Source organism: Anabrus simplex, chromosome 6, assembly GCF_040414725.1.
Source record: "Anabrus simplex isolate iqAnaSimp1 chromosome 6, ASM4041472v1, whole genome shotgun sequence".
Classification (NCBI taxonomy): domain Eukaryota; kingdom Metazoa; phylum Arthropoda; class Insecta; order Orthoptera; family Tettigoniidae; genus Anabrus; species Anabrus simplex.
The window spans coordinates 97,725,595-97,797,683 of record NC_090270.1 but is presented as its reverse complement, the minus strand read 5'-3'; positions in this window follow the sequence as shown (position 1 = coordinate 97,797,683).

Sequence of the window (72,089 nt, the reverse complement as noted above, 5' to 3'; positions counted from 1 at the left end):
TTAGGAACGCTCTGCCATCTGTTGAATATATTTTGAAGCTGGGAAAGGTTAGAGAATCGAAGAGTATCTATCAGGGAATAGTATTCATCCGTGATCAGAGGAACAGTATACTCTCTGGCTTGACAGGTAGTAATCAAATATGGCAGAATGCAATGACATTACTAAGGAAGAAAATAATATATAATAACAGAACATTAATGAAAGTGTTAGTCGCTTAGCAACGCGCTAAATATAGAACGTATTGCGGGCTAGAGTAAGCCTTCGCCTGCAATTTTTGAAGTGATGATTTAATTACTTGATTTTAGGATCACTCAAAGTTGGTTAAACTTAGAGACCTACCAATATCTCATTTTTCACCGGCAGGTAATTTCGGAGAGAATAAAACAAAAATGAAGCAAATTGGTCAGGTAGCATGGACGGACGAATTTCCCAAAGCTGTTTTAGTAAACTTTTAATATATAGATAATGGTAATATACCAGCTAGATTATTTTTAAAGTAAATTACAGAAAATGTAGCTGTGCGCTACAGAAAAAAAGAATACCTATTTCAAGTTTTCTGAAAATTATTTTATTCTTAGAGAACATATGGAAGAAAGCTAAGAGATGTAATAAGGTAAATAATATCATTATAGTGCATGCTAGTAACACGCTCTCTTGTGGAATAGGTCATAGCCACCCAAAAAGCTTATTCCAGCATTAAAAAATCCATGGTTTAAACAAAGTTATGGAATTAGTTCTCACAGTTCGGAAGAACAGTCTTTAAAGTGCATAGTCCAGACAAAGACGCTGAAGGAAGTTGAGTTGGGCCAGACCGATTACAATGAAACCTGATAGGATGCTCAGTTAAGACATCAGAACATTGCTGCATGCCTGTCACGATCACATAAGATATACACACTTTGACTAAATGAGTGATTCTGAGTAGCAATCCAGCACGTCACTCGTTTGTGCTAATGAAAGTAATAGTAATAGCATCCACGTTTTATACAGATACCAAAATTCACTTTTACTTTGTTTCTATTTGTTTAACATCGCACTAACACGTTGAAGGTTTTCGGAGACGGAGCGTACGGGAAATGGCTAGGACTTGGAAGCAGCGGCTGGTCCCTTAATTAAGGTACATCCCAAGCATATGTCTGGTATAAAAATGGGAAAACCTAGCGACTTGGTCGTGCGGTTAGAGGCCCGCAGCTGTGAGCTTGAATTCGGAAGATAGTGGGTTCGAACCCCACCGTCGGCAGCCCTGAAGATGGTTTTCCATGGTTTCCCACCAGGCAAATGCGGGGTATGTACCTTAATTAAGGCCATGGCCACTTTCTACATATTCCTAGTCCTTTCCTATCTCATCGTCACCATAAGACCTACCTGTGTCGGTGCGACGTAAAGCAAATTGCAAAAAAACTAGGAAAACACGGAAAACAATCTTCAGAGCTGCCGACGGTGGGATTCGAATCACCCTACATAATGTTTCAGCTTCCATTATAACAATGCAGTAGTATTAAAACCCTAATAATGTTATATATTGATATACTGTGCGTGTTAGTAAAGTAGTTCTGGTGAACGTGAAATTCTGCTTTTGTTGTAAACATTCCTTTTTGTGGTATACATTGTTTTATGTGGCTTTAAAATAGATGTATCGGTATCTGACATCATCAGCTAACTGCTTCAAGCCACATAGCTGTTTTTCAACAATTATTTATAACACTACTGTAGTCTTTGCGGCAAAATATTCATTGTTACAGTATTATTAATATATATGTATAAAACAAATTGCTTTACGTCGCACCGCGCACTGGCGCAGATAGATTTTATGGTGACGATGGGATATGAAAGGGCTAGGAGTGGGAAGGAAGCGACCGTGGCCTTAACAACCCCAGTATTCCCCTGCTGTGAAAATATGAAACCACGGAAAACCATCTTCAGGGCTTCCAACAGTGGGCTTCGAATCCACTATCTCCCAAATGCAAACTCACAGTTGCGCGTTCCTAACCACACGGCCAAGTCTCTCGGTATGATTATTAAATTCAGAAAGTGTGACGTGATCATTCGCCCAAATGTAATTGAAATCTGTCCGGTTCAACGCAGTTCTTTTGTTGGCCCTTGCAATTCAAAGGAGTAGCTTTTCACGTGTAAAGTAAAATGATTGTTGCATCCATTATTCTAAACTGTACAAACACAATTTCCACATACATTTCTAATAATGATAAGAAGAACACCGTTCGTGTCCTTCCTCACACACCATAACAAGCTTTAACTTCCCAAGTGTCACGTAACTATTCAAAAAGTACAGACAGAAGATTATAGGCCATACGCCTATATGTTATACCGTATAATAAATACAAAACATTTTGGACTGTATAACATTTGTCTTTAGATTAATTAGGAAACAACACAATGATATCAGATAAAAGATGCGTTTCTCAGAACATAGGGACTGCCTGGTCGAAGCGGTAAAGGCGTGCTCGGTTCACCAGGAAGGACGTCGAAAAATTTAAGAAACGAGATATCCACTTCCGGAGATTGCATATGGCCCAGAGGTTCACTCAGCCTACACCAAAAATGAGTATCAGGTTCACTCCTACCCCACCAAGTGCCGAAGTTACCTTCGGTTCCTCCCAGGGCCTTCAAGGCCTGTATGGAGATGACTTTGTTTAGCATTTTTTTTCTCAGAACTTACTTTCTATTACATATTTCTAATCCCGGCCGAGTTGGCTGAGCGATTAGGGACGCGCAGGTGTGAGCTTGAATCCGGGAGACAGTGGGTTCGAACCTCACTGTCGGCATCCCTGATGATGGTTTTCAGTGGTTTCCCATTTTCACACCATGCAAGTGCTGGGGCTGTACCTTAATTAAGGCCATGGACGATTCCTTCCCACTCCTAGGCCTTTCCTACCCTATCGTCTCCGTAAGACCTGTCTTTGTCGGTGAGACGTAAAGCAAATTGAAAAAAAAAGCATTCTAACATAGGAAGCAGTTTAAATAAAGCAACAGTTCAAAGTAGTGTGGGATTATTTAAGCAAATATCAATAAAATATAATATACACTATCACATGGAAGTTGTATATGTGAAAGAATGTTTAAGAAAATAATACAGCATTCCAGATTGATAATGCTGGATATGTGACTTGAGGATTGAGGTCATTAGATTTTTAAGGATATTTCTCACCAAATTAGAATAAAGTCCAGCATAATTTAAATAATTTTGGTCATTATATATACATTTCTATTTTTCACGTATTACCAGAATTTCATTGTGAAAGGCATAACGAACTTATTTATTTATTTATTTATGTATTTATTTATTTATTTATTTATTTATTTATTTATTTATTTATTTATTTATTTACCGAGCTCGATAGCTGCAGTCGCTTAAGTGCGGCCAGTATCCAGTATTCGGGAGATAGTAGGTTCGAATCCCACTGTCGGCAGCCCTGAAAATGGTTTTCCGTGGTTTCCAATTTTCACACCAGGCGAATGCTGGGGCTGTACCTTAATTAAGGCCACGGCTGCTTCCTTCCCACTCCTAGCCTTTCCTTGTCCCATCGTCGCCATAAGACCTATCTGTGTCGGTGCGACGTAAAGCAACTAGCAACAAATATTTATTTATTTATTTATTTATTTATTTATTTATTTATTTATTTATTTATTTATTTATTTATTTATTTATTTATTTATTTATTTATTGTTTGAAACAAAAGATGTTTCCTTTCAAACAATGTTTTACTCTGTCTTCAGTTGACGGATTAACACTACACAATTATTGGTAGATATGAATAACTCATTGTACCAAGACGGCGATGACACAGGATCTTGACGGTAGTAGCTTGATAACATCGGAGCTGGAGAGGGAGCATCGTCCTGGTTTGATCAGCGACGCGGCTCGACTCGGTGCGGCGTGTGGCTCAGTGGATGGGGGACGTCTCCAGGGAATTCCTTTAATTACTGCCCGCTTCGTGATGACCCCCGCCCGCTTCTCGGCATTCCAAACGCTCTGCGTTCTGCCTCGCTCCCACCATACAACAAGGACTCCTTTATAGCTACACAACTTCGTCACTTGAGTTTTCCGCCTTCTCTACCAATAATGCCTCGCATTCTGACACAACCAAAAGCTACTTCCCAGGTGTCTGCCAAGCCACGGACAGGAGTAAGGAATCGTGTCTAGAATGAACCAAAATTATACCCTGCAGAAAATATCCCTTATACGAGACTATTAATGTAGGATAATGTGAGTTAAGGTAACGAGCCAAATGGAATGAGAATATTCTGTAATTATACAGTAAAATAGCAATGAATAAAGACAGCCCGAGGAAGTGGAGACCACCAGAGTGTGTATCTACAATCCAGCTGTCGATGTACTTCGAGAAAAGTTCAATGACTATGACTGACTTAATGATACGAGTCAGAGAAACCAACACAAAAAAATTTCGGAATTTGTTGACGGTATGGACTCACTAAGCACTCAGAGCTTAAGGATTAAATTAGAATATTTGGGAACCATATCTATGGGCTTAATACTGATTTCACCCAGTGGCAGCCCCGAAGATGATTTCCCGCGGTTTCCCATTTTCTACACCAATTAAAAATTGGGGCTGTACCTTCATTAAAGTCACGGTCGTTTCAATACCATTTCTAGCTCTTTCCATCCCGTAGTCACCGATAACCTATCTGAGTTCGTAAGACTTTAAAATACTGTCAAATAATAATAATTTATTAGAGAATAAGAAAGGGACGTCAAAGGTGTAAGTATCGGAAACTTTGGAAGCAAAGTCAAGGTGAAGGTGAAGCCTTTGATTATGACCTAGCAATCATTACTAAGATCAGAGATGAAACCAGATACGCCGTACAGGGATTACACAATATAGCATCAAAGGCACGCCTCCAGATATCCTACGAAAAAACACAGTTCATGAAAAATCTACGTCAATATAGCAAAAAAAACACCCCTAGAGATGGAAAACGGCACAGTTTCACAGGTGCCCTCCTCCAAATACCTCGGGACTAGACTGTAGGGCCAACGAACTAAAGAGCCTCCAAACTCCATAAGGCGTACAGACTAACGAGGAATTACTACAACAAAATAGTCGTATCGCGTAATGCAAAATTACGACATTACATGTCAGTAGTTTTGCCGGAAACTTTATACTCCTCAGAATATCCCTGGGAGGTCACTCTAAAATTATAAAAATTGAAAAGCATAAAAGGAAAATTCTCCGAAAAATGTATGGGTCCACGAAACAAAATGGAATGTGGATTAAGAGGAGAACAACGGACCTCTAATTATTAACTGACAAGTTCACTGATGCCGTAAGCAAGAGACGCCTGAAATCCTATGGCCATATCTTTAGAATGGACAGCAACAGACTCACCCAAATATAATTTAAAGTAATCGACTCAAAGAAGGTCAAAATAAACTGGCTAGAAGAAACTAAGGCGGATCTCCAAAAAATGAATATCACGGACGACATCATAGAAGATCGTGGAATCTTTAATGCAAGAGTAGCCAAACACAAATTCGTGGAGAAACCTAAAAAGAAAACTGGTAGAAAATGGTCCACCGAACGCAAGATGCAACTCAGTGCATTCAAGAAGAGATTGTGGGAGCATAAGAAGGCGAAAACCGTTAGGCCAACGAACAAGTTCAAACTCGGTCTTTGAATGGGTATAAAGAGTTAATAATAATAATAATAATAATAATAATAATAATAATAATAATAATAATAATAATAATAATAATAATTGTTTAATGTCCCTTCAAATTCTGATAGTTTGAAGATAACACAGATTACCAGAAATTTTGCTCTGTAAAGGTTTCTTTAACGTTCCAATATCTACTGACGGTTCTTTCACATTTAAGTATTCTTACTCACCCACAGCCTGTGATACGGGTCTAATAAATTAGGAACGAAAATTTCGTGAATCGCGTCCTACTCAAATTGACAAGATTCTGAGACACTTGTTTACACCGCATCAGGAGCTAAATTCAGACAAAATGGCTTCTATGATTAATATTAACAGATACAATTTTGTCATATCCCTGTAACTGTTAGAAAAATTTCGGAACTGCTAATATACGTGAAATAGTTCATATATTTCACTTCGCTGATAGAAGGTAGTTTTCACTATGGAGTTCAAATACGAGTAAGATGGTCATCAAAGTCTTGTTCTTGAAACCTAAGTCTGGTACCGAGCGAGTTAGCCGTGAGGTTAGGGGCGCGCAGCTATGAGCTTGCATTCGGGAGATAGTGGGTTCGAACCCCATTGTCAGCAGTCCTGAAGATGGTTTTCCGTGGTTTCTCACTTTCACACCAGAAAAATGTTGTGGCTGTATGTTAATTAAGGGCGTTGCCGCTTCCTTCCCACTCCTAACCCTTTCCTATCCCGTCATCGCCGTAAAACCTACTGTATGTGTGGCAGTGCAACGTGAAGCCAACTGTAAAAAAAAAATCTGTTGCTGATTTCAGATTTCTAAAAGTTCTTATTTTCTCCGTAAAGCTGTGGAAGGGACAAAACTCAGAGATGGAAGTAGTTCAAACTCATGCCGATAGTTTGGAGCAATGTGCGTCAACATGGCGAATATAATAACAAACACTTCGCTGAAAGAACTTGTTTTTTCTTTAGAAGGTACAAGAATCGTGATCGTGAGAGTTTCATTTGTATTTTTGGTGTAGAATAAGTTTTTCGTTTCGTTCGTGCATTTTACCTCGCGTTGAATTTCTGGCGTCACATGGAATGTATAGTAAGGTCGCACAATAGTAAGGAGCCCAATCCGTCAGGTGACCTGCAGGTGAGGTTATGACGTCATTATGACGTCAACTAGGGGTCAATGACCTTGCCTGCACCAAAACTTGCTGACTCAGTAAAATTCAAATTTCACTCCAAAAGCGTGGGAAAATGCTGATTTAGCACCCATTGTTTCAGAACATATTTTGCTCATACTACTAAAATGGCTACCACTGGTCACGATAACTTCGTGACCTGGTCAGTTGAAAAGTTTAAAATTGTGCTAAATTTGCGAAATATCTAAGTATCTTGGATCTAAGTGCATCAGTAACGATCAATACCGCAAAAACATTCATAAGAATAGGGGGAAACATTAGGAAGCGAGTTATTTCAAAAAATCTGCAGAAGAACGTGTCAGAGAGTACTGGGAGCGTAAGAAAGTAGAGGCTTCCGCGCAGCGGGACGTACAGCTCAGCATTCCTACCGCACCTGAGGAGTGGGAATCGGCTATAGATGACGAAGTAGTAATTGTAATTTTAACATAATATTAAATAAATATTGTTTTTACATATGATCGACCCCCTTCCATTCTCTCTGAAAGGCGTACCGGTACCCTACGCCATGAATCTTGCCTCCAACAAAGTCCGTCCGTTCTTTTCTTGTAAATGGGAGATAACAGCACATATCTCGTATCAATGTCATTTGTTGAAACGTTCCCTATAAAAGACAGACGGATATAGGAATTTTATATACTCACATATAGATATAAAGTAGAGTCGCGCTTAACCAACCTTCACTTATCCGACATTCAGCCTAAGCTGGCAGGTTTGATCCTGGCTCAGTCCCGGAGGTATCTGAAGTGCTCAAATACGTCAGCCCCCTGTTGGTAGATATACCCGCACGTTAAAGAGCTCCAGAGGGACAAACTTCCGGCACCTCGACGTATCCGAACGCCGTAAAAGTAGTTAATGCGACGTAAAACCAATAAAATTAGCATTTATCCGACATTTCTAGATTGTACTCAAGCGGCCCTTTGCTGAAACAAATTCCCGGATGCGGAAGACGCGATTGATGAAGACCTCAGTGAAAGATTTCCTCTTGATCAATAGCTTGAAGGGATTGATGAAGACGTTGGCGTTGTTAACAACAATGAAAGAGGAACAGAAGAGAAAGAAAACTTAATTGATCAAGATGGTACCTAAATAACACATAATGAAGTATTGGGATCCCTTCAAATAACATTGAAATACGTGAAGCAACAAGATGAAACATCTATCCCTAGTCCGGCTCTATGGCTAAATGGTTAGCGTGCTGGTCTTTGGCCACAGGGGTCCCGGGTTCGATTCCCGGCAGGGTCGGAAATTTTAACCATAATTGGTTAATATCGCTGGCACGGGGGCTGGTTGTATGTGTCGTCTTCCTCATGTCATCCTCATCACGACGCGCAGGTCACCTACGGGAGTCACATCAAAAGACCTGCATCTGGCGAGCCGAACTTGTCCTCGGACATTTCCGGCACTAAAAACCATACGCCATTTCATTTCATCTAGCCCTACATTTTTCTTATAGATAGAATGTATGACATGGCGTGATAGAAAGATAGACGACAGACAAGCAAAAGTCTATCACGAACTTGTTTAACAAATATAGTCCGGCTCCATAGCTAAATGGTTAGCGTGCTGGCCTTTGGTCACAGGGGTCCCGGGTTCGATTCCCGGCAGGTTAGGGAATTGTAACAATCATTGTTTAATTTCGCTGGCATGGGGGCTGGGTGTATGTGTCGTCTTCATTATCATTTTATCCTCATCACGACCTGCAAGTCCCCTACGGGAGTCAATCAAAACGACATGCACCTGGCGAGCCGAACATGTACTCGGACACTCTCAGCACTAAAAACCAAATGCCATTGCATTATTTAACAAATATAAATGTGTATCAACATACTGTATTTTCAAATTTTTAATCGTATTGTATTATCAATTCTGAAAATGAAAATCCTCAGCCTGTTTCCAGTCACTCGACTAGGTCAGGAATGGATTGAATGAAGCTCCATCTAGCAGCGAGGATAGTAATTTTGCTGGCTGCCGAAGTCTGTCGCACTCTTCTGGGGCAATGAATAATGTCTGAGAGATGAAATGAAATGATATTGGAGAATGTTTCTGGAATTAAAGATGACAGGGAAAACCTGAGTACCCGGAGATAAACCTGTCCCGCCTTCGTTTTGTAAAGCACAAATCTCACATGGAGTGACCGGGATTCGAACCACCGAACCCAACGGTGAGAGTCCGGCGCGCTGCCGCTTGAGCCATGGAGGCTCTTATTATCAATTTTATTTTATTTCGTATGGTAATGAAAGGGGTACATGAAAAATTACAGTCTTCCTTAAATAACGAATACTACAGTCAACAAATCTTCAGAGCTGCACATCCAGTGAGAATATCCAGTTGACATCTTCGTCGGTGGCCCTTTTATGGTCCCACTTACGTAACCAACATTCCATTACCACATGATTGATTGTTTGTGGCGTATTCCCACGTTCACAATAGGGATGTTCAGCTTTATTCCACTTATAAAGCCAGAATTGTGGCCTGCCGTGAACTGTCCGTACGACTGAGCAAAGTCCAGCTCGTAGATAAATTGAAGCCAGATGGACCGCTGGCAGGATCTGCTATCAATCCTAGCTGGTCAAAACATGATATGGCCCGTCACGCTTGATCTGAATTAAATCAAGTTTGAATCAATATTTTGGAGTGTTTCTTGATTTCAGACTTGCAGGCTTTTCCTGGATAAGTTCCTGGTGAATGAGTAGCTGTGGATTTCTCATACTTTGAGCCATATTTTCTTATCGTGCAACAGTACACCTACATTCTTTGCGTACTGTTGAGCTGCACAGAACTGTGGTACTCAGCTACCGGGTAAACTAAAGGAGGAGCTGTTATTCGCAGAATAGCTGCATCTGCTCCCCAGCCGGTTCCAGTTAATTTGTGCAGGATGCTGCTGCGAGTTTTAAGTTTCTTGTACCGGGCGAGTTGGCCGTGCGCGTAGAGGCGCGCGGCTGTGAGCTTGCATCCGGGAGATAGTAGGTTCGAATCCCACTATCGCAGCCCTGAAAATGGTTTTCCGTGGTTTCCCATTTTCACACCAGGCAAATGCTGGGGCTGTACCTTAATTAAGGCCACGGCCGCTTCCTTCCAACTCCTAGGCCTTTCCTATCCCATCGTCGCCATAAGACCTATCTGTGTCGGTGCGACGTTAAAGCCCATAGCAAAAAAAAAAGTTTCTTGTGCGTGAGCAAGCGATCTAGAACAATGCCTACCGTTGTGAAAAGAATATAGGCACCCGAATTAACACATTAATGAAACATTTATTATTTTTCCCACCTAGAAACAAGCTACACCAAAATTTATCTTAATTTATTCTACGTATAATTGTGTGGAATAGAGATTTTTATCGTACCCAGTTAAAATGTTAACGCAGGTTGAACAAAACAAGTGCCGGTATTTTTTCCATTTTCAACGGATATCACTTAGAAAATTCATAACTTTAAAAGTATTGATCTGATTATTACCTAACTTTAATATGATTAAAGGAACTTATTGTTGATCTATATACTAAGTTTTAATTTATCTGATATTTGTTAAAAAATATCTTGTACATTTTCTTAAACAACTCTTTCTCATTAGTGGAAATGGTGTGGGAAGCCATAGGATATGGGTTCAGGTTACCTCTAATTGTGCATCGGCAGACTTTGATGGCACAGCGAAACCTCAGAAATATTCTTCTTCCGCACGTTGTACCCCTTATGGCACAGCACCCTGAGACAGTGTTCCAACAAGATAATGCACGTCCACACACAGTACGTGTGTCTATGGACTGCTTAGAGCATGTTGAGGTCCTCCCCTGGCCGGCATGAGAATGTTATGCTAAAATTAAAACTGCTGAACTCTTTCTCTGCTCTGTATCAGCTTTGAGTCATTTAGAGCTAGGTATTTGGGGCGAGCATTGAATTTGAGTTGTTGGCCTCTGAATTCAACCTGAGGCACATAGTTTGATCTTTTATTGTTCAGGCGGAGGCTGCTGACTTCATTTTTATTTATGTTGTATTTTAGTCGACATTTGCAAGCATACTCTATATTACCATACTATTTTTTTCTCGTCTCAAGTTAATCGGCATTCCCTCTAATCCAACATTCGGCCGGCCATTTATGTCGCATGAACAGGACTCTACTGTACCTATGGAAGTGTTATATAACCGTAATTATAACAATCAAACAATAACGAACGATTGACAATATTTTAGCCACTTACACTGTATATCTACTTTTCACACTAATAATTTTCAAATTTTAGAAAATTATTAAACTGAATTGAAAGTGATATGCCAAAATTCTGTTAAATAACGTCATAAGTGGTTTCCATTTTGCAATCGTATATTAATGAGTAAAATCATGCCACTTCTTACAAACTACCATATACAAAAAATTGCTCTAAAATAACACATTTCTACACCTTCACCAGTATCGCCGAAGAATCTTTCCACCTCATAGATTTAACCAAACACACTTAAACTCTAATGATGTTCCAAAATGATAATGTACACGGTTCTTAGTGAATTGTGAAACAAACGTGTTAACATTTTAAAATGTTCAAAACACCTGCAATAATACGGTCATACTTCTCCGCGAAAAATGTTACAATTTCACTCACATACACAGCCGTAGCTAGAATACTTCCTGTGAATAATATGATAAATGCTCCTTGAACGTTACTCAGCTTTAGCACTATTGGATCAGTCGTGCCCATTGAATCTGACTCCAATAACAGTTTGACATTCAGAGGGTCCGCTCGTCGTCTTAGGACATCTTCTTGCAGGTGGATCACCGCTCCAGAGTCCACCAGCCGACCGATAACCTGATACATACAACAAGTCTCAGTAGGTAAGTGCTCCAGTGTTTTCAAGCATCGTAAATGCTACGTCAAGGAAAGTTATTTCTGTGTTTAATTTACCACTGAATACAGGATGGTCGGAAACAAAGTAATAATTAATGATTGTGGCTCTTTCTAGCCGGGTGCAGCCCTTGTAATGCAGACCCTCCGATGAGGGTGGGCGGCATCTGCCATGTGTAGGTAACTGCTTGTTATTGTGGTGGTGTGGTGTGGAGTTGCAGGGATGTCGGGGACAGCACAAGCACCCAGTCCCCGAGCCAAGCGAATTAACCATTTAAGATTAAAATCTCCGACCCGACTGGGAATTGACCCCGGGACCCTCTGGACTAAAGGCCAGCATGCTAACCATTCAGCCATGGAACCGGACGGAAACAACGTGAACCGGGTATATGAGCGTTACAGGATTGGTCATGCTAATAAATAATTTGAAAGAAATAAAAATATGATGCCGGGTGAGTTGGCCGTGCCGTTAGGGGGCGCGCAGCTGTGAGCTTGCATCCGGGAGGTAGTGGGTTCGAACCCCATTGTATGCAGCCGTTAAGATGCTTTTCCGGGGTTTCCCATTTTCACCTTAATTAAGGCTATGGCCGCTTTCTTCTCACTCCCAGCCCTTGTCTATCCCATCGTTGCCATAAGACCTATCTGCGTCGGTGCGACTTAAAAAAAATTGTAAAAATTAATAAAAGGAAAGAAAGAAGTAATTCGATATCCTGCACCGTTCTCCTTTTATCAGCTGCTGACGTTAAGCAATCGCATAGCTTCGCGGGTGAATTAAAATGGACTTCGCGCGGCAGTGTTGCTAAATCTGTACGTGACTTACGAACAGCTTGAGAACCATGCATCAAACACAAACACAAACTGCTGGTTTCAGCCAATGTCACCGCATCGTATTTGCTTTGGCGCGATCCTGTCAGCTTGGAGGTCTCCATTCAAACCCCTTCCCTGGTAACGTTTTATTCTTCGACTCTTGCTCTCATGCCGGTCTTAAGTCACATACATATTTAGGAACACCGCCTTGCAAAGCCCATATGAATTCGCCCGCGAAGTGATCTGACTGGCTAAATGCAGCAGCTGATAAAATGACACCTGTGCGAGATATCGATATTTTTAAATTATTTACCAGTATGACCAACCCTCTAACACTCATATACCCAGTTCGCAATGTTTCCGATCACCTGTATATGAAAACTCCTTAAGGAAAAATTGTTTGAAACTAACAAGGTTGGACTTGGTAGTCTGGTGAGCTTTTAAGGCTATTGTTGATGACCCTCTTGGTAACAAGAAGGATGAACTCTACGAATCGTATTCTATTTGATCTTCCACCTAATTTATTTGTGTCGGAGCTGATATAAATTTGGCCAAATTTTACGGCAGTATACCCTTCCAGACGCCAGTCTTATTTGGAATGGTGTATTAATTATTGCCTGTTTCTGTGGCGGTTGGTAGTTAATGTACACCATGTAAAACGGAAATTATTATGGATCCAAAATTTAAAACAAATTAAAAATGAAGTTCATGCAATTTGGTAATTGATAATTATATTAATACCCTAAATGGAAGTATTTTAATTAGTTTTTTAAAACAATTTATTGATGAAAAGAAGTGTATTAATAAGAACCAGGGTCAGAGGAATCAACTATGTCCAGTAACCAGCCGGGAATAGAACCAAGAATCTTCTGAATCGAAGTTCAGTACGTTGACCATTCAGCTAAGAAGCCAGACAAGGATTGACACTACCAGTCCCTAACAATAATGTAGTGATATAAAGAACTGAAAGGTAAAATGCCACTGAAAGTCCAATTTTTCGATTCTGTTTGTTGTTTGGGTCATCAGTCCATATACTGGTTTGATGCAGCTCTCCATGCCACCCTATCCTGTGCCACCCTTTTCATTTCTACGTAACTGCTACATCCTACGTCTACTCTAATATGATTGTCATATTCATAAGTTGGTCTTCCCCTGCCGTTTTTACCGCCTACACTTCTCTCAAAAACTAACTGAACAAGACGTGGGTGTCTTAAAATGCACCCTGTCATTCTGTCCCTTCTTCTGGTCAAATTTCTCCAAATCGATCTCCTCTCACCAATTCGATTCAGTATCTCTTAATTTGTGATTCGATCTACTCGTCTCACCTTCAGCATTCTTCTGTAGCACCACGTTTCTAAAGCTACAATTCTCTTTCTTTCTAAGCTAGTTATCGTCCATGTTTCACTTCCATACAATGCCACGCTCCAGACGAATTCCTATACAAATGTTCGAAGTGAGCAAAATTCTTTCGTAAAAAAAAAAAACCTTCCTTGCTTGTGCTAGTCTGCATCTTATGTTCTCCTTACTTCTGCCAACATTACTTATTCTACCACACAATTAACAACATTCATCTACTTCCTTTAAGACTTCATTTCCTAATCTAATATTTCCTGCATCACCTGACTTCATACGACTTCCCTCCATTAACTTTGTTATAGATTTATTTACTTTCATCTTATACTCCTTCTCCAAGACACTGTCCACACCATTCAGCAGTTTCTCTTGATCTTCTGCAGACTCAGAATAAATAACAATACCATCGGCAAATCTCAGAGTACTGATTTCCACTCCTTGGATTTTGATTCCTTTTCCACATTCCTCTTGCATTTCCTTTATCGCCTGTTCTACGTAAACATTGAAAAGGAGAGGGGACATACTTGACATACTTAGACATTAATCCTGAAAAAGTTGTGCTTGAATTCCCTGGAAATGTGAGTTAAATTTTTAAAGAGACACAAAACACCAAACAAATATATTATTCTTGTAATTTTGGATCCCTGAATTTCCCTTTTTTGCAAGTTGCTTTACGCGCACCGACACAGATAGGTCTTATGGCGACAATGGGACAGGAAAGGGGTAGGAATTAGAAGGAAGCAGCCGTGGCCTCAATTAAGGTACCTGGTGTGAAAATGGAAAACCACGGAAAACCATCTTCAGGGCTGCCGACAGTGGGGTTTGGACCCACTATCTCCCGAATACCGGATACTGGCCGCACTTTAGCGACTGCAGCTATCGAGCTCGGTGAATTTCCCTTTTACATGGTGTATAAATCACGTCAATATCTCAGCAGAAATCATTTCAATAATTTTTTGTAAAACAATGAATATGTTCATGCACTAAATCCGTGACTTCAACAGCAATTTATCGTACTTTTTCATATTTAAGTTACCTAGAACTTTCTGTCAGCCTCTTTTAATTGTAGGGATTTGAAACGTCCTAATTTCATTCATTTTGCGTTAATACATACGGGGAGGGATTGGGTGAATAGCGTAATGAGATAGCCTGTTGCTTTCTACCTGGACGGGTGTGGTTCGATTACCATTCGATCGCGGGTTGGAATTTTCACCTGAAAAGTCACATGGCGTCTGGAAGGGCATCCCGCTTTAAACCCCAAGGTAACGTTTAAATGAGCCGGGGTGTCAAAGAATAAGTGACTTTGATTGAATAGTCAGCATAGTAGCATTCGGTTCAGAGAGGCCCGGGTTCAATTCCAGGCCGGACCGGGGATTTTAACCTTGTATGGTTAATTCCTCTAGCTTGGGGATGGGTGTGAGTGTTCGTCTTAATACACATCTTAATTTACATACAACACATCACACTACAAACAACTGCAGAAACATACAATGGTGAATACACTGTCTGACAAAAGAAAGTTAAGCACCCGGAAGGAGTGGTGCAATATTATCCCACTTCGGTATACACGCATACCATTGATGTGTGAGTAAATGATTAGATTTTTAAGGATCTGTAATGAGTGGAACGTCCACCAGAATGCATGTTACCAGAATGTTACCAGTCAACTGCTGTGAGTTAGACAGTTAAGCAAGACGTGCAGGGAGAACTACGTACAGTACGAAACATCCGCAATGCCTCGCAGACGCATTAGATAGCCTATCCACCAATTGACAGCATTTGACAAGGGTCGCATTTTCGGACTGCATGAGGCTGATTGGTCGTATCATGCAATTGCCAGGCATGTGGGCCATTCAGATGTCACAATGGTCCGATATTGGACTCAAAGAGGTACATGAGGGGACCCAAAGGGAGGATGGTCGTATGGTGCACCAAGCATTGCGGGATCCCATAACTTCGGCACCCGCCATCCGCGAACGTGTACTGGAGACTCTACAACATTCTGTGAGATTCCTGCAGTGTATCGACGACTCGCAATCGCTGGATTGGGGTCCTACCGCCCCATGCGTCGGTTGCCATTGACACCAGAACACCTACGCCTGCTTTTGGAGTAGTGCCTAGCCCGGGAGGCATGGACAGACGACGACTGGTGTCACATCATGTTCAGTGATGAGTCCCGCTTCTCCATAATCTCCGATGACCATCGTGTGCGGGTTTCGCGGCGTCGAGGGCAGAGAGCAGATCCTTCGCACATTGTGGAAAGGCAGACAGGCGTAATCCTTGGCATCATGGCGAGGGGAGCCATAGGATTTGGTTTCAGGTCACCTCTAATTGTGCTTCGGCAGACTTTGACGGCACAGCGGTACCGCACAAACATTCTGCATCCGCACGTCCTACCCCTTATGGCACAGCACCCTAGGACAGTGTTCCAATGAGATAATCCACGTCCACACACAATACGTGTGTCTACGGACTGCGTAGAGCCTGTTGAGGTCCTCCCGTGGAGGGAAAGATCCTCGGACCTCTCCATCATTGAACACGTGTGAGATGACATTGGGAGGGAACTCCGTCCCAATACCAACATGCGGGATCTGAAGGGACAGCTGCAGGAACCGTGGACGAAAAAGCCTCAGGAGAGGATCCAAAGGCTGTTTTACACCATTCCGAACCACATAAGGGTATGCATTGTGGCCGAGGGGGGGGGGGGAGGAGGTTGCGACATCCTACTGACCTGGCGCCAAAATCCCACCTCTAACTGCCAACGGCCTTGTCTCTTTCATCCCATATTTTAATCAGTTCAATAAAGGCACATGGTCTTTCAACATGTATACGTAGTTTAATTCACTTTCAACCACTCATTCTGGGTGCTTAACTTTTTTTACATCTTCCGCATACAGTCCATGTCAGGAAAGTCATCTGGCCTAAAAACTATACCAAATCGACATTAAGCTGCAAACTCAGGTAATTGGGAAAAGGCCAGAAAGCAGAACGATAGAATTTTTGTTATGCTTATTCTGAAGACATATTTGGTGTAGGTCATATATTAGAGTTTCGGGGGGAAAACCTGAGAAAATCATATTGATTTCTTTTTAAATTCAGTAATTTAAGTTTAAGTTAAGATATGTGTGTACAAACCATAAATGTTTTAAATATCTAACTTCAATAGGTTCTGAGAAAATGTTCCTTATGTTTTGCATAATTTAAACGAGAACGCCCAAGCGCATCAATCTAAACCGATGATACTTTAAAATGCATGTTCCATTCTTTTAATATTACCATCATCTTCTAGGAATTTTGTTCATTTTTGAGGTAATTCACACGTCTTACAAAAGAGCAACGTAATAAATGTTATTGTTTTCGAAGTATCCAACAATTTACCGCAGACGTCCAAGTAGGTCATTCTGCGTTTTTGTGTTTCTCTTGTCACTCCTTTTACTCATTGCCTGATGTTATTTTGTGCAACAGTTATAATATTAGATATTAGGAATGGTGTAATAATTACCATAAAATGACAAACAGGCATTTATTTTTTGCAACAATTGCATTAGTAGGAATTATACAAGAGTGAATGTAATACGACAGTGAAGTATTTTAGTAGCAGTATCAGTGTATTCAACTTGTGTGTGGTTATTCAATGTCTCGTAGATATTTACGTGAACATGAGCTCCTGTCTGAGGTTCAGAAATTTCTTGAAGATAATTCTGATAAGGGAGGCATTTTGTCTGACCGTTCAGAGGATGATTTTATGCCTCCATCAAACGATAATAAAATGTTCGGTAGAAAATACACGAAAAGAAAATGTGGCATATTGTTTTCAAGTGTTTATAATTCAATTCTAGAGCTTATATTGATAGTCTTTTTTGTTTATATAATTATATGCGAAATAATAAATTGTGTATTGATATTGATATTTCCTTTATTTATTTAGCCGGAGGCTCCGGGTTCGATTCCCGACCAGGTCGGGGATTTTTACCTGCATCTGAGGGCTGGTTCGAGGTCCAGTCATCCTACGTGATTAGAACTGAAGAGCTATCTGAGGCTGCGATAGCGTCCCCGGTCTATAAAGCCAAGAATAACGGCCGATATAATACGTCGTGCTGACCACACGACACCTCGTAATCTGCAGGCCTTCGGGCTGAGCAGCGGTTGCTTGGTAGGCCAAGGCCGTTCAAGGGCTGTAGTGCCATGGGGTTTGGTTTATGGTTCTTTATTTATTTACTTTGTAAATTTATCTTTTTATTTATTTATTTATTTATTTATTTATTTATTTATTTATTTATTTATTTATTTATTTACTTTGTAAATTTATTTATTTATTTATTTATTTATTTATTTATTTATTTATTTATTTATTTATTTATTTATTTATTTATTTATTTATTTATTTATTTATTTATTTATTTATTTATTTATTTATTTTACAATCTGCTTTACGTGGCACCGACACATGGAGGTCTTATGGCGACGATGGGACAGGAAAAGACTAGGAGTGGGAGAGAATCAGATGTGGCCTTAATTAAGGTTTAGCCCCACCATTTGCTTTGTGTGGAAATGGGAAACCATGGGAAACCATCTTCATAGCTATTGACAGTGGGATTCGAACCCATTATCTCCCGAATACAAGTTGATAGCTACGTAACTCAAATCAGGCGACCACTTGCTTGGTTTTGCCTTTATCTTAATAAATAAAGCTACATTCCACTAATTCCCTGTAATTACTTTAAAACCTTGTAACTGAATCAGTTATAAGCTAACTGTCCAACCGTGATGGAAATAGCACAATATTTCAATGTTTGATTACAAAATATAGTATTTTCTTTACTCGGGTCAAACTGACTCGCTTGGGCTTTGAAATCAAATCTAGTCTCCGGGCGTCCGAGTGTCAGCATTGTGAGTATAAAGGATTCTGTGTTCCCCGTAATGCTGTAACTCACCTTATTGAAGCCTTCTTGGAAAGGAAAATCTCTACTTAAAACCAAAGTCGTATAGTACACACTGGTACATTCCCGCATAATCCTTAGCCTCTTCAGGTCCTCTAGACGTACTTGACCTGGGTCATGAAGAAACACGCTGAGGCTGTCTACAATGTAACCATCATAAGCTCGGCATCCTGGCTCGAAGACTTCCCGCTGTTCATCCTTTCTGTCCAATAAGACGAATCGTTCCATGAAGCGGAGGTGCCATGGGTTCTGTCCAAAAGAAAAACGAAAGAAGGAAGTTAGAGAATACCGTCATTAAAATATTTGCACAATAATTTATGGATCTTTTTGAAAAAGGAATGTTTGGGCTCAGATTCATAGACACCAAATTGGCGGACCCTGGCTCGAATGCGGAATGTTGAATTTCGTCTTCCGAGCCAAACAAATAATGAAATTTTTAGTAAATTATTGCTTTGTTCATTATACTAATCTAAATTTGACAGTGATTATATAGGCAATATTCTATCGTACTTTAGTTAGCAGTATTAATTTTTAAAAGTTAGTATGAATAATTTTGATTAGAGAAACGTAGGTCTGCAAGTGCTTCGTTTGATACACTACGTGGCCCAAAGTCTCCAGACATCCTACTGAACGCGCTGTGTTTGACGTCCGGCTATGCATCTGAGGGTATATAAGTGCAGGCACAACGCGTCAATATCATAGCTCTGTTTTATTTCAGAATGACTGGATGATTGAGTGAGATTGAACGGGCATGATTGTAGGGGAATCCCGTCAGAGAGATTACACGAGAATTAAATGTGGCCAAGTCCACTGTAAGCGATGTTATCGTGAAGTAGGGACACCAGCAAAGCACCGAACCCAGTCATCGCTCTCGTAGGAGATAAGAAATTAACTGATAGGGACCACCAAACTCTAAAGCAAGGCCAGGTTTGTGAGACGTAGGGAGTGAACTTGGTCCTGTTTTACGACCGAATGCCCTTCATGACACCAACCTTGTGTAGAAAGATGTATTGAATAATTACGTGTTTCTGCAGTGGTTGGCAGTGTGCTGTGCTGTGCTGTGCCGTGTGCGATACAGATATGAAACCGAACCCTGTGAATAAAAAAAATACCATTATTGATTTTATGTCTCAATAACTACTTTTAAAGTTTCCCGAGACGCCGAGGTGGCGTAATTTTGTCCCGCAGCAGTTGTTTTAGGTGCCAGTGAATCTACCGCCTTGAGGCTTCGTACCTCAGCACATTGAAATAACGCTTTTACTGTTTGGGCTAATCAGCTCGACACATAGCTGAAGGCCGTTACGCTCATTACTCAGTCATAAACTGCTCATCTCAACGCTATTTTTGAATTACATGTATTTATTATTATATTATTATTTCTTCTTATTAATATTTGATCTGTTTTGCACTGCTCATATCCTTGTCTTTCTATGCTATTGTAATTCCTTAACACGTCCTTTTAATGCGCCGCATCACGAACCGCTTTATTTATTTACTTATTTATTTATTTATTTATTTATTTATTTATTTATTTATTTATTTATTTATTTATTTATGCATTTTCACTATTTACGCTTTCTCAAAGACCATATTCCAGAACAAAGCAACTTCTCCAGATCCTGTCTACGGTAGATTCACAGAAAATAAGCGTTTGTTTACCTGTATTTTTCATGTCGTTGTGAAAACACATCTTTAGATTTCTCCGTTCCGTGGATTTGGCCGCGCATCGCACAAATGCAGACTAACATTCCTGGATATCAAGGACTGACTGAATATGGTTCCTCGTGTCTGGGACAGAAAATGGCTTCCTACACCATGGATTTAAAATGGCTCCTTGACTTGTATTACCTGTCTTACGAACGTTGCCTAGCGACAGTGAATCTATGCATTCAATCGTGGTGACAGCACGTTGGATTGTCATATCGCAACACATGTTTTCCGATGGATTTCCGTTCATAATCCGCCAATGAAAACGAAAGTGAAAAATCTGGCTTCGAAGTGCATTCGGACCCACTTCTGTCTACCTATGTTCACAATTTCAGATCTCTGCGTGCTGTAGATTTTGCTGGGCATCACACACTCTCTCTCTCTCTCTCTCTCTCTATCTTCCTTTTATTATCATATAGATAGATGACCCAGGATATTCCAGGTTTGCCAAAAGACAGAAAAGCACATAGTAACAATTTTGTGGAAAGATGATTAATCTTTGAACAAATAAATCAGATTAATCTTGAAAATAACTATTTTCTTGGTTATTGGTGAAAACTTTTAACAATTGCGATAATAATTGTTGTTTATGGAACTATGCTCCGTGGAATGCCTGACAGGAAAGTATTGTTAGAACACCCTCTCTCACCGAGCTCGATAGCCGCAGTCAATTAAGTGCGACCAGTATCCAGTATTCGGGAGTTAGCGGGTTCGAACCCACTGTCGGCAGACCTAAAGATAGTTTTCCGTGGTTTCCCATTTTTACACCAGGCAGATGCTAGGGCTGTACCTTAATTAAGGCCACGGCCCCATTCCTTCCCACTTCTAGCCCTTTCCTGTCCCATCGTCGCCATAAGACCTATCTGAGTCGGTGCGACGGAAATAAAAAACACCCTCTTTCTGCCGAAGCATAGATTCTCGGAAATAGCACTCAGATCATTCTTCTCTCAGTACCGTTATGTTACCCTCGCCTATATTTCTTTTTTCTTTCACCCCGCTTTTTCAGTTTGATTGCCATGTTTTCCTTAACTTATATGTGTGAGCAAACATTCTACAACCTGAAGATCCAGAAATCAAGATTGAGATCGACGCTGAGTGATGGTCATCTACAAGACGTGTTACTACTCAGCACTACTGAACATAAACTGGATATCAGTACTTTATTACCGGTATCTTCAAGAAACCAGTTCTACACTTCACACTAGGTATTTACTGCATGCATGTTTTTGGAAATTTGGATTTGTTAGTATAATATCACTGATCACTAAGACTAAAGGAAACAACATACGAAGCCTTTACATGTTTACTGCTACTAATAATAAAAATTAATAATAATAGTAATAATAATAATATATACAGTACACTATTCTGTGCCCGCGAACTGCCCTTTGCGTAACTACTGGCCCTCCATACAAGAAAGTGTGTTGGGTTATGGCAATCCAACGTGCTGCCACCAGCATAGATTCACTAAGCAACGTACATAAGATATGTAATACATTTTAAGTCCATGGCGTAGGAAGCCATTTTCGTTCCCCGACACGAGGAGCCAAATTCAGTCTGTAATATCCGGAAGTGTTTGTGTGTATTTGTGCGATGCCCAGCCAAATCTACGGCATGCCGAGATCTGAAAGTTTTGTCATAGGTCGGTACAGCATTTCACCGATCACGCTGTGTCAAAGAGAAATTCTTGCTCCGAGAAATGAAGTTGTCAACGTCATCAACAAGCGACTTTTACAAAAATTACTCGGGGTTCCACATATTTCCAAGTTTATCGACACAACATGCAATACAGATGGGGCTGTCAACTACACTAGAGAGCTTCTGAACAACTTGGAGTCACCTGGAGTACCACGAACATCTTGGAGTGGATGATTGTGGCACTAATTATCCGTATCAAGAAAATGAAAAGGAATGTGACTTTTGGTCAAGAAACTGATGCCGAATATATTGAAACCATCATTATGACTAGTTATTCCGCGGGTGTAGTATTCATTCCTCGGATTCAAATGATCTCTTCGGATATAGCGTTTCAATTTAGACATCTGTCGTTCCCCCATTTGTTTGAGTTTCGATATGCACATCAACAAGACATAACGGCATTCGCTTAAAGTTGTAGCACTGGACCATCGGAAACTGTTCTTCTCTTATGGTCAACTGTATGTGGGTTGTTCAAGAGTTCGAATGGCAAACACACTATGCATCTTAGCTCCAAATGGAAGGGCAATTAATATAGTTTATCGGAAAGCTCTGTTATATTGTTTTAATAGTATTTGTACCATCCACCAACCCGGTACGTTACAATATTTTTAAAAAGTAAAATAATGTAATAAATCCAATGTTTGTAAAAATGATGTGTTACTAAATATTTTTAATATGCTTTTAAGTAAATTGTTTTAAAAACATCCAGCTGTTGAATTAATAAATGCGGTTGAAGCCGCGGGGTCCGCCTCTGTGGTGTAGTGGTTAGCGTGATTAGCTGCCACCCCCGGAGGCCCGGGTTCGATTCCCGGCTCTGCCACGAAATTTGAAAAGTGGTATGAGGGCTGGAACGGGGTCCACTCAGCCTCGGGAGGTCAACTGAGTAGAGGTGGGTTCGATTCCCACCTCAGCCATCCTGGAAGTGGTTTTCCGTGGTTTCCCACTCCTCCTCCAGGCGAATGCCGGGATGGTACCTAACATAAGGCCACGGCCGCTTCCTTCCCTCTTCCTTGCCTATCCCTTCCAATATTCCCATCCCTCCACAAGGCCCCTGTTCAGCATAGCAGGTGAGGCCGCCTGGGCGAGGTACTGGTCATTCTCCCCAGTTGTATCCCCGACCAAGAGTCTGAAGCTCCAGGACACTGCCCTTGAGGCGGTAGAGGTGGGATCCCTCGCTGTGTCCGAGGGAAAAGCCGACCCTGGAGGGTAAACAGATGATGATGATGATGATGAAGCCGCGGGTACGTGCTAGTATTAAATAAGATAAATATCTGAACTTTGAATATTGCAGTTAGTAACTTTGTACAGTTTTATTTTTGGTAGTGGCTTTACGTCGCACCGACACAGATAGGTATTTTGGACGATGGGATAGGAAAGGCCTAGGAGTTGGGAGGAAGCGGCCGTAGCTTTAGTTAAGGTACAGCCCCAGCATTTTCCTGTTGTTAAAATGGGAAATCACGGAAAGCCATCTTCAGGGCTGCCGACAGTAGGATTCGAACCCGCTATCTCCCGGACACAAGCTCACAGCCGCGCGCCCCTAGCCGCACGGCCAACTCGCTCGGTTGTACTGTATGCTTTTAGTAGTTACAGTAGAATGTATTTATTTGGTTAAAGTTGAGCCATTCATGTCATTAAATTTATTTTTTTAAAGTTCTCACTATTATTTTTAATATACGGTATAATACAGAGCAGTGTTTCTCAAACATTTTTTTCTGAACGCCCACCTCTCCTATTCTAATATTTTAAAGTAGCACAAATATCTAAATTCTGTGTTCTCGCCTCACCTGCTGGAGTTCCGTAGATGAAGGCTGAGACCATTCAATTAATTGTCATTCAATCACTCATTCAATAAGGAATGCTTTCTTCCCAGTTGGTGGCTATCCGTGACTGGGAGAGAGGAGTGTTTATTCATTCATGCATGCTTGAATACAATCCAATCATGCAATTCATTCATTCATCCACATTCATTCATTCATTCATTCATTCATTCATTCATACAGTCATCCAATCATTCTAATATCTACTGTAAGCTAAGGATAAATAATTTCAAATATTTATTTATCAAATATTTATTTATTTATCATAAGTCTGTACAGAGTTCTCCTCCATTTTCACAGACACTGTACATAGGTGTACATAAATGCATGAATGAGTTTTTTTTTATGATTCCATGACCGAATAATATTGTCATGCATGCATGAATAAATGAATGAACACTTCCCTCCCAGTCACGGATAGCCACCAACTGAGGAGAGAGCATTCGGTTGGCAGGATAAATGCATGGATGGGATTATGCATGACTACTGCCCGGTCGTGTTATCCACCCCAGGTGAGAAAAAGGAGCCACCTTCCCAAGGATAACACGTCCGGCCCTTTCCCTTGAGGCCCAAACAAAAGACCCCACCTGATCTAATAGCTGTCAAACACTAATTTCTCACCATTCCCTACTTTCTGCGAGGCACACGTAAGCGGAAATCCCGCACCTCATGTGCCCCCTCCCTATTCTTCTTTCTCTGTTGCATTTAGATCACTCTACATATTCGATTGGGATAGGCCCGTCCTATCCCGTCCTACTTCGGTTATAGCCTTACATAAGTGTATGAATTAATTAATTAATTGGCTATGATTCCCTATCTAAAATAGTGCCCTTAGCACAGGCGGATCGCCATTCCACATGCAAGGGCCACGCCTACGATGATCTACATGAGTGTATGAATAAATGAATTAATTGATTAATTAATTACCAATTCCCTAACTGTACTGAGAAAACTCGTATGGATGGATTTATGAATGGTTATATGGATATTCATGCATGCATGTTAGGAAAAAATACTCATCCCTCCCAGTACGGATAATCAGTAACTGGGGAGAGAGCCCTTGTTATGAATTAAATAAATGATTGAATGAATAATATGTGGAATGAGTAGTGAATGAATGAGTGAATGTTATCAACCTTCAGCCACGGATCGCCAGCAGCTGAGGATGAAACATTATATCCATTGGGCCCTGTCTCATTACAAACAGTTTGACAGTTAATTACGTTATGGCTTACTAACATATCGACTTTACAGTGCTACATATACTAATATTCCTTTTACTACATAGCCCTATTGGCAATTTCTTAACTAATCGGTTCGCAACACAATCATCCATCCGTAATATGACCTACCCTCATTGTATGCTCTTTCAACACTCTTCTACATGAATTTCTAATTACAATTAACAGTTTACTGAGATTACCAGGTTTATACCATTCTTTGCTTATCATCTTAATAATCCTATAGCCATTCTCATCCTCATTTATCATATATTGTTCCTTGTTATTCAAAAATTTCCTTCTCACCGCTATGGTTTCTTTACATGATTTCAACATGTGAAATTCTTCTCTGTTTTCACCACAGAGAAGGCACCTTGTTGCATCTTTCACTTTAATCCATCCCCTATTCTTGTAAATTCCCATTAACCACCATATCAAACCCCTGATTTCTCTTCTATTTACACTCACAATATTTATGTTCATATCCTGCCTTATCCTAATAAACTCTGAGAGGGTCGCCTTGCTTCTACACTCGGATACCAACCACTGTCTTTGAATATCTCTGAGTCGTCTAATGATTAGTTTATTCGTTGATCTTTCCAACCTCTCCCAATAACTTCCATATCCCAACCTATCTAATATACTTCTGATTTTCGTTAACCAATACTCTCCCTGGATATTATCTCTCTGATGTTGATATGCGATCTGCAGAAGCTCGCCACCCTCTCTTCCTTTCAATCTCAACAGATATTTCAGAACTCTCTTAAGAACATCTACTTGGATATTTTCTTCACATATTAATCTTACTCCACAATTTGCTGTACAATTTGGTAACCCCATTACAATTTTACAGAACTTACTTATAACCTGATTCAGCATCTCACACTCTTTCTCTACACCCCATAGCTCAGCTCCATAAAGCATTCGATTTTTAACTACGGCTTGCAGGACATTTCTCTGAATCTTATAGTCTATATTTGGGAATTTATTTTCAAGAATTCTAATTACTGATAATGCTGCAAGACCTTTCCATTTGGCTTGTTTTATTTGATGGATCCACTTCCCGTTGTTTGCTATATATATTCCCAGGTACTCCTATTTGTGACCTCCACTTGACAACCATCAATCGTCCATTGTTCATTCTTCGCTCGTTTACAGCCTTTCTTACAGATCAGAACTTTCGTCTTGGAAATGTTAATTTTTAATGACCACGTTTTAGCAAACTCTGTCACAGCATTAATGCTCTTTTGCATGCCTCCGGCCGTTAACGTCATCAGCAGGACATCGTCCGCGAAAATTAGGCCTGGTATTTCTTGATTTACTAAAACTGGTCTCATCCAGTTATCACCTCCATGTCCGTTTAATATATCGTTTATAAATAACAGAAATAAAATAGGAGATAGCTTACATCCTTGTTTCAAACCCAATAAAGAATCTATTTGACCACATGCTACCCCATCACCTACCCTTATACTGCATTGCACCCTTCGGTAAACTGCCTACAATGCTTGTACCATCTTACTAGATACCCCTAATAGGCGTAATTTTGCGAACAATGCACTCCTGCTGACTGTGTCAAAGGCCTTTGCAAAATCTATAGCCGATATATATAATTTTCCTGCTTTCGGTTTTATATACTTATCTATTATTGTTTTTACAATCATGATGTTATCTATTGTTCTTCTGCGTTTTCTAAAACCACTTTGATATTTCGAGAGGATGGAGAATTCTTCCGCCCATTTCATCAGTCTATTTGCCAGAATTCCTGTATATAATTTACTTAGGGAGTCCAATAGTGTTATACCTCTGTAGTTGTTTGGATTACTTCTCTCCCCACGCTTCTTGTAAATTGGACATATTATACCTGTCTGCCATGCCTTAGGAAACTCCAAAGAATCAAATATCCTATTGAACAATTTTACTAATATTTCCAGCATTTGTTGACTTTTTACTGCTTCTTTCCAAAATTCATTAGTTATACCACTGAAGCCCCCCGCTTTCCTACATTTGACCTTTCTAATCATTTCTAAAACCTCACATTCTGTTATTTCTTCATCTAAGCAGGGGATACAAATCTCTAAGCCCCTCGAGATATCCATACATGTTCTATTATTTATCCAAGTATCCTGTCCTCCTAGCAATTTATTAAAATAATCAATCCAGACTCCATTCTCAATTTTAACATTGGCATATCCTCTCTCACCTCTACTTATTTTATTAATTCTATTCCATACCTTATCACTTTGATTATTCTTACAGTCTATGTTTATTAATTTTGCCTCCTCCTGTTGCCATATCCTCTTTTGCTCTACTAACAACACTTTATATTCTTTTCTTAGTTTACAATAGTGTGCCCGAACCTTAGGCTCCCCCTCTTTTCTATATGCCTTTAGGGCTCTAATCACCTCCATTTTCTTTGTTTTACATACATCATTGTACCATCCTTTCCTTTTATCTTTATTATTATTATTCTGTTTCCTTTTCACATGAGCTATAGTTTTAAAGGGTTTCTCTACCAGTTCTACCGCTAAGTCCACCTTACTACTCAGTAACGCAACCTCTATTCCACTCTTAATTATCTGGAATTCTTCTCCCTTTAAATATGACTCTACTCTTTTGGGGGTATTCTTGCACCACTTGTATTTATTAATTATCCTAATATTATCTTTTTCTGTTACATTTATTAATTATCCTAATATTATCTTTTTCTGTTACAGTGTTACGTTCCTCCTGTTCTTTCTCATACACTTCTAGGGTAACAGATACCGGGGAATGATGTGATTCGGCCCATTCTAATATCTCTATTTCCTTTACCATCTCTAAAATATCTCCCGTACACACAACCAAATCAATTACACTACCTCCCTGCGCTGTAATATATGTTAGCTTTCCCGTTTCATCTCCCCGCCACCATCCATTTAGAATATATAAATTCTCTGCGGTACATAGTTCTAGTAGTTTATCCCCATATACATTACGTTCCTTATCCCGACTGTTTCTGCTACCTCTTATTGGCTCTATTCCTTCTTTACTATATGCGGGAATTGACTCTCCAATTCGTGCGTTCCAATCCCCCAACATAATGATTCCTGCTTCTTCATATTTACCTCCCATTAGGTTGATCTCCTCTATTAAATCCTCAAAAAAGTTCACATTGGTATATGGTGACCCCATCGGATGGTTATATATAAAGGCTAAGCATATGTCTCTCTGTTTACTCCCTTCCAGTTTAAGTTTGATCCAAATTACATCTTGCTTATCGTTAGGCAATTCTTCTATCTGACTACTAAACTCTTCCTTTATCAGAAGTGTTATTCCTCCCGGAATTCTCCCTCGAGTCCCTCGTTTTCTTTTTATTACACTTCTCGTAACATAGCCCTTCCATGTTAAAATCTTTCCTTCCGGCATCCATGTTTCTAAAAAAGCAAATATCTCAAAATTTTCCACAAGCTCAGACACTCCATCATTCCCCAGTTTACTTAATATGCCTTCTATATTTACAAAACCAATTTTCAATGCTAGTTATTTCACTTTCCTATTATCTGAGACACTACCTGTTTTACTACGTGTGTTTATTGTTTTATCAATTTGTACTATACTTCCATGAGGGGAACTATAAATTTCCCCTAACTTCTTTCCTTCCCGTTTATTACCTTTTCCATCTGAGAACACTCCCTTCTTAGCCCATAAGTCCTTCAAGCTCTGTCCCTGCTTCTTTTTCTTATCGTCCTCTGTCCTGCAGCTGCTTTTTTCAGCTACCGGAGTAGTATATGAGCTATTACCCGGTTCCTCATCAGGTGTTAAACATTTACTTACAGGTCGTCTCTCCGTAGTAGTGGCAACGCCCTCACTGTCAGTAGGTGTCAGCAACCTTGGCGACACGAGCTCTGCTCCTGTTTCCTGCACGTCATCATTCTTTCTTCCGTGTTGCGCCGGTACCGCACTTCCTCCTCGCGCCAGGGCTTCCAGCTGGGATGGCGTGTAGCTCTTTCTCCAACCGTCGCCTGTGATGAATAGTCTCTTGCCTCTAATAAACGCTGTAAGGCCCTCTGTTCTTGCTCTCCCCAAGTGGAATCTTAGGATTTTCATCTCTTTCCTTTCTTCAATTCCCAGGTCTCTCTGGATCCAGACTTCCGTCCCTTTTAAATTCCTGGCATTCCGGAGAATTTGGTGAGTTTTCATTCCAGATACCAATTGTACTTTAATCGGTCTGTTCCCTTGGATCCTTCCTATTCTCTGCACGTCGTCCACATCGGATTCCGTGCAGTTTACTTCCACTCCTTGTGTGAACACTTCCAACACAGCATCTAGTAACGCCAGTTTGTCCTCGCTTCTATTGTCCTTAATCCCATGTATGACCAGACATCTGCTACGTTGGGCAAGCACTGATCTCCGGACCTGCATCTCCAACTCCCGTGTGCGCTGCTCCAATACCAGTCGGTGTTCCTTAGCAATTTTCATTTCTTCCTGGTATTTATCTAGAGATTCTTTTATACCTGCCATATCACCCCGAAGGCTGTCTTTCATATCCTGAATATCTTTGTTCTGTGCCATAATGAGCTCCCTCGTTGTGTCTGTTTGGCTGCCCTCTTTTATCACCTCCTTGATCTTAGCTATATCTTCCCAATTCAGTGGCCCAGGGTTGCTTTCCACTCCTCCAATTACTAATAATGCAGCAATCACTAACGCTGCCAGCATGATTTCAGAGTATTTTATATCACATTTTAAACCACATACCTGATATTTTATTCGATTGTTCCATCGGCCGATGACCGCTCGGTAGAGTTCTATGCTTATTCCCATTATGCTTACGCCACAACACTCAGCACTCCGCACACACGTCTGCTTCGTTTGCAGGGCTCCAATCGAATGATAAATAATTTCCTTCAGACACATAATATAAACAAATACTTGCACTAATACAAATTAATAAGGGTTAAGGTACATGTTGCCCTAGACTATAATTATAACACTGTTAACGTCTAGGACAAAAAAGAAAAAAATTAAAACCACAATCTAGAGATCGGGTGTAAGTAATGATTAGGCTTAAATGTAATGTTTAATGTAGTAATAGATGAATTAACTGTAACAAGAAAATCATGCATGTATAAAAATAATTTGGATTGCAATAAATGATTACTCCCTCCTAAGTTCCTAACAATCCGGAACGAGGGGATAGAAGTAGTCTACGCTAACGAAATTCTAAAGACAATAAGGAAAACTATTTTTTTTAATGAATCTTATTCTAAGAAGTAATATATTCTTTGTTAATGACTAAGAAAACAGATAGTTTTATACAAAACTCGTCCGCTTCTGTAGTGTAGTGGTTAGTGTGATTAACTGCCACCCCCGGACGGTCGGGTTCGATTCCCGGCTCTGCTACGAAATTTGAAAAGTGATACGAGGGCTGGAACGGGGTCCACTCAGCGTCGGAAGGTCAAATGAGTAGAGGTGGGTTTGATTCCCACCTCAGCCATCCTGGAAGTGATTTTCCGTGGTTTCCCACTTCTCCTCCAGGCAAATGCCGGAACGATACCTAACTTAAAGCCACGGCGGCTTCCTTCCCTCTTTCTTGCCTATCCCTTCCAATCTCCCCATCCTCCCCACAAGGCCCCTGTTCAGCATAGCAGTTGAGGCCGCCTTGGCGGGGTACTGGTCATCCTCCCCAGTTTTATCCCCCGACCCAAAGTCAGAAGCTCCAGGACACTGCCGTTGAAGCGGTAGAGTTTGGATCCCTCACTGAGTCCGAGGGAAAAACCGACCCTGGATGGTAAAGAGATAAGGAAGAAGAATATACAAAACTCAACGGGAGAATTTCAGAAATGAAATATATATTCTATTTAAACATAATATTAAGAAACATTTTGGTGTATATTGATAAATATACTAGGTCCTGTATTTAGCGCGAGAGAGTATTTATTGCAAACATTCTCTTCATAGTATGTTTATTGCGCGTGATAAACGATGGTTCAACTTAATTTCGGAAGGAAAGAGTACGGCAACTTGGGTCCGGAAATATATAATTAAAATACCCTGGATAGTTAGACACTCATATGTCAGAATGCAAAATAATTTGGTTATTAGGAAGTTTCTACTAGCCCGTTATTGCGTAATGTAGCGAGAATAATAAATTCTAGGGGTTTGATGGGCCGTACCCGTACTCATAGCATAGCGTATCAAAGAGCAAGTGCGACATATTCACGAGTTACCGTGGACTGCCGCACAGATGGCACTGCCATCCACAGTGATGACTGAGCGCGAGGATAACAGAGGCATTGTCGGGACTACTACTTCAAAATCTACTAGAGTAGAACGCAGCCCGTAAGGCGGTTTGAAGAGGGTTGCGCAGTAACATTCGCGCGATTTGTAGTATGACGTGCTTTTCGCTGAGCCAATAGAATCATTTCAGTAAGAGGTGCCTGTTTGTGCGGGTCACGAGTGATGTTTCGAGTATTATTTGAAAATATCATAATCAACGAATTTTGGGAACTATTTGCGTGTGTACGATAGATCCAGGAAGAGCAAAAAGACAAGTATTCCGTCGACAGGCGAGGGAAATATTATTTAAAGTGTATTTGTATTTTGTAAGCATGCAGCATCAGGCGTTCATAGGCGGAGAAGGTGAGGAACGCCATGCTGCCACGCTTCAAAAGAAAACAGCACTCGCGTGTGGTATCGGCCTGCGAACAATACAGAGGATAAAACAAGCTTCGGAAATAAAAATAACGCGGTGTTCAGGTCGCCAGAGAAGAACCCTTAGAGGAAGAAGCCAGTGACGGTCCTCGATGATTTCAATAAAAATGTTCTGCGTACAACAATATTTGATATGTATAAAAACGGCGAATATCCTAAGGCATTGAAATTGGACCGTCCATTTACCTTCCTTAATATCATGAAAATTTTCCTCAACACTTTCGCGGGTTTTGAAGTTAAAAATTAATTTGGACTTTTAGGAAACGTTCAAGCCCACGAAAAATATAGGTCATCGCTTTGGAATTCAAGATATAACTGGATGAAAAAATGTTTACACATTCATGCTGTTATGCTCTCTGCACTTCACCTTCATTTCTCTCAACTTCCATTTAACTTCTTTAATATCTCGAAAATTTCCCTCAACACTTTCTCGAGGTTTGATGTTAAAAATTAATTTGGACTTTCACGAAACTTTTAAGCCCACAAAAAATATAGGTCGTCGCTTTGGAATTCAAGATATAACTGGATGAAAAAATGTTTACACATTCATGCTGTTATGCTCTCTGCACTTCGCCTTCATTTCTCTTAACTTCCATTTAACTTCTTTAATATCTCGAAAATTTCCCTCAACACCTTCTCGGGGTTTGATGTTAAAAATGGATTTGGACTTTCAGGAAACTTTTAAGCCCACAAAAAATATAGGTCATCGCTTTGGAATTTAAGATATAAAGAATTAAAGAATTAAAGATGAAAAAATGTTTACACATACATGCTGTTATGAGTAGGCAAATTGGCATCACCGCACCTCATACTTCTGTCTCTCTCTGCGCAACGAAACCGCCTGCCGGGCTGCGTTCTGCTCTAAGAAACTCAAGCATGCAACTTACGTTTGGAAATGATTTCATCTGCTGGACACTTTGGAATATTTCCTGGATGAATTCGCTGCCTTCGAAGTAACCAGCTCCCTTCTTATCTCCTTCGTGTGGAAGAAGAATCGACATTTCAAGCAGTGAAATACGAGTTTTGGTAGCAAACACAGCACATGATCTTCACAGCACCCCAACTGCGATGACTTCACGTTAATAACATCTCATTTATCCAAGCAATCGAAGAAAGTATCATCTCATAAACTATCCATACACGATAGCTTTTCCACAACAACATTTTCCACTTGCAACAACACATTATAAAACACTTTCCAACTCATACGTGAGATATGTGGCGCTTTGCATTGAGCCGTAATCTTTAATTAGTGTTAGGGAAGCAGGCACATTATCAGTCGGTTTGCCGAAAGGGAAAGGACTACATAAATCACACTGAATCATTTTAGAGATATTCCGCACTATGTATCCGGCTAAACAATACACTAAGTACTCTTTGCTACAATTTCGCCCACTTAACTCAGGTAAACTGATTTCCCGGTCTGGTATTTGAATGTCATTTTCGATGTTCACAATTTTTTTCCTAATTTCATCTACAGCTTGTGTCTTCACTACGCGATTTTTACTTTCAATTTCTCTTGCAAGAATACGCATTTGATTAACAAGAGACGTCAATGGGGATTCAGCTCTGCACTCACAGTTTCCGCCAGACGATAAGGCAAGTTTAGTCAGTATGTAAATAGACTGCAACGTGTGTAAATGTAGAAAGTCAATAGTGGACGGATGATCATCACAATTTAGTGATCGCAGGATACCGAAATAACGTTCTAGTTGATCTTGATTAAATTTTCCTGTCAAAACGTAGCTATAATTGTGTTCCCACAAATATCCAGACACTTCTAAGGTACTTTCCACGGTAACTCTTAAAGACTCCAGTGTCCTTTGTAAAGCGAATGAATTTTGAGTATCTCTGAGAACGTTCTGCCATTTAATTAAAGTTGCATGTGCCTGTGATCCTTTATACAATGCTTGAGTGGGAACAGCCGAATTTAATGCGTCAATCAGACAGTTTAAATCGCTTGTGAAAATTTCCGTTTGTTTACTGTTTTCTAAACCCTGTGTTTTAATACCCCGATAGAATGCTATACCATTAGTGACTGATTTACTGAATAGTTGAAATGCCAGTCTTACATTCATTCGCTGAAACGAATTGGGATCTAAGTGGGCAGAGGTCAGTTTGTAGTAAACTTTAAATCCGGAAAATTCAGGAGACGAGTCACATTCGTAAACTTTCCTGTAGAATGAATAATCAACAATATTGCCATTATAATTAACCTGTCCTTTGCCATGAAAATTTAAATATATGTGGAGCGTCTGAAAATGCCCATTTTTTGCTGAGAGAATCAAATTGTTTTTTACTGAGTGAAATTTCTCTTGGATTTTATATCAGAAATGTATTTTTCAAGTAAATGTATCTTAGCTTTAGCGACATTGAGTTGATTCTGCGTTCTAAGGAAATTACGTTTCTGATTCTTCAATATCCTCTTTAATAGCGCAATTGTTTTCTACCATCTGCGATATTAGAGCTATCTTCAACTGCTGAGCATACAGGTTGATCACTATCACTGATATTTACGATCTGTTCAGGGCTTTTAATAGAGAAATCTCTTCGTGTGGGTTGCCTATTCGTGGGGGAGTTGCATTTCTTAACTGCCTTAGAAATATACTTGGGTGGATTAGGAAATATGTGAGGAAATGCTTCTGGTTTTAATTTCCAGCGCTGTCTTGGTACCTCTACTCTTTCACCATTCACCGTGAACTAGTCTACTTTTACTAGAAACTCATCGCAAAAATTAATGTCACACACGAAACAGTTATGAGTTAATTTTCGGTCTTTAATATGGGTAGCCTTCTTCCATTTTAGTAAAACACCACTCTCTTTAGGAGGCCTAAAGAAATGCCTAACTGAAGACGATTGGTCATATCCAGATCTGCAGCTGAACACGAGGGCATGATGTGGTAGTTTCCTCCCGCACTGATATACGTTGCCTTATAGCACAATAGCGACAAAGACCGAGGTATTTAAAACGTAACACTTCTCACACCACTCAATCGTGAATACACTAATAATGCAAACTGTCGAAACATCTCTGACAGCGACAATAATGAGCAATAAACATTACTATAACTGAAGGCGAATATAATGCGGGCTAATGGCCAAGGGTCTCTGTCGACATCACAATCGCCTGTGCTGCCACCAACCTCTTGAGCTCTCTTACGGGCGAACGGAGATGTCGCACTTCCTCTTCGATACGCTATGCTCATAGTATACTTGTTATCCGCTTCAGTAAGTTTTCATTCCAACATACTACTGGCTAAAAATCCGGGCTCTAATAATTACTGAGTGCACGAACATGTTTTGATTGCCGTAATAAAATGCGAGACACCGGGTGCAAATTTTTACACAAGTAATCATGTTGCGAATAAATCTGACGTAGGACTGAATATCTCTTGGCTCCTGTGGCAGCTTGTCAGACAAAACGCACAACAATCGGCATATGTGCTATTTTCCTCGTCACCCCGACGTGATATAATTTTGGCCCACTCTTCTAGTAATTCTACATTTGCTCGTGGAAAGAAATTCCACTACCTTTCTGTTATTTAATTTATTTATTTACTTATTTACACTGTTCGGTTTACCTTTCCTGCAACATATAGTCATTATCATAAGAGTCTGATCAATCCCTTTTTTTGTACCGAGCGAGTTAACAGTACGGTTCGGGTCACGTAGCTATTAGCTAGTATTAGAGAGATGAAGGGATCGAACCCCACTATCGGCAACCATGATGATGGTTTTCCATGATTTCTCATGTTCACATCACACCAATCCTGGAGCTACACCCAAATTAAAAGCCTCGGTCGCTTCCTTCCCAGTCATTGCCGTTTCCTATCCCGTCGTCGCCATAAGACCTATGTCGCTGCGACGTAAAGCAGATTGTAAAAAAAAAAGCAAAAATGATTCGCGTATTTTTTGAAAAATTCCCAGCGGTTTTTGGACATGATGTGCAGCAATGTCGATGGACAGACGAACCTTCCGTCACCGAAAAACCTATTTTAGTTGGTGCGACGTTAAACCATTGACAAAAAAAATATCCTTTTGGAGCAAAGTCCTCCCACATCGTCTTCTGGATTATTTTGTCTTTGGCAATTCTCATCCACAATGGCCGCACAATTTGCCACTTTGACAGTGAACGTCCTCTTCTCCGTTGTAGACCTACATATCTCAGATACTTTTCCGATATTACATATGTCCACTTCTGGAGATCATATCTTGCTACATACCCAGCCTAGCTCCACTTCTTGAACCATACCTATTTTTTCTACATCCCTTAGTCCAGTTTCGTGTATTACGTCAGAGTTACGGAGACAGTCCTTCAGAGAAACACCTAGTAAGCTTCTTTCCATCCTTCACTGGCAGACTAGTAGGCGATTGATTTGATTAAAATTAAGTAATGCGACGTAAAGCAAAATAGCAAAAAAAAATAAGTAATGACACCTATCAAGACAACGTGTAGCTGAACATAAACATGGCATAAATGTTATTAGAAAGACTATTTTATGGTGCTCACTGTAGATCCTATAGAATTTCACATAAATTAAATTTTTCATACACATACAAACAGTTGTAGAAGAGAAGAAAGTAAATGCCCTCACCTCAGGATTAAGGATGAGATTCTTGTCCGGCCGGTAATCATGTGCCCAATAAATCTCGGCTTTCACCAGTTCCTCCACAGTATCCAAGGGTTTGTTTGTTAGAGGTACTGTCAAGTGGGATACCAGCTTGCTACAGTATGCTGCGGTGATAATTAGAGCGAACAAGGTCCAACAGGTCATGAGAGACCTCAGATGGTGCTGCTGAGATGTAGATGGTGGGTAAGAAGACAGCACCAATACACCGATCATTTTTATCAGGTTGCCGCTCAGGTCTTCTTGCTCTGTGAAAAATAATGACTATATTTCATCACACACGTTATATTTTACAGGTAGAATTAGTGTCTTCTATACATTAATACATATTTTAACCGAAAAAATGGAGGTTTACACAATTTCGGATAAACAAACGGTGATTTTAGGAGTCGAAAGGTAGAAAATGGCTCACACTGTAGTTTACATTGAAATAACGATTTCGATTGACTCTACTTAAATTATAATACTATTTTACAATAGTTTACTATAAATGAACAAATTATTATTCTCAGGTACATTGCTTTTGTCCATGTCAAATGTGAAGCGTTTTGGAATTGAGATTCTAGTCGGAAATGTCCAACCTGCGGGTTGCTGCGTTGTTACATCATCCCACCCTCTCAATTCATTGCACTCGTGGAAAAGTTCACTAATATCTATTGCGCCAGGTCAAAATAATATTTTATTGAAAAACGTCCGTGATTGAAACAGCTTACCATTGAAAACGGATTATAGTGTAGCGCGTTGATTCTCTTTTTTCTGAACATTTTTCAGAGCATTTTCTTTTGGCAGTATCTCGCCATCATATTATGAGCACATCTGATGACGTAGCTTCACTACTTTCTTAATAATAATAATGTTATTTGTTTTACGTCCCACTAACTACTCTTTTACGGTTTTCGGAGACGCAGAGGTGCCGGAATTTAGTCCCGCAGGAGTTCTTTTACGTGCCAGTAAATATACCGACACGAGGCTGACGTATTTGAGCACCTTCAAATACCACCGGACTGAGCCAGGATCGAACCTGCCAAGTTGGGGCCAGAAGGCCAGCGCCCTAACCGTCTGAGCCACTCAGCCCGGCACTACTTTCTTCAACAAAGTTTAAATCCACCTGAAAAAATGGGCCTGAATTGTTTGCAGAAAAGCCTACATTTCTAGATAAATTACCCATGCTCTAATTGAGAGGAAAACGCGAACCTCGAACGCATTAAATCCAACGTCGGCGTTGGCGATATAGTACACTCTCGCGAATACAGTACATTTCACAACAACCCAAAACACTAACATGTTCACTCGAACAATGACAAAACAAAACTTAACTAAGAGTACAGCGAACACTAACCAGGCTACCGAAATTAGGTAGTGTCTAGTGACAATCGTTCTCGGCTTAAGATGTGTGACAATCGCTCCCAGTCCATTAGCCCAGTCCAGCTGTTCACCATGGACAATCGCCCCCAGAAGGGGTCGTTCTCATTGAAGATTATTCTGAGCTGTTTTCCCACCATCTCTCTTTACTATGTAAATCCAGTAGTGTTCGGCAGGCCAGATACGTACGGGGAAAGTGTTACACTGACTATGAGAGTCCATCAGATGTGTTCAGATTAGGTTAGCGCTTCCCGTGACTATTCGTTGAAACTTCCATATCAAGCACAAAATATGCACTAAATATTAATGATCAGGACGCTATGACATTCGGAGCGAAAATGAGAGGACGTGTGACTAACAGGCAAGCGCAATTTTTGGAGTGAAAGGGATAGTCCTGTGGAATATCCCGTGGTTAATCCAGCGGTCATTGTCTCAGGAGAGGGAGCCGAACAGTGAGTCACGCGCAGGTGTAAACCGCTAATGGATTGGGAGCAATTATCACTGGCGGCGAATGACATAATTATATTCGGCTAGGTAGTGATTCAAGACTACGTGCCTCCGTGACTCACCCTTTCTTTTGAAAAAAAAAAAAAAAAATCTCTCAGAAACTCGACAAACATTCGCTAAAATATACTATGTATGTGTATGTTCAGTCCTCAGCCCTAAGGCTGGCTGGATCCTCAACAGCTGTCATAGATGGCGTAAGCATCGTTGAAGAGGCGTACTAGGGAAATGAGGAGTGAAGTAGTTTCCCGTTATATATCCCATTATGCGGGTTAGCATACCTACTACGGTAACAAGCAACTAACATAGACTCAGTTCAATAGTTGACACCAAGGAAAGCTGATCATGGATAAGGACACAAATTTTCTCAAGTTTACTTAAGTGTCAACAAAAGGGCTTCAGATTCACAATTTATCTCATTTGTTTCCTAATATCACCAACTCACAATCATTGCCAATTTTTCTTTCTTTCTTTCTTTCTTTCTTTCTTTCTTTCTTTCTTTCTTTCTTTCTTAATCTCCAGGGTTGGTTTTTCCCTCGGACTCAGCGAGGGATCTCACCTCTACCGCCTCAAGGGCAGTGTCCTGGAGCATGAGACATTGGGTCGGGGGATATAACTGAGGAGAATGACCAGTACCTCGCCAAGGCGGCCTCACTTGCTATGCTGAACAGGGGCCTTGGTTAGGGATGGGAAGATTGAAAAGGATAAGCAAAGAAGAGGGAAGGAAGCGGCCGTGGCCTTAAGATAGGTACCATCCCGGCATTTGCCTGGAGGAGAAGTGGGAAACCATGGGAAACCACTTCCAGGATGGCTGAGGTGGGAATCGAAGCCACCTCTACTCAGTTGACCTCCCGAGCCTGAGTGGACCCCGTTCCAGCCCTCGTACCACTTTTCAAATTTCGTGGCAGAGCGGGAAATCGAACCCGGGCCTCCGAGGGTGGCAGCTAATCACACAAACCACTACACCACAGAGGCGGACATGACAATTTTAGGCAACGTAAACAACTTTGTATATGGGCAACAGGCAGGGTGCAGAAAAAGTTTGTTCCGAAAATTAAGGTGCAAATATAACTATTGTCGACATAGGAACCATAGCTCGGTGGTTATTATTTTCTGCGCGAAGTGCGCTTAAAGTGTTCAGATCAGCTTCCAACCTCCCAGATGCTCGAGCGTAAACGTGACACACTGATTTTAGTTTACATTTTAACTGCACACAATAAAAATGGACAAACCTAGAGTACCCCAGAGACACCCCCCATGGCACTACAGCCCTTAAAGGGCCTTGGCCTACCAAGCGACCGCTACTCAGGCCGAAGGCCTGCAGATTACGAGGTGTCGTGTGGTCAGCACGACGAATCCTCTCGGCCGATATTCTTGGCTTTCTAGACCGGAGCCGCTATCTCACCGTCAGATAGCTCCTCAATTTTAATCACATAGGCTGAGTGGACCTCGAACCAGCCCTCGGGTCCAGGTAATAATCCCTGGCCTGGCCGGGAATCGAAGGCGGGGCCTCCGGGTACGAGGCAGGCACGCTACCGCTACATCACGGGGAGAAGATGTTCGAAATATCTCCCTCCAACTTGGCGGCAAAATTCTCATCGGTGCAGCAATGATTTGTGGCTGTACGGTTAGGGTCGTGTAGATCTCAGCTTGCATTCGGGAGATAGTTTGTTCGAACCCCATTGTCGGTAGCCCTGAAGGTGGTTTTCCGTAGTTTCCCATTTTCACACCAGGCAAATACTGGGGCTGTATCTTAATTAAGGCCACGGTCGCTTGCTTCTCACTCATAGCCCTTTCCTATCTCATCGTCGCCGTAAGACCTATCTGTGTCAGTGAGACGTAAAGCAGATTGTAAATTTTAAAAAAATGCAAGAATGATTCGCGTATTCTTTGTAAAATTCCCGGCGCATCTTGTTCACGATGTGCCGCAGTGGGGACGGACAGACGGAAGGACACAAGGAAGACACGGTCAGTACCTCAGCATTGACTGTGTGGCTCTTTAATGCTCGAGTGCAGTGGCGTGCACTGAACCCCATCTACCCCAGCCCTGCTGAGGTAAATAACTTTGTATTAACATTTTCTTATTTTTTCCTTAGAACGCTTTTTATAATGTTTAGAAAACTTCGAACATCTAAGCCAAGCCAAGTGCAGCTGTCTCGACGATCTGCTCACACTACCGCAGTTCAGCTTCTCCAGCGAGCTGGATTTCCTTGCCGGCGCGAAAGAGAAGCTACCCCAGCGAAATTTAAGTCCCTTGGATGACGCATGCAATTAAAGCTTTCTTGTCCTGGGAGCGGGGCGGAGCTGTGGGCCCTCCCCGACAGCAATGTACGGCGACAGGCCAGTTAGCTTAGGTAAGGCATGTTACTTTTAATACTTGACACTCGAAATGTTCAGCGCCACACACTAGAGGCTACAAGAAAAATATCAGCATGTTAAGAGTATAGCCACTTGCACATCGTCTTGCTAATAAAAATAGAGCCAGTTTATGAAATCAATTGGAATACAGAAGAATATATTTTATTTCTGGATTCCGGAATGTATTGAACCCATGACCTTTGTGCCCTAAGAACATTATGAGTAATGTAACAATTAAACTAAAAGTTGGATTCTTGATAGCATGGATTTGACACGTGACGAGGGGGTGATTACCTTCGGTCCCACGCTCTGGGGTACGTGACGTCAGCCACACGTGTCGACGGCGGAAGAATCTCAAGTAATTTTTATGAACTATTTCGAAGCGCGTGTACACGGCGTGACAACGCCAAGTCAAAAAAATATAGTGCCTATCAAAGGAGGTCAATCATCTCACAAATCGAACCCGTAAAATTTTTAAATGTCCATGAACACTACCGCCAGAAATGTAGCAAGCATGTAGTCACTTTCAAAACTCTTGAAATTACAGTTTAGGTAAGTCAGAAAATTTAGAGAAATTTTCTTGGCGGCAAAGGGAGAGATCCGAAGAGAGGGGGTAACTGCTATAAATATGAAGGGACGCCATGACGAAGCTTCCTTCTCCGGCATTTGTGATACAAAGCGGACGAAATTGTTGAGTTGCTCCGCGAAATCAAATCAACGAAAGTAGACTGAGTTCGACTGCAGATTTTAGCCAGTGTGGCTAAGTCTTGACTCCGTGGGGAGATAGTTTTCTTGAGAGAAATAAGTGTATCAGATAGGACGGTCAAAGTACTGAAATATTCCAATGTGATTGAGTAATTCGTGTGCGGGAATAATTGAAATCCATCGTGTGCGCCCAGCAAACAAGTGAAGGGTATTTTCTTTTTTTTTATGCTTTATTCCAGGAAACCTGAAGAAACATAATGAGATGTACAGCCATGAATGTAAAGATGGCTAAATAAATGCCAGGGTCACAGGTGAGCCCTAAGACGAATACTGGCGTGGACATGAGGTAGGTGGCTTTCCATCTTACTACCTCTTATATCTTGTCTCGTGATTTCTTGTATTTGCATGGGGATATACGACGCAGTGGTCACCCCTACTAAGTTTTGTAAATGTGAGGGTACGACTAAAAGAGTCATTTGTTTTATTTTCCACTTGGATAAAATTTTGAAGTCTTGCGAGTGCCATATAATGTTGTAAAAAGTTATTGAATAGGATTCCGAAGTGATATCACGTCCAATGTAGATCGTCATCCGTGTGAGTGTACTGCCTATATTTTGTGATGTCAAAGTAAGATGTTCATTCGACGTAAAATTCTTCTGTCTGCAATTTGATGTTAATAATAATAATCCATGGTCACTCATTTTCAATCGAGAGGAAGCGCGCTGTAGGGTGAGAGCCTAGGGTGATGAATTTGGTCACGGAGAGAAACGTTTTTATTTAATGCCCATTTTAAACTGTGTCTGACTGACAATAAAAGATCTAGTAGAATGATTCAGTCATTTCTCGTAAAAATCAAGTTATTAAACACGATATCATTTATGCAAAGTTATTCATGAGTAATGCATTGTGCGATATTAGATGTTGGGATTTCTAGTGAGGATTTTATTCCAGTTCTTTGTCGATGATAATTGTGGAGCTGGGAAACAGAGGTTAGTTTGTGAATCAGGTTGGACCTATCATTGAAGCCGGGATACAGAGCCCGAGGAGTGTTTTATATGAGTTGAGATGAGATGTGCGAATCAGGTTAGAGTCCTGTCATTGAAGCCGGGATATGATAACCCGAGGAATATTTTATAATGTTGAGAATGGAAAGAAATTCATAGAAATCCATAGCGGTATAATTGGCGACGCGTATAATTAGTGTGGGCATCTTGAAGCATATCTGTGCATTTTGTTGGTTAGAATATCGTATTTGTTTAATCATGTCGGCAGAGTTTAAAGGGAGCATTTTGAGAAGTCAGTCAGGTAGAACGAACCGGGTGGTTTATGTAACTGCCAAGCGAGCATGGGGTGAGAGACCTAAGCGGACAGCGGGGATAATAACGGGAATAGGAGTGGAGTCGAGATTGTACTGTATTCTCGGCCAGGAAAACGTTAAATGCTGGATTTAGTTGAAATTTCATAGCCGGTATTGATCTAAGTATTGCGAAATACTGTAATTGGGGACGGAATGAACATTTGAAACCATGAACTTTGAGTATAAGGAGCAGAGTAACCCAATTTCAGGATTGTCCAAAATATAGAGCGATGGTCGTGATGATCGATTTGTCTGCGAGGGGTGTGCAAAATTCAGTGATGACGAGATATGACATCGTAATGATATGGCGAGTTGTTTGCTTTGTACGTAGATTATTAGGATATCCAAGTGTTAATAACGGTTAGGATTAGATTAGATTTTTAAGCATGATATCACGAGATGAGATATATAGCTGGACATGAATGATGTAACAAATTCTTTTCCAGCCAGATAAACATCGCAATATTGAATTCACATCGCAGCTGCGTAGAAAGTTGTGAAGAAACCAGAGTCCGCGGAGATAAAATTTACTGTTCTTTAACATTTCGATAAATCATTTAAATTTATTAAATTATTAAATTCAGTGAAACCGCATTTTGAAATAACTTTAATCAAGCGAATAACTTGGAGATGCATTCTGGAAATTTTAGTTTGTTGTCTGGGGAATATTAAAATAAAGTAAAGATTAAAGGGACATATCCGAAGGAAATGGATTTTACTGCCACAAAGTTTGTGAGCATTGCTATTGTTGTAATTATTGAACTTTGATTGATTGAGCAGTGAATGTGCTAGGGATAGTAAAGTGGAAACTTTGGTCATCAACCGATGTAACTTAATTGTGTTTAGCCTTCAGCCTAGAAACTTGGATGGTCAGGGGGTCATCAACCTCAGTGACTTAGATTAGGGCCATATGCCATTGTAGCATCATTTCATTGCGGTCATCATCCACAATGACTTTAAAGTAACTTAAAAGATTAGAGGTCGGTCCATGACATAGAAGCAGGTCACATCGATTCAATTAAGGGTCCATGCCGTAGAACCACTGTGTGGCACACACCGATTGGACGGCCTTAATTATAACCAGAGTCCAGAGTTCGTGTTACGAGGGCTGGACCATAACGAATCACTATGATGGTACATGTGGTCTCACATGGAAGCCGAATTTAAGGATTTCCAGACTTTCCTTTCTTAAAAGAAATAATAATTGAGACAATGGTTTCTAGTAAGAATGCCCATCAGGCAATTACGTTAAAGACTCACACCAGTGTTCTGACATTTATGTAAAAATGATTGTGGTGTCCAGTGGACACAATTGACTATGACATCGTTGACATAGTAAATTACTTCATTTCCCTGAATAAATAGGAATATTTTAAATAGACCTTTCATTCCAGTAGATAGATTAGAATTAATGAACCCTACCTTTACCTCAGCAAGTGACGAAGAACCCGAAACGACCCAAGAGACAGATCTCATGAGCGTTGCTGATAGGTAAGGAAGGTAGGTATTCCTCAATAAGGACCTAAAGGGTTCAGTATACAGTTTTTTTCGAGCAATTCATTGATGGCGCGTGTATAATATGTTTTCCGATAGCCACAGACGAATATTTAGGTTGCCCAGTATGAACACAGAATTAAGCGCGAAGTAAAATAATTATGTATTTGGTTGTCTGAGATGGTGTTGGCCTATATAATGATTTTTTGTAGTGCTCCTCTTGGATTCTAAGTGAAGGTTTCGCGAGTTCTGTGGCTTTCTTCGTTAATATAACGTGTGTTATACGTCTTGACGAATATTTTCCCTCGTTTGTCGTTGATTTGCGTACACTCAGTAAGCGAGTGAAACTATAAAACTTCGGCGACGGTAAAATACCAGCTAAATTTTGCTTATTCAGTTTAGGTTAGGCTTTTTAAGTTAAAAACAATTAGTCCCAGCCTATTTTTATGAAAACCATGACTGTACTATCACGAAAAGTCACAGGATGAAACTGTAAGTACATTGTTTAAAATCTGCTATAGATTTTGTTATGATGGTGTCGTCACTGCCTTGAATATCAATTTGGAAATATGTGCGAGTGTGTGGTTGAAAATATTCTTTAAGACCTTTCCACGAAAAGCGCAGCATTTTAAAATGGTAATGTTGACTTTACATAGAGTAGTGGGGGGCTACGCTTGCTTACATTTAAACCATTTTTTCATCTGGGGTAACGAAAGTGTTCACCGCACGCCACTGCTCAAGGGTCTGGAGGTAGGCAGCCGAAACTAATCACTGCAGACCTATGGTTCTTATGTCCACAATACTTGTATTTGTACCCTCTAACACCAATTTAGGAACAAAGTATTTCTGCTCCCTACAAATTCATGCTTTAAAAGAGATTTGTTACAATCTGGGGATATTCTTCTTGAACGAAACACGTCATTCCTCTTATGATGGTTCATTTTTTACTGGTATTTTTTAGTGTTCCAAGTAAATGTGGTATTATAGAAGAATGCTGAAGGTGAGATGAGTAGATCGAATCACGAATGAAGAGATAGTGAATCGAACTGATGAGAGGAAATCGATTTGGCTAAATTTGACGAGAAGAAGGGATAGAATGATAAGTTACATCTTAAGACACCCAGGACGTATTCAGTTGGTTTTTGAGGGAGGTGTAGGCGGTAATAACACGAGGGGTGGACCAAGGTATAAACATGACAAGCAGATTAGAGCAGATGTAGGATGTAGCAGATACTTAGAAATGAAACGTTTAGAACAGGATAGGGTGGCATGCAGAGTTGCATCAAACCAGTCTTTGGATGACGACTTTTTTACAATTTTCTTTACGTCGCACCGACATAGATAGATCTTATAGCGACGATGGGATAGGAGAGGGCTAAGAGTGGGGAGGAAGCGGCCTTGGCCTTACTTAACGTACAGCTCCAACACTTGCCTGGTGTGAAAATGGGAGACCACGGAAAACCATCTTCAGGGATGTCGATAGTGGGGTTCGAACCCTCTATTTCCCAGACGCAAGCTCACAGCTGCGCGCCCTTTACCGCACGGCCAGCTTGCCCGGTGACTGACGACTCAAACAACACAAGTGTTATATTTGTGTCCAACAGACTGAAAAACTTAGGGCCAATAGGTTATACTAGACGTCGCTATTACATAAGGCCTCGCAATGCCTGCACCAACCAATTCCACGAGCGACATTTCCACACCTTCACCATAAGGTATGGCATTACTAGCATCGCTCATGCCTCAGTCACTTCCATTTTGTCAAAGGCAAGGATGAGACTGACACAGGTCAATGAAAATAACTTTGTTCTAGACCATACCAGAAGACAGTGCACTGTAAACATTAGGTCATGCCAGCAAAAGCGAGTGTATACCGGGGCTATGCAATAATTAAGTCCATGGCCGTTGTCTTCCCAGTTCAAACCCCTTCACATCCTATGATCACCGAAAACCTGTATGTTGTTACTGTGGCGTTAAACTACTTGTAAATATCCCAGTGTTCCTTGTCTCTCAGTCTGAGGAAACAACGTTAGAAATGGCCTGCATGTGATCAATTGTATTAATTGTGATGGGACCTGAGAATTAACACACAGCAACAAAATCACTGGAGGCATTTGAGATGTGGTACTGGCGTTATTTGAAAAGAATAAACTGACAGGGAAGGTGGCCCATGTTGAGGTACTAACATTAACGAAACGTTACTTATGGTAAAACAGACTCATTGTAGTTAGCAACACGGGAACCTAATAACTTACGTATTTCAGGGCAAGCCGCCTCTGTGGTGTAGTGGTTAGCGTGATTAGCTGCCACCCCCGGAGGTCCGGGTTCGATTCCCGGCTCTGCCACGAAATTTGAAAAGTGGTACGAGGGCTGGAACGGGGTCCACTCAGCCTCGGGAGGTCCACTGAGTAGAGGCGGGTTCGATTCCCACCTCAGCCATCCTCGAAGTGGTTTTCCGTGGTTTCCCACTTCACCTCCAGGCAAATGCCGGGATGGTACCTATCTTAAGGCCACGGCCGCTTCCTTCCCTCATCCTTGCCTATCCCTTCCAATCTTCCCATCCCCCTACTAGGCCCCTGTTCACTATAGCAGGTGAGGCCGCCTGGGCGAGGTACTGGTCATACTCCCCAGTTGTATCCCCCGACCAAGAGTCTGAAGCTCCAGGACACTGCCCTTGAGGCGGTAGAGTGGGATCCCTCGCTCAGTCCGAGGGAAAAGCCGAACCTGGAGGGTAAACAGATGATGATGATGATGATGATTTCAGGGCAAAATCGTTTAATGAAAGATCACGAAAGACACTCCTGGTAACACTTCTCCGTAATATGGATCTAAAATGCTATGTATAGGCTAAAAAATTGCTGTCGAAAACACATCAGCGTGGAGGAGAATTATCAATCAGACAGAAATAATGGAAGGGATCCGACATTTCGAAAAATGAAGCTATCGGCTAAAGAAAGACAAGGGCCACGAAGGGCGTGAAAATGGAAGACTCCCTAGGCCTCGAAAACTTAATACCGTCGGGGTCGGAAAAGAATAAGCTTTGACCAAGGGAGGTCGAATAGCATCGATGAAAATGAAATGGCGTATGGCTTTTAGTGCCGGGCGTGTCCGAGGACAAGTTCGGCTCGCCAGATGCAAGTCTTTCGATTTGACAACGGTAGGCGACCTGCGTGTCGTGATGAGGATGAAAATGATGATGAAGACGACACATACACCCAGTCCCCGTGCTAGCGGAATTAACCAATTATTGTTAAAATTCCCCACCCTGCCGGGAATCGAACCCGGGACCTCTGTGATCAAAGGCCAGCACGCTAACCATTTATGCATGGAGGTGGTGGTGGTGGTGTTTATTGTTTTAAGAGGAAGTACAACTAGGCAACCATCCTCTATATAACACTAATCAGAGGGAAAAATGGAACGGATCCGACACTTCGAAAAATGAAGATATCGGCCAAAGGAAGACAAGGGACACGAAGGGCGTGAAAATGAAGGACTCCCTAGCCCTCGCAAACCTAATAGCGTCGGGGTCGGAAAAGAACAAGAGTTGACCAAGGGAGGTCGGATAGGATAGATAAAAGTGAGGAGCCTGGCACAAGTAAGTGGAAGCAATGCCAGGACTCAGCTAAGGGCCCCGGGGTCGCCAACCCACGCTCCAAAGTTCAGAGCCCCTGGGGCCCCTTTTAGTCGCCTCTTACGACAGGCAGGGGATACCGTGGGTGTTATTCTACCGCCCCCACCCACAGGGGGAATTATCCATGGAGCCGGACAGATGAAAGTGATGAGCCTGGCACAAGTAAGTGGAAGTAATGACAGGACACAGATAAGGACCCCGTGATCACCAACCCACGCTCCAAAATTCAGAGCCCTGGGGCCCCTTTTAGTCGCCTCTTACGATGGGCAGGGATACCGTGGGTGTTATTCTACCACCTCCACCCACAAGGGGTAGTAGGGGCAAACCATTCGAAGGACGGAACTATCTGATGATGACCAAAACTAATGAATTTATATTATACTGTATTTCCTTTTTCCTTATCTTTTCCCAAAGAGTCGGTACTCCACGTGAATTTCTCCCAGTTTTACGCCCATATATCCTTCCTGACGCCAACCCAATGGGTAAGGATTATTGCATGTCTCCCGTATGATTATTTGCTGTTGGTTTAATGGCGCACTAACTCAGATAGGTCACGCATTTCGACCGCTTATTTCGTGACATATTTTCAGATGACCCCAGACATACAACATGTTTATGTCAAATCATGAACGTTTTAAAATCGATCTAATTTCTAGACAAAACGTGCGTCGACAGCGGTCAGTGTCTCATTTTAAAGAATAACTACGACTTTAGCCTCTGTATGACGTCATCGGGTAATGCAGTGGTTCTTCCATCTTGGGGTACTAATATCACTGTGTAGCGCGGTTAGCAATAACAGTGTAGCTCTGGACTCGGATGGTAGCTCTTTATGTGTATGCTGTCATTTGATTCGTCTCAGTACGTTCCGCACATAAACGGCAAAAACAAAATTAAACGGAGAACCATCCATAAAATTGTGGTGCGAAGAAGTGCGAAAATGTCTCTTTAGTAAAATATCGTGACACGTGGACAACAAATGGTTTCAAAGTGATTGAAAATGGGTTCGAGAGAATATAATGCCAGAAAATCCAAAATCACCAATGTCAAGTACCAAATGGTTGTGGTGGTGGTGGTGGTATAGACCAAAGAAAGACAAGGGCCACGAAGGGCGTGAACATGAAAGACTCCCTAGGCCTCCATACGTAATGACGTCGGGGCCGGAAAAGAACAAGAGTTGACCTAGGGAGGTCAGATAGGACAGATGAAAGGAGGAGCCTGACAGAAGTAGCGGAATCAATGCCATACTAAACTAAGTGCCCCGTGGTAGCCAACCCACGCCCCTAAGTTGAGAGCTCCTGAGGCCCTTTTTAGTCACCTCTTACGACAGGCAGGGGATACCGTGGGTGTTATTCTATCGCCCCAACCAACAGGATATTGCAAAGTATCAAAAGACTTATCGGAAGCGTCTCAATGACGGCCGAGAATCGTGGGGAGAGTTCCGTACTACTGGAGCCCCAGTCAAACTCATCTTCTGTCCCAGCGGTGGAAAAAGATTTCGAACTCATGGTCTTGAAGATGTGTACATTTATCAGAAATGAAGTTCCCAGAAGGAATCCGTAATTTAATTTCTTCGATTGCAAGTGCAAGAAACATTCAAGTTCTTTTGTCCTTTTCAATTGTGAAATTACTACGGTTTCACCCCAGTGTGGCAGTGGACTCATCAGGTGGATTGCCACACCTACGTATTTACGTATCTACCTTTCCTAGTGCACAGTCACTGCAATGTCCTGCATAGAAGGCTTGCAGTTGTGTCTCAACGGCACACTTACTGTATCTCCATCATCTTAGGAAACTGTGGAAATCCAACTGATGAACCCACTGTCATACTGGTGCGAAACGCGGGTAATTTCACGAGTTGAAAGGGTCTAAAGAGCTTGAATATGTAAAATAAAATAAAAAATTTAATAAAATATGTCAGTAATGACCCATAGGGACTAGATATTCTATTTCGACGGTACCGATCACGTGGTAAATATTTTACGTCAAAACTTGATCCCAATACAGCCCCGTTCGGATTCTTGTTTGTTTTTCTTACTCTGTTGTGATTACATCTAGCGCAATGTGACCCACCGGTGGGCACACCGATTTGTTAACGTGGGACCGCGTGGCCCATCGCTAGGTCACTACTACACGTAACCTTACCGCCGCACGACTGAGTGGCTCAGACGGTTAAGACGCTGTCTTTCTGAGCCCAAGTTGGCAGGCTCGTTCCTGGCTCAGTCCGGCAGTATTTGAAGGTGCTCAAATACGTCAGTCCGTGTCGGAAGATTTACTGGTACGTAGAAGAAGTCCTGCGGGGCAACTTTCCGGCACTTCGAAAAAAAGCGTAAAAGAAATTAGTGAGACGTAAGAAACAATAACATTATTATTATTATTATTATTATTATTATTATTATTATTATTATTATTATTATTATTATTATTATCATTATTATTATTATTATTATTATTATAACTTTAACGCCACTGACACGTTTCCCATGCATTCTGCCTATAGCAGTGGACTCTGCCCTCCCTGCGTTCAGAAGTACTGGACTTGGGTTGGAGGGATCGAGAGGGTTTAGGTAAAAAAAAAAAAAAAAGACTTGCTCTCATTTACTTTCTTACTTACTTACTTACTTACTTACTTACTTACTTACTTACTTACTTACTTACTTACTTATTGGTGCTACAGCCGCTGTAGTTCCTTGGCCTCCTGGACAATCTCCACCCACTCTTCTCTGCTGACTGCTTTGGTTCTACATCTTCTAACTCCCATTGTCCAACCGCCTCATCCTCGGTCTTCCCCTCATACGAAGTCCTTCTGGTTTCTCATTGAAGACTTTCTTTACCGCCCTGTTCGCTGTCATTCTTTCTACATGTCCCAATCCTCGCAGTCTATTACTCTTTATTTCTGCTACTATATCTGTGATTTCCTTTGCAAGGATCGTTTATCGTTTACATCCGTCCGGTTTCCTTTGTCCTTCGGTTCCGTGACAAGTGATTTTTTTTTTTCGGGGTAGGGTTGTTGACCCCACGCCCAACCCCCAACCTAGCGGACCAGAGTACTGCTTTTAGTCTGTCTCATTGCCTTAGACCTGTCCAGCTTGGGTAGCTCTACCAGAAGCTTTAGCTCCCGCTGGCATGGCTCTAAGCGTCGTCTGAGCACGCAAGCCTCCAAAAACACCCAGCAATGCCATATTGTCTTCGGCAAGATGGCAGTACCTCCGGGAGGATGCTCTTATTTACGATGTCAATATTAATCCCATATTGTAAAGTCTGCGTGCTATTTGCTTATTACAAAGAAAACACATTAAACATACATAACGCTAATTACAGAACATCAGAACGTATCATTACAGATCTCATCACTCTAATGGCACTCAGTTATTCTACCGCTATATTTGCTTCGTGTAGTAAGCACAGTTAGTATAAAAATTGGGATAGCAATTTCAGAAATGTGATTAACGGAAAAAAATTGTAATTTTTTTTCAGACTTTATGAATGTCTGCAGGTTTATTTTGACCGAGCTATTGTATGTTCGATCGGACAAAACTTGAGGCACATGGGCAGACTGCAAGAATATTATGTATTTACTTTCATAGCGTGGGTACGAGCATAACTGCTGCCTTTTTCCTAGTCAGTTTTGTTTGTACCAAAGGGAACAGCGCAGCGCCAAAGTCGTAAGGTATCAAAACGTGAGAGAGTAATGACAACGTTGTGATATACTGACACCCCAGGCAAGGGCATTTCCAAAATTTCCAAAATAAAACTATAAAAAATAATCACAATCCCGAAAAGCAAACGACTAGGAGAGCACTAAAACGTGATTTTAGGCTGTTGAAATCAAATGGCGTATGGCTTTTAATGCCGGGAGTATCCGAGGAAAAGTTCAGCTCGCCAGGTGCAGGTCTTTTGATTTGACACCCGTAGGCGACCTGCGTGTCGTGATGAGAATGATGAAATGGCGTATGGCTCTTAGTGCCGGGAGTATCCGAGGACCAGTTCAGCTCGCCAGGTGCAGGTCTTTTGATTTGACACCCGTAGGTGACCTGCGCGTCGTGATGAGGATGATGAAATGGTGTATGGCTTTTAGTGCCGGGAGTATCCGAGGACAAGTTCAGCTCGCCAGGTGCAGGTCTTTTGATTTGACACCCGTAGGCAACCTGCGCGTCGTGATGAGAATGATTAAATTATTATGAAGACGACACATACACCCAACCTCCCCTACCAGCGAAATTAACCAATTATGGTTAAAATTCCCGACCCTGCCGGGAATCGAACTGGGACACCTCTGACTAGAGGTCACCACGCTAAGCATTTACCCATGGTGCCGGAATTTAGGCAGTTGATCCCACGCAATAACCGTCAGTTCTCATGGCGGCGCTAGATGTGTTAAGATCTTGGAGTGTTTAACTGATATAAATAATAGGAAATTAAATCAGTGCTAGTGGTACTAACTGAGCTTGTAGCCCGAAGTGACCCTCGCCGTCAGGTAGAAGACAAGCGTGACGACAATCGTCGCCAGCAAGAGAACGCCCCACAGTTCAGCCGTGAAGGGCAGTATCACAGCTCGCCACATGGCCAGCCGGAGCGGTCGGGGTACGAAGAACGTGTTACAGATCAATGACCATGGCGAGAGAAACTCCACTTGACCAGCTAAGTCTGAGGACACGAACAGCACGCAGAAGCCGATGTCTGCAGCGTTCGCTACCAGGGCGCCCTTCACACCTCCTGACCAAGTGCCGTTAGACAAACGACGGCCCCATTTATGTTTCTCTAAAGGTTGATGAATCTCCCACGTGAAATTCAGCCGGTGTGCAGCCTCCAGGAATATGTTCATCTCCACGCCGTCTAGCACACCTGAAATGATAAGACAGATTATTTATTTATTTATTTATTTATTTATTTATTTATTTATTTATTTATTTATTTATTTATTTATTTATTTATTTATTTATTTATCTCCTTGGCTATCGGTTCAGAGGCCCCCGGGTTCGATTCCCGGCCGGACTATCAAAGAACATTCGCGAACTATTTACCTAACTGATGATGGTATAATATCAAATACGATGGAATTTTACCTGTAATCAATGCTTATTGTATCTATTTTAGCTGTTCATAGCGGTAATTATACACGTTTTTTTTTAAGTTGTGTTACATCACCCCGACACAGATAAATCTTATGGCGACGATGGGATAGGAAAAAGGCTACGAGTGGGAACGAAGCGGCCGTGACCTTAATTAAGGTATAGCCCTGGAATTTGCGTGGTGTGAAAATGGGAAACCACGGAAAAACATATTCAGGGCTGCCGTCATTGGTGTTCGAACCCAATATCTACTGAACGCAAACTTGCAGCTGCTCGCCCCTAACAGCACGGCCAACTCGCTCGGTAATAATAATAATAATAATAATAATAATAATAATAATAATAATAATAACGGCGTATGGCTTCCGGAGAGGCCTGGTGCAACTCTATCCAACTGATACCTATGGGTAATCTTCGCGTCTATGAGGATGGAGCCCAACCTATGATAAATTCTGATGTTCAAGACGGCATACACACCCAGTCTCCGAGCCAATGGAATTAACCAATTAAGGTTAGATTCGTCGACCCAGCCTGGAATCGAACTCGGGACAACTTGGAAAAAAGGTTAGCACGCTAACGTTTTAGCCGTGAAATCGGACTGTAAGACAATAAATAATTAATAATAATAATAATCGTATGGCCTCAGCTACCGTGTGCAGACATTTCAATTTGACGCCATCTGGCTGTCTGCTCGTCAATTTCGACGTTCCGTTTTACTCTAGGCCACCACTAGATGGCAGACCGAGTAAACCGAAACTCTCTTGGGCGTCTATGGCTGAGATTTTTAATGAATTTTGTCGGGTAAACACCAAATGTGTCACCAGAGATCTTTTACATGCCGACATCGTACGACATGGAGTGTCGAATGGACTTTTTTCCGCCCTTCAAAAATCCGACTACCTCTGCCGGGTTTGAACCCGCTATCTTGGGATCCGGAGGCCGACACTCTACCGCTGATCCACAGAGGCAGCTACTGTAAGACAATAACAAGTGGAGACAGAATTTTACCTTCCATGGATACAATGGGCTGAATCGAATACGAATGTGATATTCCAGACACTGATTTCACTCCGACAATTGTGCCTCTTTCATCGATGCCAGATAGTGTGCTGTCTCCGTTAATTATATAATTAAATCCAGACGGGTCGATATTCAGAATTTCAGCTGATGAATAATTAGGAAAGATGTCAGTGAATTCCATACCAAATGCAATTGCAGAATTCTCAATACCTTCTTGCGATCGAGCATGTTTGTAAGTTACCAAGTGTGTAACTTTGTGAAGTTGCTTTGAAATTTCAAATCCAGGTCGATTCAGATTTAGAATCAGTCAATCTAAGCACTCTAGCTTACACACCGCCTTATATCATCATGTACAGCTATTAGATTAGCCCTTAAAAAATGAAAATCCACAGCCTGTCTCCAGTCATCGACCGGGTCAGGAATGGAATGAATGAAACCCCATCTAGCGGCGAGGGTACGAATTGTGCCGGCTGCCAAAGCCTGTCGCACTCTTCTGGGGCAATGATTAATGAATGACAGGTGAAATGAAATGATATTGGAGAGTGTTGCTGAAATGAAACATGACAGGGAAAACCGGAGTACCCGGAGAAAAAAGTGCCCCGCCTTCGCTTAGTCCAGCACAAATCTCACATGGAGTGACTGGGATTTGAACCATGAAACTCAGCGGTGAAAGGCCGGCGCCCTGTCGCCTGAGCCACGAAGCCTGACTTAGATTAGCCCTTACCTCTTGAAAATTGGACAACACATACTTCGATATGACATTGAATTCCTCACGTTTTGTCCTTTGTTGTTCATAATATCTGTGATAACGAGATTGATAGGAGACGTCCTTCTCTCCTGTTGTAATGCATGATTGTTTTCAATGACCATTCTTTGTTTTTAGTTTCTTGACATAATCGAGAGGATGTAACTTAAAAGCTTTCTAGTCTGCCGAACACACAAGTTAGATATAAACATTACACTACAACAGGGCCTCTCAGGGTGCATGCACCAGAACTGTGCACGGTGCAAAAGACGACTTCGCTTGGTTGCCCAGAGTGCACACACCCCCTCCTCGATTTGGAGCAATAGCGCTGTCTCTCTCTTTCCCCACGCCTGTCTCGCTCGGTCCCCCTGTCTCCCTCTTCCACACTTGCTCCGTAGCGCTCCAAATCCTAGCCGAGTTGAGCCGAGCTTAGCCGAGTAGCCCAAAGACGAAGCGTTGGTCCGAGCTAAGCCGAGTGGAATCGATGCACAGTTCACGGAGCTCTTGTACCTCGATTTGCACGCGTAAGATTTTGGGCGTTTGAGAGGCCCTGCACTACAACATACGTGTAAAAAAAACAAATTATTAGACAAAGAATGGCATGTTTCGTTCTTTAAAGAACATCATCAGAGTCTATCAAGTCACACTCAGAATATGAAGTAAGTGCTGGAGTAGATACAAAGGAGTAATTAAGATAATTTCCAGATTGCAAGTTCCTTTGTTTAATAGTGTGAATTTATTCCTAGTTGAATAATGCTTTGCCGGCCCCCGTGGTGTAGGGGTAGCGTGCCTGCCTCTTACCCGGAGGCCCCGGGTTCGATTCCCGGCCAGGTCAGGGATTTTTACCTGGACCTGAGGGCTGGTTCGAGGTCCACTCAGCCTACGTGATTAGAATTTAGGAGCTATCTGACGGTGAGATAGCGGCCCCGGTCTAGAAAGCCATAAATAACAGCCGAGAGGATTCGTCGTGTTGACCACACGACACCTCGTAATCTGCAGGCTTTCGGGCTGAGCAGCGGTCGCTTGGTAGGCCAAGGCCCTTCAAGGGTTGTAGTGCCATGGAGTTTGGTTTGGTTTTGGTTAATAATGCTTTCCCTTACAGGTATGTTATAGTGTAATATTGAGCTTGTGTGTTCGAAAGACTGGAAAGGTTTTAAGTTACATTTAACTGAGTCGACACTGTAAAGTATGGCTTTCTTCTTCACAAATAATCGAGAGGAGCATATTACTTAGCTACGCATATCGTTCAAAGGCCCATTAACAGGCTCAGCCTCAGTAGTTTCCTCGTAAGACATTTGCACCAGTTCTTCATCCTCTCTGATGTCTGTGATGACGGCGTCTTTAAGTTTCTTAATACTGAAAATAGTATTTGCAGTTTTTCTTTCATCCTCATGTACCTCATATGATGCAGACAGTAATTCATTCCGGTCTAAAACCTTTAACACCTTATTTAAGTCAATTCTCATTGTGCAAGATACAAACACAACTGCACAATCTCAAAAATTCACTAATTACAGTTCACAGTATACACAATATCTCTCGGTGGCAAGATGACGTGGAATGACATTGATAGACGAATAAGTTTGAGAGGGGTTTTTTTTTTTGAAGTGGGAAAGATCACAATATGAAGTTAGGTTGGAATTCAAGGGGGAAAATTAGGGCAAATATTCGTTTATAGGAAGAGGAGTTAGGGATTGGAATAATTAACCAAGGGAGGTGTTCAATAAATTTCCAAATTAAATCATTTTAGAAAATATTAGGTAAACAACAGATAGGGAATCTGCCACCTGGGCGACTGCCCTAAATTCAGATCAGTGGTGATTCATTTATTCATTGACATACAAATAATATAAACAACTATTTTGAAGTCGGACGGAATAACGTTCTAATGCACTGCACAACAGTATGCTGCTCCACGAACGGATTACCTCTAACTGTTTAGCAGTATTGAGCGGTTCAGTATGAGCAACTAAAAGTTGATTTACTACCCCCTAGTGGATTATTTATGCCTATTTGAAAATATAAGATGAATACCCGCCAGGCACTTGTAAATCGTCCTTGTGAAGGCTGGAACGGCTTTTACTTAGCATCGAGAGACCGACTAAAGAGATGTCTGAAACAAGAGGCTGCGGGCCCGGTCGTAAATCCCAAGCAGCACGGCTGAGGATTTCGCCTCGATGACTACGTGGTACTCCAACATCTCCAGGTCATCTGTCTGGGCAGCAGTCGCCTTGGTAGGCCAAAACCCTGATGGACAGATGTACCAGAGAGCTGTTTGTTTTTTATTAGTTAGTTGGTTAGTTAGTTGGTTAGCTAGTTAGTTTGTTGTTCGAAAAAGAACTTACCCATTTCTGTAGAATATGTACAGAATCAAATTTCAGAATCTCGGCGCTGGAAGCTAGAAGTGGACGAACGATTCTAAAAGCAGAAAATAAACTTGAGTCAAAAATTGATGTCTGAACGAAGCATAACTGTCACTATATTTTTGTGCGGCCGAAAAAAATAAAGTCTGCCAGTTGAATTAGGTCGGTACATTTTTCTGGAATGAGTTAATTTAAGAAAATGAATCAGTCGCGTTTGGTTTCCAAGCCCCCAGAAGAAGAAAACGTGTTACCAACTTCTGCATATTGGCCAAACTATGAGAACTGGGTAAGCAGTTCACGGCGTGCAGCTAGGAGCTTGCATTCGGGGGATATTGGGTTCGAATCCCAGTGTCGTCAGCTCTGAAGATGGTTTTCCGTGGTTTCCTATTTTCACACCAGGCAAATACTGTACCTTAATTAAAGATACGGTCGCTTCATTCCCAGTCCTAGTCCTGTTCTATCTTATCGTGTTGCTGGTGATAATCATTTAAGGGGAAATATCCTACTACTACTACTACTACTACTACTACTACTACTACTACTACTAGATAACTGAAGTGTTGAACTCCTAAGAATATCTTCAGCGGTCCAAAGAGGTGAAAGTCAGGTGTGATACGAGGTCTGGACTGTATGATGGATGAGTGAATACCTCCCAGCCAAAAGCAAAGCAAAGTACAGTCATCTCCTTACAGGCCATGAAGGCCATTGGAGGGGTGGCAGGTAAAGGCTTCCACTATCTGTCACGTGATGGGACAGAGTGGTTAGCTCTACACCCGGATGCCTTTGCCTCCAGGAATTAATGTGGTACCTCCCAACCATAGTTTTCAATTTTTCCACAAACAGTCCAACCCCTCTTCAGACCACATAAGAAATTCCTAGGAGGTCAAGCTTTCGGTTCAGATGAAGAAGTGAGTTTTATTGACGCCAACCTAAAGTAAATAAAGTTTCACTAACAGTGCATTTCCTGGTAACGTCAACATGCCGCGATTGCAGGCGCATCTGACACGCTCTCTCACGACAGCTTCTTTTATACAGTACACGGGTCTCATACGACATCACTGAAGTATTGCTGCCCAACGCCTTCTGTTGGCCTGTTTGTGCACTCGTTGTTGGCGGCAATAAAAAACCATGCCATGTCAAGCATGCGTGGCAATTATTATCTGTTGTGTTGCTGTCCAGCGTCATCTATTGGTCGTTTTGTGTACTTAATTTTGGTTTCAATAAAATGCCACGTCATGCCAATCGTGTGTGTCAATTATTACCTCTCTGCCTCCAATATTCCGTGAAGTACTGCCTCGTCAAATGTTAACGGAATTTTGGGTCACCCTGTACAATGCATGTCTATGTAAAAATTTCCGGATGTTGCTATTTCTTAGTGGATGCAGTATATTTTTATTAGTAAAGGTAAATCTCGTTATACGCGATAGTTACGTTCCGCGGAATTGCCGCGCATACCGAATTCGCGTAAATCGAGTCCTTTTATATGTAAAATATAAGGTTAGCTTCCCGTTTACTCACATATTAAGTTTAAAGTAGCAGATATTCATTTTAATTTTACACAAAGTAGCCATTATCATGTTTCTGAAACGCATTTTAATGGAAACTTTATACAGTTAAAAATTTAACACTGAAACATACAATAATAAACTAAAGTCTGCATACAAGCTCTTGGCTTTAGCTTGAATAGCAGCTCCAGAGAGAGACATGTGTTGTTGGTTATGATGCTCAATCCAATCCATTCTTTCCACCGCTTCCGAGCGAGAATTGGTCACTTTAGTCAGTTAGTAGAAGATTGAACAGTTTTTCGAATTGATTCCGGATTGTCGCGAATAGTTCTCACAGTGGATTCCTAAGTTCCAAAGCACGCTGAATGTCAAAAACACACTTACCTTTCTCATAGGAATCCAAAATTTCTAACTTTGTTTCTAACGAATACGACTTTGTTATACGATTCTTTCCTTCGACAAGCACACTTTCTCTGCTTTTATACGGCGTTTTAAATACGAAACCTGTGCAACTTCACAGTTCTACTGACCTGAGCTGACGATTCACGTCTCGACAAGCACGACAGATGTGCGTAGAGATGTGCCTGCCGCGTTTAACCGTGGCGCACGAAGTAGTGTAGGCCTACGTTCCAGAGTTCGGCACGCGTGTTTGTACCCGCATTACAGCTTCCACGTACTGTTAGCAGATGGCAGCACTAGACTTAAAACCAAAATCGCGTATATGCGAAATCGCGGATAGCGAATCCGCGTATAACGGGGTTTACCTGTATATTGGTATAAGTCAGAACAAGAACAAGCTTCCACTGAAGGCTCTGCCTCACTTATAGTTGTGAAAGTATGGAAGCTGCTGAAGTATGGGAGGAGGGGTGGTGGTGGTGGTGATTATTGTTTTAAGAGAAAGTACAATTAAGTAACCATCCTCTGTATAACACTAATAAGAGGAGAAAAATGGAAGGGATCCGGCAGTACGAAAAATGAAGGTATCGGATAAAGAAAGACTAGGGCCACGAAGGGCGTGAAAATGAAAGACTCCCTAGGCCCCAAGTGCTCTAATACCGTCGGGGTCGTAAAGAACAAGAGTTGACAAAGGGAGGTTGGATAGGATAGATGAAGGCTAGCAGCCTGGCACAAGTATGTGGAAGCAATGACAGGGCTCAGCTAACGGCCCCATGGTTGCCAACCCACGCTCCCAAGTCAATAGACCCTGGGGCCCCTTTTAGTCGCCTCTCAGGTTAGGCAGGGGATACCGTGGGTTATTCTACCGCCCCCACCCACAGGTAGTTGGGGGAGAGGGGTGGTGTACTCAGCAAATTATGAGTACGACTAGTGCGTCCGAGTGTTGTGAAACAAATTACTGATAGGGTCAATTGTGCTGCAATAACTCTTTCTGTTTTAGTGAGGAAAGCAATGGCAAACTTCGACACTCCTCATTTTGCCAAGTCCACCTCATAATCAGCTTTTGCAGGTTTCGTTTTAACCACATACTATTCGATGGTGCTATTTGAGGATCCATCCAGTACCCAGGCTGATGACTTAACAAACACAAACTTTCTCTGCTGGGGCTGTACCTCACTTAAGGCCACGGCCGCTTCTTTCACACTCCTAGACCGTTCTTATCCCATCGTCGCCATAAGACCTATTTGTGTTGGTGCGACGTAAAGCAACTTGTAAAATTAAAAAAATGTTCTATCCTACTAAAAAAAACACTGCCTTATCTGTTGGGCTAGGAATCTTACCTTGAGAATTACGCCACTGATCTGAAGTAAAAACTTCTTCAGCGTTCAAATAAGAAAAGGGTGGACATTCAAAGGTGGCGACGCGGAGTTGACGGCCGTGTAAATTTGGATATGGAGAATGAGGTGGCACCGTCCGGAACACTGTGTCCTTGTCCAGACGTAGTGAGATGAACTGTGGCCACTCCCAGCGGAACAAGCTGCTGCCATTGGTTATCGCTACCTGTTACACACGTGAAATGACACGTTATTATTATTATTATTATTATTATTATTATTATTATTATTATTATTATTATTATTAGGGGCTGCCTGGCCGAGGCGGTAAAGGCGTGCTCGGCTCGCCCGGAAGGACGTGGGTTCGAATCCCCGTCAGGAAGTCGTAAAATTTAAGAAACGATATTTCCACTTCCGGAGATGCACATGCCTGCGAGATTCACTCATCCTACACTAAAATGAGTACCAGGTTAATTCCTGGGGGCAAAGGCAACCGGGCGTAGGGCTAACCACTCTACCCCATCAAGTGCCGAGGTTACGGATAGTGGAAGCCTTTACATTCCACCCCTCCAAGGGCCTTCATGGCCTGTATGGAGATGATTTTGCTTTTTTTTATTATTATTATTATTATTATTATTATTACCATAAGTAAATTTTCTGCAATCAAATACTTAGGAGAATGGATCTCAGCAAACGAGAGCAAAAATTTGGCCATAGACAACAGGTGCACCAAGTTAGAGAGGGCCTATCATTCCTGTAAAAGTACCTCCAAGAACCTCTCCAAGAATATAAAGCTACAACACTACAACTCAGTACTAAGACCTCTGTACTCTACGCCTCTGAGTGCCTTTTGATGAATCGAAAGGGCCCACTTAGGAAACTAGAGCTCAAAGAGAGGAAGATTTTTTGGAGAATACCAGGACCCGTAAGAAAGGAGGATGGCACCTAAAGGATCAAGCACAACAATGAGCTCTACGAACATCAGGAAGACATAGTCACATGTATGAGAAAAGACGACTGACCTTCTGCGGGCACATGACCCGCCTGAAACCCTGCAGGTTCATCAACAGAATCCTCACAGTGACAAGTAGGGGAAAGGCTTCCAAGACCAAGGGGATCACCTCAATAAAATTAGACCTAGAGGAACTACAGATCCCAATAGAGACCACAGAGAACCGATCTCAGTACCGACAGGCCATCCTCCAAGGAGTATTCCCACTGTCCTTCACAAGCAAAAAGAGTACACAGCCAGAAAATAAAAGCATCCTGGGCCAAGAAAAAGCAGAAGACCATAGCTAAGAGTTAAGACGAGCCCCGTGGTCCCTGGTAGTAGTAGTAGTAGTAGTAGTAGTAGTAGTAGTAGTAGTTAATAAAATGTAATAATAATAATAATAATAATAATAATAATAATAATAATAATAATAATGCCTGACACGATTGGGAAAAGGAGTTAAGTTCTTTGATCATATAATGAGGATTGATAATGCCAGACTCACAAAACAAATGTTTAATCATGTTTACAAGAATAAGAATCGCAGTCAATGAATGAAAAGTGTATTGAATTGAATTGAATTGAATTGAATTGAATTGAATTGAATTGAATTGAATTGAATTTATTGATAATGATGATTTACATACCACTGAGTCTGAAAAGCCCCTTTATGTAGCGTCTCCTTATAACACAATACACGTTTATGAATATACTAACTACATTTTATAATATTAAAATATTAAATTAAACATTAAACTTAGGTAAAAATTAAAATACAGATACCAATTCCAATAAAATTAAAACACAAAGTATATAAGAAGTAATAAAGTATATCATTCAACTTATTTAATATTTTAGACTACAAGAATCTAATAACGCAGGACGGAACAACTTTTAGGAGATTGACACAAAATGTTAAGGGTTTTCAGGAGAAACATAGGAAGGAACGGAATGACATCTGGAAAAAACTGAGGAGGGGAAAAAGCACGGTCAAATAATGAAGAACTATTGGAAAGCAAGAAAGAAAACAGAGAACAAACCGAAATGAATTCAGTGGGTTATTTTACGATAGCCAAAATCGATAAATTAATAATAACAGACCGCCTCTTGTAGTGGTTAGTGCGATTAGCTGCCACCTCCGGAGGCCCGGGTTCGATTTCCGGCTCTGCCACCAAATTTGAAAAATGGTACGAGGGCTATAACTCAGCCTCGGGAGGTTAACTGAGTAGAGGGAGTTTCGGTTCCCACCTCAGCCATCCTCGAAGTGGTTTTCCATGGTTTCTCACTTCTCCTCCAGGCAAATGCCGGGATGGTACCTAACTTAAGGCCACGGCCGCTTCCTTTCCTCTTCCGTGTCTATCCCTTCCGATCTTCCCATAACCCCACAAGGTCCCTGTTCAGCATAGTAGGTGAGGCTGCCTGGAAGAGGTACTGGTCCTCCTTACCAGTTGTATTCCACAGCCCAAAGTCTCACGCTCCGGGACACTGCCCTTGGGCCGGTTGAGGTGGGATCCCTCACTGAGTCCGAGAGAAAACCAACCCTGGAGGGTAAACGGATTTAATAACAATAACGCTGTGTTATTTGTTGTTGCCTTCATGCTAGTAAGCTGAAGAGAATGGGGAGATCATTATGGACATCAGTGTTACACCTAAGGTATTGAGCCTTAGAGGTTGCCTCAAGATGGTTCGTTTTACATGTAATCGTCACCTTTCACAAAGTGTAATTTTTACTTATAATTTACTTCCTGAAATAAAACTGTAATTGTTGCATTCTAGTACCTGATATACATTGCATGGAAGAACAAACGGTGAAAAAATAAATGATGACGAATAGAACTTTTCCTTCAAAAGGTTTGTAGGCCTACTATTGCTGTCCCATGCGAAAAAAATTAAGTGATTTCCTCAAGACTAAAGCAAATTTTAATTATAAATTGAATGATTACTTGGTGGTGGTGGTTTTAAGAGGAAGTACAACTAGGCAACCATCCTCTATATAACACTAATCAGAGGGAAAAAATGGAAGGGATCCGACACTTCGAAAAATGAAGATATCGGCCAAAGAAAGACAAGGGCCACGAAGGGCGTGAAAATGAAAGACGCCTTAGGCCTCGAACGTTCTTGTACCGGCAGGGTCGAAAAAGAACAAGAATTGACCGAAGGAGATCGGATAGGATAGATGATAGTGAGAACCCTGGCACAAGTAAGTGGAAGCAATGCCAGGACTCAGCTAAGGGCCCCATGGTCGCCAAATCACTCTCCCAAGTTCAGATCCCCTGGGGCACCATTTATTCACCTCTTACGACAGGTGGGGAATACCGAGCGTGTTCTACCGCCACCACCAACAAGGGGCTGATTACCGGTACTTGTTGAAAACCTAATCTGTAACTGTCACTGAGTAAAATATTCCTTAGGCAACTGCAATCGAACCCAATTACATTTTTGTTGTACTGTTCCCATCACTAAGGATAGATACGGCATATTTTCCTCGGCCGTACTTCTCATATGCCGGCCCCGTGGTGTAGAGGTAGCGTGCCTTCCTCTTACCCGGAGGCCCCGGGTTCGATTCCCGGCTTGGTCAGGGATTTTTACCTGGACCTGACGGCTTGTTCGAGGTCCACTCAGCCAACATGATTAGAATCGAGGAACTATCTGACGGTGAGATAGCGGCCCCGGTCTAGAAAGCCAAGAATAACGGCCGAGAGGATTAGTCATGCTGACCTCACGACACCTCGTAATCTGCAGGCCTCCGGGCTGAGCAGCAGTCGCTTGGTAGGCAAAGGCCCTTCAAGGGCTGTAGTGCTATGGGGATTGTTTTGGTTTTTATACTTCTCATATATGAGAGCACAATACTGCTGAATATTTTAAAGGAAAAAAATATTTCAGTATCCACGTCTGAAATATATAACTGCTATGACTTCGAACCACATTTATCGAAAATGCATATCAATGAACCGCCCTCTGCCATTAAAAAGAGAAACAGAAATTCAGGCCACTTTCCCAAACAAATAATTTGTCTTTTTCACATTCCGTATTATTCTCCAGCTTAGATCTTTAAAGCTCGTATTTTCCCAGTGAAAAAAAAAAAAAAAAACAGCTTTGTCACAGAATCAGCCGAACGGAAATTCGTGAAAAGAATGCTGTCATTAACCGACCAGGCTTCCTTGATAAAACCAATTTCTTGTAGCACCTTTTACGTCAGAATTGGCGCTAATTAGTAACAACAACATAAAACCTAGACCAGAATAAATGGTACGCACCTGTGATATTAGGAATGGTAGTGTTGCTGAGAGAAGAGCATCTTCAATCTCTGCCACCAGGAGCAGCACCCGATGATCAGGTCCGAACTTATCACTGGCTAGTAGCGCCAAGGCTGTGAGAGCGGTATGGGAGTAAACTACATGATCCCGGCAACCAGCGACTTCGGCTCCCACGAGCAAGCTGCCAGCGTAGTGAAGTAGCCAAGGAGTGTCATTCCACAGGACATGCAGACAAGATGAGTTTGCGAAGGATTCACCGACTATTTTTCTCATACCATCTGTCAGTTCACGACTGTCTTTCAGTACCTGGAGAGCGTAAGTTCTGTTGGCATGTACAATCAATACGAACACCGCACCTAAAACACACCACGATTACACTTGAAAAAGCAAATAATAATAATAATAATAATAATAATAATAATAATAATAATAATAATAATAATAATAATAATAATAATAAACCGTCTTGGAGATAGCTCCAAAAGCTTGTCTTATTGCAGTCATTATCCAAGCCGATATAGCTACAAAACATAAATTTAAAAAATCCAAATCATTCAACTTGGGTAGTCAAGAGACGAAAATTAACATTTTGAATATATTTTTCTTACAGATTTAATTTAGTGGAATTTGAACTAATCAAATGTGTACATTGACACACTGGAACGTGTGCACTTGTCATCAAAGTGACGAAACTTGGTAACTAACATTTTTTTTTTTTTTTTTTTTTTGAATTTGCTTTACGTCGCACCGACACAGATAGGTCTTTTGGCGACGATGGGATAGGAGAGGGCTAGGAGTGGGAAGGAAGCGGCCGTGGCCTTGATTAAGGTACAGCCCCAGCATTTGCCTCGTGTGAAAATGGGAAACCATGGAAAACCATGCTAACATTTCCAGGAAATTCAATGTAATCGATGCAACTCAAGATATGTTTTTCAATTTTAAGAAGCATTTCGCACCAAAGTTCCTGAAAGTTGTTACGAACATGTTCAAATAGCGATACAATATCTTTGTGGTGGTGCTGATTATTGTTTTAAGAGGAAGTACAACTAGGCAACCATCCTCTATATAACACTGATCAGAGAGAAAAAATGGAAGGGGTCCGACATTTCGAGAAATGAAGGTATCGGCCAAAGGAAGACAAGGGCCACGAATGGCATGAAAATGAAGGACTCTCCAGGCCTCCATACGTAATACCGTCGGGGTCTGAAAAGAACAAGAGTTGACCAAGGGAGGTCGGATAGAATAAATGAAAGTGTGGAGTCTGGCACAAGTAAGTGGAAGCAATGCCGGGACTCAGCTGATGGTCCCGTGGTCGCCAATCCCCGCTACAAAGTGTTCAGAGCCCCTGGGGCCCCTTTTAGCCCCCTGTTACGACAGGCAGGGGATACCGTGGATGTTATTCTACCGCCCTCACCCACAGGGTGAGACAATATCTTTGAATGCAGTGAAAGCCACAATAATGAAGTAGGCAAGGTGCAGAAAGAAATGGGAGGATGAAAAACCATAGGCAGTAGCAGCGATTGTGGGGGGGAGGGGTGCGAAAGGGGGCAGTCGCACCCCCCCACACACACACACACACCCCCACACACACACTTTGTGGAGAAAACATTACCTTTTTATTTCATTTTATCCGGCTGAAACCAGGAATTAAAGGAATTATTAAAAAAGCTATTTATACAAGCCATGTTGTCTTACTAACTAATTCTTTCCTTTATTTTCTTTAATTATTAACAAAATTATTAGCGGAAATACGCACAAAATATCGTTCGTCGCGGCTAACCGATTTGTACAGCGCTACAGCAAGTAGTGGAGACTTTGCATGTGCTGTGAGGAAGGGTTGCATGCAGTGGTGATTCATGGCATTTTACTCTTGCAGGACTGTGCCACCATCTCTTTCCCCTCCCAATCCGTCCACTTTTCATTGACCAACATCACGATATTTTAGATGAATAATAATAATAATAATAATAATAATAATAATAATAATAATAATAATAATAACCCGATGAAACTGGCTGAATAGAAATCTGCTTGTTGCACTACAACACTAAATAATTAATTACACTACAATGGCATTTGCACACACACATTAACAAGCTAACAGCTACTTCAATTACGACTACCATGCCACTGCACTATTTCACTGATCACAATCACAAGCGACAATAACGACATTCAGGAAAACAAATGCACAATGCACGCCCGAATTTCTCTCGTCTTGCCCAAATCTCAAAGCATAAAGACGTGTTTAACAATTTGACCAACCTGCAAGTAGTGCCATCACCTTATGGTTACATTTTGAATCTTTATTTTAGCTTCTTTATAGAAACGAATTGTTTAAATAGTCTGTATAATAGAATTCACTGTTTTGTAAAATGTTTTGGAATTAATCGCTAACAACAATTAATGTAAGACGTGGGGGAAAAAGGCCTAGGTACATCGTAAAGTGGTTGGCGATGTTGCTGCGGGCTCTGCCGGACAAACCATACACCCGCCTGCACTCTTCCTTCCCCTGACAATCCCATATCGTATTTCCAGGCTCCTCCCGCACGCCGCACACTAGCTAGACTCTAGGAACCTACAGAGGGCTGTCCTGCCACAGTCCGGCCGCCTTACGACTAAAGAGAAAAGCATCGTGCTTGCTAAACGGCTGCCACGGTTTGACAGCCTTTGCCATACCTTTGAAAATAATAAAGTGAAATGTTTACAGCCAAAAAAGTAAAGATAACATTGTATAACTGAATGGCACACCGCCATAAGTTCGACTTAGCTATATTTGTCCATCTCTTTACGCAATCAGTTACAGAGTGATATTATGTTAAGTGTTATTTAAAAGGGGATGGGGCGGCACCCAAAAACCCTTTATGCACGAACCACCACTGGTCGCAGTAATTTTTTTTTTTTTTTTTTTTTTTTTCCAAAGTCTTGGACACTGAGCTACGATCCATCTGCTTGCCATGCGCATTCGTCAGTCTGGCAGTCTCTTTAGTGTCTGTTAGTTTCTTAGTGTCTAGTCAAATGCTAAAATAGTTTTAATTGTATAATCACGCCGTACTTCTATTTAATTGTAATGCATGTGTAATATTGCTCCTTTGGTGAAAGTTTTATCGTGTAGTATTGAATCGAAATCTCAAAAAACTATTATTACCGCACTTAAGTTAGTAAACTGTCAACCTTTAACTCTCTGTCGAAATTCGCTTACCATGTTTTAGCTTTCATTTTTTCCAGTTTTGATGTATAGACTATATCCTGCCAACCACCCTCACCCTCGTCTCGTATATCCCACAAACCCATGTACTTTTTGTTTTCTCTACATTTTTGCCTCCCCTCACCCCAAACTTGTAATTTCCAATCGCCGCTACTGATCATAGGACTTAACTACTATTGTCGCGGCCACTAATTAGGCGGGTCAGAGAAATTACACTGTTGCCAAGGATATGTAGCAACTGGCGAAGAGATATCTAATTGAACACATCATTTCGGAGCGCGAAGCAAGTTGTTCTCTCTCAAGCTCCTGATGTTACTCCTGATGTTACTTCATACAATGTTTCGAAACAAATTATACTACAAGCTTCAGAAAAGACTGCTGATTTCAGTGGTATACGGTAACTATTTTCCATATAAAACACTTTAAATAATTATTAAAAATAAAATCTTGAACGAGTAAATTTAAATCCGTAGGATCATGTATTGAAAATTTCAGTAAGCAGCCAAGTTTTTATTTCTTCAGCCAATAAAATTTTGTCTGCGGGAAAAATGTAAAAAAATCGCCTGACTTATATTTTTTATCTGAAGCATATTTCCGCGAGTCTTATAATTTTCCTGGAAAATGGCCGGGAAAGCGATTATGTAAATGTCGCTAGCTGAGGCAGTTCGGGGCGTGCGCACCAGCACAGGCTGCAGGACGCCATAATTACTTTCGGATTACATATTAATCTGTATCAGTTTTATTACATTATAACTTTAAATATTTGAATACTGTATATGTACTGGGTGATACAGAAAAAGAACTACTTTAAAGAATAGGTTTACATTAATTTACAACGAAGTAAGAATCGGTTTCTAGCTTCAAGGCACTCCCTTAGTCACTGTCATCAGTCATCTCACTATCTGTCGAGTCGTCTTGTACACTGATGATGATGAATGGCTCCATTCTTTCATCCCTTACTATTTCCTTGGCCCAATCGTCTGTTTGAAGATTTTCCGCGCGATTGAAGCACTTTTCCCAGTCTGCAGCAGTCACACGGTCTATGACTTCTGACGTGAGTTTTTCTACGTCCTTTATTTTGAATGTCTTGTTCCTCTCTGCCACGTCTCTCTTGAGTTGAGCCCAAATCAATTCACATTCGCTATCCATCTTTAACTGCATTTACGGTGCGAGCTCAACAGCTGCCCGACAGGGAATGACTCGGGTTGGCCTGGAGCGGATGGGCTTCAGTTTGACAGCACTGCAAATGCCCTTGAAGTGGCCAAATTTTGAGCCGAATCTGTATGACATATATTGTTGTAGACCTTTTACTTGTATATATTTGTGTATATAGTCTGTTTCTTTTAAATGTAGTATTATTCTATTGTACTTCTGATTCGAATAAAGAAAGACTGCACGATCAGCGTTGCCCATCCGTGCCCGGAGGTAAGCGACCCTCGACCATCTGTCGCTTAGCCGTTCCCATATCTGACGACAGCGCAGTTTTCCTCACCCACCTAATTTGGTGGCCGCGACAATAGTGTTTATTTCTGGCAGGAGGAGGGGGTATATGATTCCCCAGTATTGAATTACCCTCCCTCCAAGAAAAATGTAAATTTCAAATCTTTTTTGTATTAATTCTGTTTTTATAACAAGAATGATACATATTGGAAAGTTATTCCGTTTGAATATTGTCCTATTGACTACCTATCGGAAACACACCTTCTGCAAGAAGTACAGTAGTGATGTAAGCTCGAGTTACTTAGAGCGATGACAAGGGAGAGGGGCTTGAATTAAGTTATTTATTTTCCCGGGTTTTAGATGGACTTGTCAGAGTGAAACATGAACAACAGGCTGCAGGTGCGGAGTTACCACAGTTGCATTGCTTTATTGCTCAAGGTCTGGCAGTCATTCTATTATTTCTATATTATATGTATTATTGCCGATGTTTTTATGAAAATATACACAGTAAAAGAACATTAATTTCATTAATATATGTGTTCTACATTTTCCTCATTATTTCATAACGAAAGAATCCCCCCCTCCCGGACAATTTTTAGTAGGGAGGAACCTTTGTGATAAAGTCATCGGTGGGAGGAACCATCCCCCAACCCCCCACGATTTTGCACCCTGGAAGTAGGCCTACATGTCTTGTCACCCAACCATTCCATTTCGAACATCCAGGCTACAATGAGCTTACCCTTCCGAAAGATATACCGTACACAGGACCTCTGCCAATAGCTTCTGCAAAACTTAGGGATATCCTTAAGTTGGCGAACAAATATTTATCGTTACCAAGAAGCACAAGATGCACGAGATCCCCCCTTTCCTCATGTCATCGCGAACCGAAATATTGTGCTCCTTCAACCACTCAATCAACTCATATTTCTAGCCGCCATTGTTGGGTGTTTTGTCAAGAATGGCCAAGTGAACTGACAAAGACCGCGAAAAGAACAGAGCGTAATATTTTACACAACCGATAGCACATGGTTATAGTAAACAACTAATCGACTACACTGGTAACCGAAACTAGAGTCTAACGTGCTCTAACGGAGCGATCGGCTGCCAATGATTGGCTGTTTGTTAATTCTCTTAGCCTCCGCCAAAAAGGCATCGCTCAAATGTCAAGTCGAAACTCTTAATAATTGACCTATAAATGACCTTTTTTCTTGCCCTGCGGAGAGTATGCGCAGCCAATGGCAATACTAGTAGCTGCTCAAGTAATAGAGAACCACTTGTGCTACATTTAATTAGGTTACCGGTATAAAAGTAAATGTACTTCTAGAGGTCCCTGAATATTGTGATGAACACATCTCTCCTCTAAAACGAACTCCACAGAAGATTTGCATCATTTCTATTTCCTCATAATGTTATAAAGCTTGCGCAGTACCTTTTGGCACCACCGTTGATTTTATTGTTTCACTATAACCACATAAACTTTGATGGTACTGTTTGAGAAGCCAACCAGTCTCCGGGATGATGATCCTACACACAGTCTCTGTTTTAACATAGGCTAGCAGTACAGTCCATCTCTGGTGACTCTGTAAGTTTCCTTATTTTGCTGACTAATTTTACAAACATTATAAAACTGCATTTAACTTGAAAAATCTGAATATCTGCATTTAAAATGGAAATTACGAAAATTAACATTCATTAAATAAAATACACACTCGTTGGACCTTGTACTCACACTTACTTGTTACCTGCTTACTTACACATACGTTATTTGAAGGGCGCCGGCTGCCACTCGGTGCAGCAATAATAGAATGAGACTCTTGACTATCTCTAGGGTGTGGGGTAATAAGCTTACTTTTGACAACATACCATATAAGTTCTGGGAAAAGGAGATTGACGTTCGGTTTCCCCATTGATTTTGAGGTTAAGATATTTTACTGTCAATCAAATAAAACTATGAACTCGTTTGATAGAACAATATATATTCTTTAAATAATATATCAAAAAATAGTGAGTCTTGTTGCGATAAAACAGATGAGAATATGAAATTATGATATTGCAACTGAAAGAAACTAGGGATGAATTTGAATTTTTCTTGACCGGACATTTAACAATTTATACGAAATATTTCCTTCACTGATTCAATTGACTGTACCTTCAACACTTTGAGTGTAATTACGACGTAATCCTTTGATCTGGTGTTTACTGTAGATGTGTCACGCCTAACTTGGTGATATATCCTTGTGACTGCTTCTTCTCCATATCATCTGACTTCTTTGTAAGTCAATATGGTATTACCTCTTGGCAGGTCCAGGGTTGCCCTCTCTGACTCCATGGTAAGCCTTGCGTCCGTGTCTTCAACTAAGAGACGGACCAACTTTGGCCTCACTCTCTCAATGACCAATAATTAATGGCTCACTGAGTCTTCTCCATCTCTCGTTCACACTCGTTGACTGACCGACTAAGGCCTCTTCATCTAGTAGACTACTTCACTGTACTGCTTCCGTTTAAGTAATGACTGACGCTACAATGTGCATCCACCTTTTATAGACGTTAGTTGACACAGCTACGTAATCTCCAGAAATAACAATGACATACTCCCACCTACGCGACAGATATTACATCCAGTGGTGAAATAGCCCGGGGCGGCCGACTCTCTGAGCGCATATCTAAATAAATACGATGACGTAGCCATGGAGTGGCGATGACTTGGCAGAATCGCCAACAATATTGCACAATGCACCAACGTCACATCCAATCTCTGATATATACAACAATTCTCACTGTACAGGTATTGAGTGTTATTCTACACATACGTATATATGC